The sequence below is a fragment of the Apteryx mantelli genome, chromosome 1 (genome assembly GCF_036417845.1).
Source record: "Apteryx mantelli isolate bAptMan1 chromosome 1, bAptMan1.hap1, whole genome shotgun sequence".
Taxonomy (NCBI): domain Eukaryota; kingdom Metazoa; phylum Chordata; class Aves; order Apterygiformes; family Apterygidae; genus Apteryx; species Apteryx mantelli.
In genome coordinates this window covers 167991415-168058425 of record NC_089978.1, presented here as the reverse complement: position 1 = coordinate 168058425, position 67011 = coordinate 167991415, and the positions used below count along the sequence as shown (strand labels likewise).

The 67011-nt window shown below is 46.1% G+C and overlaps 1 protein-coding gene across 1 annotated transcript; it reads left to right on the top strand.

Moving 5' to 3' along the window:
- The first annotated feature begins 22666 nt into the window (after positions 1–22666).
- EMP1 (epithelial membrane protein 1) lies at positions 22667–38586 on the top strand. Its single transcript, XM_013948004.2, has 5 exons — positions 22667–22834; positions 34388–34505; positions 35928–36030; positions 36138–36278; positions 36896–38586. The coding sequence occupies exons 2-5, from the start codon at positions 34428–34430 to the stop codon at positions 37054–37056; spliced, it is 483 nt and encodes a 160-aa protein (XP_013803458.1). The 5' UTR covers positions 22667–22834; positions 34388–34427; the 3' UTR covers positions 37057–38586.
- Positions 38587–67011: the final 28425 nt, after the last annotated feature.

The window sequence follows — 67011 nt, the reverse complement described above, 5'->3', positions numbered from 1 at the left end:
TGCCCCTCCACCGCCGCAAGCGCCCGAGCAGGAGAAGCCAGGATGAAGGCGGCCGCCCAGCTGCAACCTGGCCCGTTTTGTGCTAGCGCGTTATAGGCCGGTCCTGAATTATGAAAGCACAGGCTATTATTTCCATCGGGACCACAGTTAAAAAAATTAGCAGACGGCCTTCCTTCTCAGCCCCCGTATTTCTTCTGAACAGGCACAATTATGCAAAGGCTCATTATTTAGCCAAATTTTGGTCGGGGGGGGGGGAGATTTTGTCATAGATGGCAAAAGGCACCTTCCTCACACAAAAAAAATCCACCTTTCAGACAAAAATTTATGATTTATTTCAAAGCAAGACAGTGCTAAGAGGATTCTTTTTTTTTTTTTTGAGAAAAAGAGAATTCTTTTTTTAAGAAAAATGTCATCAAGTTTTTTTAATGTGGATGTAACAAAATATTCCCTTGTCAGCCTTGTTCTGAGAAACAGCTAAGTGGTTTGACTGAAATAAAAACAAAAACAAAAAAGAACCCATTAAAACAGCTGAAGCAGACATGAGCTAGAAGATGTTGGCTCTAAGTCTGGCAAAGTCAAAAGCAAGCAAAGCCAAATCTTATGATGTGATGTGTCAAGTGACTATAATAAAGAGGCAATGCTACTAGCAATGTCTTACATGTTCTGCACACCCATTAACATATTAATCTCAACATTAGTCTTTCCCAGGTAGCCAAGAACTATAATTGCCACAGTTTACAGCTAAGTATTAAAAAGCTTGGCTAAGCAGCTTGGCCAAGCAAGAATTATTTGCTGGCACCTGAACAGGGTAAGCATGAAAGAAGGAGAACATTTGACTAGTATGCTACCAAGGGCAGAGTTTAGAGAAATTAGGTCAGGCAGAATGGAGAGAAAACTTCAGGAACCTCTTCCAAACAGCGAAATGTAGTCGTCTGTGGAACAGTGTCTCATGGGAAGTAATGGATGTCCAATTGTTTAAACCATATAAAAACAGATTCTACAAGGCACTGGAAAATGTACTGTAGACAAGAATCTCGCAGGAGCTGGGCTGGGCTAGAATATGAGAAGATGGACTGGGATGAGCTAGCAAGATTTTCCCATCTCTAATTCCTATGATATTTATTTTTTAAGAATTGACTGTAGTTGGTATTGCTTGAAATTCCTTCATATGCATTACAGAACTTTTGAAAGAGGCAGAAAATGGGGCTCAAAAGAGAGAGGTGAGTATGTTTATTTGATGATACAAAAAACAGAAGCCTGAAGCCTTGCAAAGGCCATGGAACTAGAAAGACTGGCTGAAGAGAACAGGAGGGAAAACAGCTCGAAGGGGTTGCTCCCACTTGGCTGATGCCTGTGGAGGTGAGCGATGCTGAGGACAAAGTGGATGAGGATTAGGTGTTAGGGGAATGGTGAAGAGGGCAGTGTTGAGAGAGCTCTGACCCTTGTTAAGCATATTGAGGTCACTCATGATCAGTCTCCAGCACCGGGCAAGAAGTGGGAAAGCTCAGATCTGGCTCTCTGCATGACTCTCCCTTGCTATTTTTCACTAGAGGATTTTGAGTTAACATTTGATTATGGACTTCTCTCCTGCTCTCCTTCCTTTTAAAGCAATAAAGTTTTCTGTTTTGCTTTGTTTCCAAATCAGCTTTTGAAGGGTTGGATTAAAACAGATTTCAGAATTGGTCTTTCCCTCCTTCATTAATACAGTCCTGGATGCAACAAACATCCGCAATTACTCCCATCAGTCCAGAGGCCTCACACACAGCTCTGCCAATGCACCACAATCCTGGCTTTCAAAATCCCTAACATTTCAATCCATGGCTGGATGCAATCACAGCTCACTTGCTTCCCTTTTATGAGACTCCAAGCAGGTCATTGGTTCTGCTAAAGCCCCTTACCACTCCTGGTAACACTCTGTTTCAATCCTAATGATGGCTAAGGATGTTTCAATCCTAAGGATGGGCATCTGAAAACTAACCTGTCCTGAACAATCCTCAGTCAGCGCTAGGAAAGTGCCTCCATCCTACTGTACCACATTTTACCACTTTAGCCTTGGAATGCCTCCTGGTTTGGACTGATCCAGTACTCCAGGACAGCACCTCCCTCTACAATTGTCGTACTCTGGGTTTGGGGCAAATGTGATGTTTGAAGTGCAATATTTCTAACATTCTCAACAACACCATTCTGGAATTTACTGGAGTTTCTTTCCACCCCCAGTCTATTACGGACTTTAAATGTGTGCTTCACAGCTTTGCTGGAGCAGATCCTCTGTTCCCACCCTTCCATTCAGAGATTAAAATGCACTTAATAATTATTAAATGAGAATGAAACTCTGGAGTGATTGAAATTCCCTGAAATTCTTCACAGCTACTTTTACAGCTAGCTTAACCTTGGCACTGGAGAACTGGAGACCATTCTTTTAAAAGTTCAAATGGAGTCTTCAAGGGGCTTTGAGATCCTTTGGGACAGAAGAGCTACTGAAGTCTTTTTGCTGTTGCTAAAGAAAAAAGCATGGTTTGCAGATCAAACCTGTTAAGGCACAATGTGTCCCAGACAACACCAATTGCTGTTTGGGGGATTAATTTTGGTGAGCTGAGGCAGGGACATTAAAGGAGCCATACCTCCTATCTGGCCTTCTTTACTGTATTTCATAATGGAAAGACTCCTGCAGTATTGCTTATCCACCTCCTCACTCCGAGGCTTTCACTGGGGCCCTGACTCCGGCACTCAATCCACTAGCACACATCTGAGATGTACATCCAGGGAAAGTGATTTCACTCCAGGCTCTCAGCCAGCTGTTCAATCACTGCTTGGAAAATGACTGTGGCTTGCAATGCCTATTCTCCACCCCAAGAAAGTTTCTCTCTCTTTTTCTGAGCCCCCACAGCCCCTCTTTACTACTAGGTTATGTGTGGGTGCTGAAACTTCCCACAGAAGAGAGCAGCAGAGGAGTGCAGCTTCCATTTACCCTGGAGGTGGGGAGATTTAATCAAGTGCTTTCCAAAGAGTATAGAGCTCTTAGCAATGAAAATAGAGAGTAATGAGCCTCTTTCCCATCCTTAGAACTTCCTCACTGAGGCCTTCCCGGTAGTGATTACACCCTTCAGGAATACAGGTGCATCTGCTGGACACTGCAGAGTCTGGCCCTCTGCATAGCATCCACCTTCAGACTGGCTCTGGCTCTCATCAAGGCCATGGTTTCTGTTATATCTCTGTCTTTTTAGAATAACATCTAAACTGGACTGAAAAACTTCAAATGATGAGGAACTTATGTCCCTAAACTGTTCCACTGGCTAACAAGCCTCACATGTTCAAGTGCACACCTTATTTCTAGGCTGCTTTCAACTGCGAGCCACTGAGATGACATCTGTATTAGTAAGCGAGGCAGTTCAGCCCTGGACTTGAGCACTGGTATGCAATTTTCTGCATTGTTAAATTATTCGTGGACTTCCTGGCAAGTTTTGGCTTGTGCCAGCTAGCACTCTCCTAACAATAGTGGGGCAGAGTCTACCTGATACCACAGGTCAGGGCATGGTTCCCAGAGGTGGCTTGGACACGACTGCCTGCTTTGGGGGAGAATAAATTTTATTCAAAAGGATGCTGTGCCACTCGCCCTCAGGTTCAACCAACTGGACCGTTTTATTTACTAGTGTAGGTGTAACCTAGATTTCAGCAAGACCTTTTCTGCTAGGGTTGTTTACTATTAGAAATCTCTCTCCCAGCTAAAGGATTTGTAGATTGTGATTAAGTCAATTCTTAACTTGCTCTTGTATAAACTACATTTTGAGTCCTTTCCAGTTTTCAGCATCCTTTGATAAATACAAGCAGGAAAACAGAAGACAGTACTCCAGTATGATCTCACCAGTCACGTCTGTAATCTGTGTCCTTCCCAGTTTCTCCTTCCATATGACTATAGCATCAAGGCACAAAGTTCCCCTTCTTTCACCTGTGTACTTAATTTCTAAGGAATCCTAGGGGTGTGGGCCAACTGACCAACACACTAATCAGGTACCCGACCTGAGCGCTCAGGAGACCAAGACTTTAAGGGATGCCAAACTTAGATTTCTGCTGCTCAGGTTGGACACAGCCACTAGTCGGACTGAAAAAAAGGAAAATCTCCCATCTGCTATTCCCCTATACATTTAGGGGCAATGCCTTTCTTAGACCATTGGGGCTTTTAGCCTAAAGATTATCTTCCATGACCCCCATATCCTCTACAGTGGCAATGTGTTCCAGAGTATTGTCTCTCATCTCCTTGTCACATCCCCCATACACAGTTTTTTTCCAAGACAGCAGCTCTGGTATTTTGTTGCTGAAATGCACTCAAGTGATCCAGCTCCATCTCTTTAATTTGAGCTGACCCTGCTGTTGTTTCCCTCTTCCGTATTATCTGTGTGACATGCAAATCTTGTCAGCAATAACCTAAAATTTTATTGATAAATACATTCAGTAGCTAAATACATTCAGTAGCATCAGGCTAAGCATTTACCTCTGTAGGAACCCTCACTAGAAGCACTTGCTGATAAACATGACTCCCCAGCAGGTACTTTCTGAAGTCTAACCACTGATCAGCTTTCAAGCTGTATAATACAGGTGGTGTTGATTATCTTTGCTTCTAATCTTGTCCACAAGAAATTTTCTGTTTGATAACCTGTCACTGTCTTGATCATTATGTCATAAAGAAAAAATAATTATATTATAAGTGAATAGATGGTTTTGTATGTAAGGCATTGCTCTTGAACTCAGTTCCAAGTTCAGCTATACAGATCTAAAGAAATGTCACTCAAGCACTTTACCTCTGATCTTTATGAGTAAAGTAAGGCTAAGTCATTTCTGTTCAAGGGATGCTGAGAGAACAGAACTGGGGAATCACTGTAAGGAGGTTAGTGACGCAAGTTTATGTGAGCATGTAGACAGAATGTCACCATGTCATTACATCCACACTCATGACTTGAGGACATAGTGATGCAAGCACTGCAATGTTGTAAAGCAAATATTACAGAGTTTCAGCCTCACCAGTCCTCTGGTGTAACAGTTGTCACCAGGCCTTAATGTAATTGTCACTAGCTTGCTAGGCAACCATCACAAAGTGGTAATGCCCTGTCATTATACTTCAGGACAGTCACAAGGCTAAATTTTTCAGCAGCAATCTTCAGGTGTTCTTTTGTAGAGCTCCCCTTGGCTGGGTAGCAGAGGAAATGGAGACTTTCTCCCGCAAGCAGCACTTCCATGGATGATTAAAAATAAAAATAAAAGCCTCACTCTGCTTTGCAAGCACAAGTGCAGCTTGCAACTATGAAGCTGAACTTCCATGCCGTCAAAATCTTGAATGAATTTTCCTGCATGTCTGTTCCTTTTCTTTAAGTCACGAGAAAAGTTTTAGAGGTTAAATCTAACCACCTTGAAAACACCATATCTACCATCCTGGGAGCTTATTGTCAGCACAAGGACTTCCCCTCGAAAAATGACTGGTAAGCTTCACTGGGGCATTACTTCTGCTTAGAGGGACAACTCGTTCCCTTCAGCAAAGAGTTAAGTGGCATTAAGTGGTGTGCATTTGAAAAAGTTAAGAAAGCAAGAGATTTATTGTGCTAGCTCTTATCTCCAGAAACACCTTTGACATGCAGAATGTTTATTCACCGTGATTACCTGGGTGGAGAGGTTACTGTTGCTTAAATTATTTACTTTTAAAACCACAGCTATTTGCCCCCACCCTTCTCATGCTGCCCTATGCACTTAAGCACAAACACACCTTAACATAACTGGGAAACACCAGGAAGGGCTATAAAGAGCACTAGGAGGGTGGCTCTTCAGGGATACACCTGGCAAGAGACAGAGACTTCCACTGAGGCTAGTCATCAGAATTGGAGAGAAAAAAAGTGTCACTTGCCTTTTGCTGTATGGGATGCTGGACAGAGAAGTTTGAGGGGAGCAGAGGACATAAATGAAGTAAGAACAGGCCTGGGAGAAAAGAATCATTCCTTCCCCTTTCCCTGCATGCCTCCCTGCCAGATTAGAAGCAGGAATGAGTTTTTCAGTTAATTGAATAAATACAGCTGCAAAGGCCTCGCGTGTAGTCAACAGGATGGATAAGCTCTCTCCTGCCCCTGCTTGTAGCAGATAGATCGAGCTTCCACTTCCCACTTCTCTGTGCATCTCCAAGACTCTTGCACCTTTCCTTAACAACTGCCCAAAGGGAACAAGAAGCAGAATTGAATGGAAGAGCTGGGTTTCATTTGGCCTTATGACTGTGCCCCCATCAGTGCACTGAAACAAACCACATTCAAGTGTAGAAAAGAGATGGAAAATCAGCACTGGATTAGTGTTTGGAAGGAATCTGTGTTCCCTGAGGTCACTGGCAACACTCACATTGGTTTTTTATGGTGCAGGGTTACACCCATAGTCTTTGCCCCAGCCAAAGCAAGTTCATTTTTTGGCCTGCAGTATGTTCTCTTGTGTCCAGTCCAGTTTTGAAGACTAAAACCGATAGGCTGGGCTTCCACTGCTGGTCTTCCCTTGGGAAGCTACTCTGCACACTAACAGAAGTTAGCTGCTAGCAAAGACTTCCTGATATTCAACTGAAAATTTCCTTTCACTCAAACTCTTTCCATTACTCTAGCTATTTTCATTCAGTCTCTCCCTTAAGCAGCATATTCCACCCGCCTCCATCCTTCCAAGACTAAGTTTCTTTGGTGAATAAAAGCCCAGGTTTTCAGAAGAACTGTCTATCCCCACCCTGTCTTACCCTGGTTCACACTCCTGTCAAAAGGATGCATGCCACATGCCATTCTGAGAGAAGGAGCCTGATTTTAAGTGAAAAGAAAACACAGTTTCAGCTGCAGTCAGTGGGAGCAACAGGGGTGAAGAGCTTACAATCCCAGCGTGACAGGCCTGGTTACCTCCAGAGGCAGGTCCCATTGCTTGTGAAGAGAGCTACGCAGTCACAGCCAATCAAATAACCAAGGCGGGAAGGTCAACATCACATGCCTAGAAATATCCCTCAAAGTATCCAAACCAAAGAGTATATGAAAAGAAAATGACTTCCTGCCAGATAGACTCTTCTATTCTTGAATAGTGACCCAGATCTCTGTGGTGGCCACCTTAGTGATTACTATTGCATGTGAGCATCTACATCACATTTACCTCTAATTATAGGGGTGGCTCATTATATCTCTGACCAGCACCTAGCACCATGGGGCCCTGGCCTCTAGGCTTTGCCATACTGCAGATAACAACAATAATAATTAGATAATACTGGTTTGTTTCCTCAAATTGCTAGAATAGGATATCAGTAAGAGTAATAAGCATCGCATTTCTCCTTTCTACCAGTGTGAAGTTAATCCAACTGCTACAAAGATATCCCTTTGGGTATACGAAATCTTAGGGATACATTAACTTTAGGCACAAGGAGCCATATTCCCCAAAATACATGCCTATTCCAGATGTTCCAGTGACTCTATCACAAAATGAGCCATTCTGGCATGGTCAAAAAAAGGGTGCTTATTCCTCAGAGCTGTTAATCCCTAGTTCCCTCTGCAGTCTGCTCAGAGAAGTAGTCAACATGCAAGTCAAACTCAGGTTAAAGTAGATAGGCTGAATATGGCCAGATATGTGCAGACCACTACATGGGGCATCCTAGAAAGATAGAGTCAGACAAGTCCTTATGAAATGTGTCATGGTTTAAATAACTCTTGTTCAGCACTTTATTACTATCCTCTCAGCTAAGATGCACTAGCCAAACTGCCTGTGGTTACATGAAGTAAAACAGGACAGCATAAACCACATCCAGCAACAGCTAACTTTCAAAGAGTTAAATGCATGCATTTATTCTCTCAGGGGTTGAGAATCACAAAATGCATACTGCTCTTTTATAATACACTCCCTCACCTCTCAAGTGCACATGCATACACATACATATATTCTTCCCATAATAAAGCTCACTTACTTTAAGAGTAAAAATTCACCAACCAACAAAGAAGAGAATAGGTCCCAAATCATACTAATGTGGAAGAATATAGACTCTCTAATCTACTCAAACTTGCAGCATAAGCAGCAACATCCAAGGGGATGTTTCCAGGCAAGCAGCTATCCACTATGAGTGCAACCACTTCAGTGTGATGCTAGAAGATAAGGTAGTTGGGCTGATTCAGGTCCCAGAAACACCTGTGACTATTGCACAGTCAGAACAGTGAGTTCCCCCAGGAAAAGGCCCTGTTACCAGGGGCAGGAAGCAGCTGATGTTTATCAGAACATAAAAGCTGACAGGATCCCATTGGGAAACCAACAGGACACTCCCTCACTTTTTTTTTAGGGAAGACACACCTGCTTTCCTTATGACATGCCCTGAAGACCAGCAAGCCAATGATCTTTGTCCTATTAGTCATGACAGGGGCATTTAAAACAATGATGAGTGCCCTACTATGCATTTTAAAGCACTTAACAATGCAGTCATAGATGAGGGCACATACAGGCTAAGAAAATGAAGCGGTAACAAGCCAGTCTCTGTTCCAAAAACTTCAAAACATAATTCCAAATTGTCCGCCTTCCTGGCAATCAGATGTTAGATTATATTACAGCAGTTCACTCTGATGGGGGGGAGGGGGGATCAAACATCTTAAATGTCATTCTTCAGTGGCAGAAAAGTAACTTGGAGCCTGGGTGAGCTGTTCCACTGACAAAACGCAGCCCACAGGCCACATCAGTTGGACAGTTCTGACAAAATCAGTCGTGAATCTTGGAACCCACACAATACTCGAGATAGATTTATTTAACTGTTGCTGTGTATGTATAGCACCATGAAAGACTAAAGTCCCCCGAGTTTTATGTTACTTTTTAACAGCTTTCAATGTGGGAATTTGGAGACCTTAAGGCTAAGAAGTCCTAAACCCAAATAACAACTTTCTGTGGGAAAAAAGTCTGTAATCCTGACGTGTGGCACTTCCAAAAGGATGTAGGGGTCACAAGCTTCTTCACTGACTCTCTCCACAAAGCTCCTTTCTGCCATGTATGCACAGAGTATTTAGACAGAAGGTTACATGGGTTGGATTTCAAAGCAAGGAATGTCAAATGAGCTCTTCCAGCCCTGAATGGCCTCCAGATGTGGGCTTTTCTTCTCCAGCCATGGGGGATGGGATGCAAATGCCTTGTATTTGTCTCACAAAACTAAATGGAAAAACATTGTCTACGGAGAAGGGTGGGCAGGGAGAGAAGGTGGAGTCAGAAACTAGGCAGAAAGAAAAAGGAAAAAGAAAAGCAGAAGCGCAGCTTAAACGGTTCAGGACACATATCATCTTAAAAGCTATAGGTTCTGGGTAGAGGTTGGTCATTAAACTGCATGGCAAGCATCAGCAATCAAGACTTTTGAAATGGAAAGGGCCCAATAAAGCAAAAGGTAGTTTTGTTTGCAAAAAGCATATTCTCCCCCTCCCAGAGCTCTGACAGGATTTTATATTGTGAAACACCCCCGGAGAGGCTGCTCAGGAGACTGTGGCCAGGACCGCTTGATGGCTGAAACTGCACTAAGCCACAACTGACATGTTTCTGTTGCCAGGACCCACAATCCCAGACTTGTAGCTGGTTATCTTTTCCCCTACAAAGATTGTATGTGAACAGTTTAGACCTCCTTCCAGCTGATTCATGCAAAATTATTCTCCTCAATTGAAATTCGGCCCCAAGCAATGAATCTGTGCAAGCTGGAAAGACCAGAGTCCCTGGGGATAAATTTTACTCTCAGTTATTTCTGTAAATGTTCCACTCACTCTTGCAAACATGCAGAATCTAAACTTCATCGCTGATATGGAACTTGGCATTTCCTACTTGGGCAGGTGTAACTGCTTGGATCAGACAGCCAGAACATATTTACTGCTCCTTCAGCACAGTAAGACTATGTCCCTCTTCTATTTTCTAAATCTCTAAGGACAACTACTGCCCTGACAAAGGTAATAGGGAAAACAATGCTTCTCTCATTTTAAAAACCTGAGCACAATGTTTGCTCACTTTCATTCACATGTCCTCATTTCTGGATCATGACATGGCCAAGCATACCAATGCAAAGAACAGTAGGAATGTCCATAAGAGATGTCAGCTGTCTGTCTGGAAGTCTGCAGTCTTCTCCAAGCTCACTGGTTTACTTTCCACTTCTCTTGTAATATCTGATCAGGTGTCAGAGAATAATTTGAGGAATGACTGTAGCAAAAACAACAAAAAAAGGAGTTTTACTAAAAATGCAAGAAGATCTGTACTAGGCCAGACTGAAGATTTACTATCTTTTCTCTAGACCAGGTGACCAGGTATTAAGGGAAGTAAAAGAAATAGAGCAAGTGTAGAATATACCCCAGTATGCCTGGTCACCTTCCAGCAGCCACCTGTTTAGGACACTTCTGATGCAAAGATAGCATATGTGCCGTTGCATTCATCAGTCACCAATGGAAACATGCTCCATGGATGTGTGTAACCCATTCATGCATCTGGCATCTACAACAGAATCACAGAATCACAGAATCACTGAGGTTGGAAGGGACCTCTGGAGATCATCTAGTCCAACCCCCCTGCTCAAGCAGGGTCACCTAGAGCACATTGCACAGGATTGCATCCAGGCGGCTTTTGAATATCTCCAGAGAAGGAGACTCCACCACCTCTCGGGGCAACCTGTTCCAGTGCTCTGTCACCCTCACAGTGAAAAAGTTTTTCCTCACGTTCAGATGGAAGTGTCTGTGTTTCAGTTTGTGCCCATTGCCTCGCGTCCTGTCGCTCGGCACCACTGAAAAGAGTCTGGCCCCATCCTCTCGACACCCTCCCTTCAGATACTTGTACACATTGATAAGATCTCCTCTCAGCCTTCTCTTCTCCAAGCTAAACAGGCCAAGCTCTCTCAGCCTTTCCTCATAAGAGAGATGCTCCAGTCCCCTAATCATCTTTGTGGCCCTTCGCTGGACTTGCTCCAGTAGTGCCACATCCCTCTTGTACTGGGGAGCCCAGAACTGGACGCAGTACTCCAGATGGGGCCTCACCAGGGCTGAGTAGAGGGGGAGAATCACTTCCCTCGACCTGCTGGCCACACTCTTTCTGATGCAGCCCAGGATACCATTGGCCTTCTTGGCCACAAGGGCACATTGCTGCCTCATACTTAACTTGGTGTCCACCAGCACTCCCAGGTCCTTCTCAGCAGAGCTGCTTTCCAGCAGGTCAACCCCCAACCTGTACTGCTGCATGGGGTTATTCCTCCCCAGGTGCAGGACCCTGCACTTCCCTTTGTTGAATTTCATGAGGTTCCTCTCTGCCCACCTCTCCAGCCTGTCCAAGTCTCTTTGAATGGCAGCACAGCCCTCTGGCATATCGGCCACTCCTCCCAGTTTTGTATCATCAGCAAACTTGCTGAGGGTGCACTCTGTGCCTTCATCCAGGTCATTGATGAAGAAGTTGAACAAGACTGGACCCAGTACTGACCCCTGGGGGACACCGCTAGCTACAGGCCTCCAACTAGACTCTGTACCACTGATCACAACTCTCTGAGCTCTGCCATTCAGCCAGGTCTCAATCCACCTCACTGTCCACTCATCTAACCCACACTTCCTGAGCTTGTCTATGAGGATGCTATGGGAGACAGTGTCAAAAGCCTTGCTGAAGTCTAGGTAGACAACATCCACTGCTCTCCCCTCATCTACCCAGCCAGTCATTCCATCATAGAAGGCTATCAGATTGGTTAGGCATGATTTCCCCTTGGTGAAGCCATGCGGACTACTCCTGATCACCTTCTTTTCCTCCACATGCGTGGAGATGGCTTCCAGGATGAGCTGCTCCATCACCTTTCCAGGGATGGAGGTGAGGCTGACTGGCCTGTAGTTCCCTGGGTCCTCCTTCTTGCCCTTTTTGAAGACTGGGGTGACATTGGCTTTCTTCCAGTCCTCAGGCACCTCTCCTGTTCTCCATGACCTTTCAAAGATGATGGAGAGTGGCTTAGCAATAACATCCACCAGCTCCCTCAGCACTCGTGGGTGCATCCCATCAGGGCCCATGGATTTGTGGGTGTCAAGTTTGCTTAAATGATCTCTAACCCACTCCTCCTCCACCAAGGGAAAGTCTTCCTCTCTCCAGACTTTCTCTCTTGCCTCCAGGGTCTGGGGCTCCTGAGGGCTGGCCTGACCAGTAAAGACTGAAGCAAAGGCGGCATTCAGTAACTCTGCCTTCTCTGCATCCTTCGTCACCAGGGCACCCACTCCATTCAGCAAAGGGCCCACATTTTCCCTAGTCTTCCTCTTGCTGCTGATGTATTTGAAGAAGCCCTTCTTGTTGTCCTTGACATCTCTAGCCAGATTTAATTCCAAACGGGCCTTAGCCTTCCTCGTCGCATCCCTGCATGCTCTGACAACATTCCTATATTCCTCCCAACAACATTCTGTGGCAATGAGCTCCATTATTCCCTGATGCCTACGTGGAAAAGCACTTTCTTTGTTTGCTTTAAACCTGCTGCCTGATCAGTTTACCAGGTGCCATTGGCTTTTGTGATAGCAGACTGCGTGTTAGCTCTCTGTTGACGTTCTCCATACCTTTCATGTTTTGCTTTCAGCCATCTCTTTTCTAAAATAAGCAATCTGTGCTGGCCTAGAAACTATCTCCTACTTCTGACCCTTGTTGATGTTCTCTCTATTCTTGCTAGTGCTTCTCTATGTTTTTCAAAGGAGTGATCAGAACCCTCACAACATTCAAACTTTTAACAAACCATGCAGTACACAGAGGCATAATCATATTCTTTGTTTCTTCTGTACTCATTCTTAACATTTCTGTTTATCTTTTTGAACCTCCACAGATCCTTGAGAGAGTGTTTTCAGAGAACTGTCCACAATAATTCCAGGATCTCCTTTCCTGCTGGCAGTAGCTGACTTACAGCCTTTCAGTGTGTCTATACAGTCAGGTTGTTTTCTTCCTTGTGGAATTCCCTTGCATTTGCTGCCACTGAATTTCAGCTGTCATGGACTGCCCAGTCACTCAGTACCAGGAGACTTTCTGCAGCCCTTTGCAGTCAGCTTTATATTGCCTCTCTGGAATAATTCTGGACCACAAGCAAACTCTGTTAACTTGCTGTTCACTTTGCTCTCCATATCACTGCATGTTGAACAGCACAAGTATTAGCAAAGAGCCCTGTGAGGTCCTTCTGATGAGCTCCTGGTTGAGACTGACCACTTGAAGTGCTCCAGCTGAGGCTTGTTTTCTCACTCTGTTTTGGCAGAGCTTTTCACAGCTAAGGCTCACGTTTGAGAGTGATCCAGCACACATAACTGTCTGGCACCAGTCTTTGGCAGATGCAGGGTGTTCACATGGCAGGTATGCGAGGACACTCTCTGCGATATCTAGATCCTAATCCCTTTAATGTCCTGGTCCTTAAATCTAGCAAAGCTGGCATTGCAGAAACTGGACATAGGCACTTGCTTGCTGCTGTGTTACTGAGTTCTAGGGTGCATGAATGCTACACAGGAAGAACTGAGTTGCTGCATAGGAAAAGTTGTGACTTTTCACATCACTGGAGGATAGGGTGTAGATCTGCTCCATTCCTCCAAATCTCCTCCCCTCCTTCAACCTGCATCATTCCTGATGTGCCCCTTCCCTTTCTCTAAGGCTGGTGGTGGCAAACAAGGAAGCCTTGGGCAGGTTTCCACCAGCTGTGAACAAGCCTGCACACAGAAAAGTCCTCCTGGAGCCATCCATCAAGAGTGGGATGGATCAGAAATCAGATTAGTGGGTCAAGTGCAGGCACAGCACACACTCCAACCTCCTGTGCCAAACCACAGGCTTTGTGTCTGAGCCAGACTCACCCAGAGGTTTGTCACCATGATGTTCCCTTTTGAAACACCCCAGTTCCTCCACATACAGCCCCTCAAACTCTCCCAGCTGTAATTCTGACCAGCAAAATGTGTTTTCTCCCCCTGATTTTGCAGTTGTAAATAACCTCCTGGTCACGTGGCCTGTGGTTTCAGGTGAAATACTGTCTCCAAGGTGAGAGGGGCTACCTTGGGAAAAAGCAAATACAAAAGTATCCCAGGCATGAAAATACTTCTGTGGTTCTTGAGATAGGAATTTCTCTCACACCCATCCCCTCCCCTCCATTCCTTCCCACTGTTCAGTACAGCTGAAACACAATAGCAACATCAGCAGACAAGTTTAGTCACTCTACCAGCTGGGTATCGATTACACCTGCAGATGGAAAGCAAGTGATCAAAACCAAGATGTCAGCTTTACCAGGGGATTCTCCCTGACTCCCAGTTTGGCCCTGGTGCCAGTCCCCACCCTGCTGCATTTCAGCATCCCAGCTCTTCCCATGACAGGCTGGCAGGTGTTTATTCACGCAGAGGCATTTCACTCCACATGTCTTTTGCTTTCATGGAAGGGAGAGAAATTCCAGGGCTGATTTCCTCAGCCACTGACATTATGCAACCCAACACCACTGACAGCCGGGACAGGCAGAAAACAATAGCTTCTTTGTGTCTGGGTCAGACCCTTCAGTTACTTGTTACTGGCTGTTGACATTTCCCTACATGGCAAAAGGAATTTTAAATTACAATGGCAAACCCCTTTTTTTGTATTAAAGGCTCAGTTCTGCAAATAACACATGGTGTCCAGCAAAGCTGCTGATCAGCAGCCTGCCTTCAGAAATTGCTCTTCTGAGAGAAGAATCCCCCACAGATCTCCTGCTCAATTCAATGACTCTCTCCAGGCATTTTGGGAGGAACACAGTGTATACTCAGTGACCCACTCTGGTGAGCAACATCAGCTACTGCTGGGACAGAATCGGTCCCTGGCCAACGCTGGGAGTGGGACAACCAGCAGCTGCCACTTGTGCCAGCTCTTCCCAGATGGCTGAGGGTGAGATTGGTTTCCAGGAAATGAGAAGGTTGGGAATTCATATCTCCAATGCACCCACACAACCTGCTCCCCGAAAAGGAGACAGCAGAGACAGCAGTAAAACCCTTAGGAGACACTGAACCACAGGTCAGCTAGCAAAGATCTTTCAGTTTTCTTTCTCATTGCTGCCTCTGCCCTGCTTTCACTCTGTTATCACTTATTTTGGTCGCCATAGCATGCAGAGGCCTCTGTTAACTTTCAGAGCTCCATCATGCCCAGTGCTTTGTCCATGGCACAGGGATTATCAATATTTTGAGCAATGAAGGTGACAACATGGGACTGGAATGAGCAGATGGGAGGCAGCACAGAGAACCTGCATAAGCACCAGTGCAACACATGAGCATTCATTGCCTGATCAGAGCTGGTCTGCCCAGAGGCACTGCTCCTGAGTCACACAGAGCCCATTCTTGCTGTGAAATCTGGCAGGCTCAAAGGAGATCACAACCTCTCTCCCCCTCTGCCCTGACCACTTTTCTTGCCACAAAAAGGACTCCACAGACAGACAGACAGCTGTTAACAGTGTCTGCTGGGAATAGTTGCTCTGCAGGTGGTTCAGGAGGCAGAAGGGCTTCCTTCCCCCACCACCTGTGGCAAACGTCACTGGCTATAAGAACTCTATCAAGCTGTGCTCTCTCTTTGGTCCTTGATAGATTACATCTACAGTACTTCACAGGGGTTCCTAACACATGGCTTATTGCCTTTTTAAGCCACAATGATAGAAATGGGATGTTGAAGTGACCTCTGTCTACTCATTGCTCACTCCAGCACACACACAGCAGCATTGTGAAAAGGATCAGACCCCACCTTCGGAAGACTTTTGCCCTATTCTTTTGAAAGTGATGAAGATGATGGGGCCCCTCACCCCTCTGTGTTTCACCCTGCCTCAGTACACTCATCATTCATACCCAACCTGGCCACAGCAAAACCGTTGTTGCAGGTTATTCAGTCTGTGCCTTATGTTGCTCAGTTTCAGCCGCTAGTCCAGTTTGGACCAGTGTTACAAAGTAGACTCACCCTCTTGCATATCAGAGAAGATGTAACATTTGTTCTCAGCATTTGTTCTCTGTTGGCTATCCCTATTAAGTTGCTTCCAGTTCACTTCTTTTGCAAGTTCCAAAGGCTCCCGCCCTTTGAACAGCTAAGCTTGGGTTTATTTTTCCCCAGATAATAGGTTTGAATTTTTACAGTTTGCATCTTGTGTTATTATTTCCTGCCCATACCCTGCGTTCAACACAAGGGAGCCACAAATGTGGTGACTGTATATTATAAAAGGAATGGAGTCATGAAAATCTGTGTGTTTGTGAGTGTATAAGGCACAGAATGGGAACATGTATGTATGAGGGGAAGCAAAGCATAATTTATGTTTCCTTTCAAAAGACCAATGGATAGTTGGCAAGAAGCAGAGAAGCAGCCAGCATGGAAGGGAAGAGGGTTTAGTTCAATGCTCACTCTCTCTACTGAGGTGAGGGGTTTTCCCCCTCCCAAATTCTTTCTTTACCACCAGTTTCTTGATATAATGGCACTGATTCAATCCCTGATTCAAAACCAGAAAGACTGCCATTAAGTCGACGCAAGTCATTCCAGTGCTGCACTGCTGTGAATGAACTCAGAAGTTGGCCCATAGCGTGATACATGTGGATGTTTCCTCTTTCAGAAGAGAATCATGCCCCTGCAGTCACAGGAATCATTTCCCTCTTTGTCAAGGAATGTAAAAGCAACCCTAGGGAAACAGAGATCCTCCCCTCCCTTCTGCCATGCAACAGCAGCAGAAGGGAGAGGCCTTCCCAGCTCCTGCCAGCCCTGTTCATTCTGCTCCGGCACTTGGAGCTTGGAGGCATTTTTCTTATTGGTTGCACCACCCATGGTGTTCAGTCTGCTCTGTCTTGCCCTGGCCCTGTCAATGCTCAGCCTCTCTTTTCTTCTCAGCTACGCTTCTCTGATTTCCTTCTCCTCCCACCTCACCATGCATGGAGCTTCTTGCTTTCCCTTCCCACCATTCCTTCCCCTCACTGGGAGACCAGTAGGGATACCACAGTCCTCCCTAGAAAGCCTTCCCTGGGCGTTTCATTCAGCTTATTTGAGTAGGCAATCTGCCTGCTTGCTTTGCTCATATGCCAGGTCCCTTGTAGCCTGTGCCTTTCTTACCTTTCTAGGCTAGCACAGTCCCTTCCAGTATACATGCAGAGCCCCGAGCCCCCGATACTTTGATGTTACTTAAATAGATGTATCCTGAGATTGAATATATATATATATATTGCAGAAATTGAGAGGCAAGTACAGTTAGTCTTGATGCACCCACCAAGATCTTACCTCCTGCTGCAGAGGAAGACTTACAATCTTCCCAGGACACCAACGTCTATTCTGAGAAGAAAGCCCACTAAAACCTTAAGTAGAGCTGACACTTGCCAACAGCCCATGTGAGCAGCAGGTGAGAAGAAAAATGTCCCATTCTCAAACCTCAACCATAACACAAATGGCATTTGTTCTTGTCTTAGCCTCTTAGCCAAGGTCTGTTTCTGCAGCTGATGACACAGTCACAGTCCAAGCTGGTCATGCAGCTAATTCCCTTTGTCAGCACCGAATGAAAGGAGAACAAAAAGGCATTCTCAACTCATGCCATTTCTTGGTGCTCGCAGGATTTTTTTTTATTTCACTAACATGGTAAAATCCGTTGATGTAGCAATCGGTAGTGTGTACTGCGCAATATAGACGCCACAGAGGGCAGAAGTAGAAATGAGCTAGGAGCAAAAGAAACCAATAAAGAAAACCTCCTTGTCTGCCAGAATGGATGAGAGTGAGACCTTCATGAGCAGGTAGAAAATACCACCAGCCACCACCTGTTTGATGTGGAATGGGAGAGATTCTTGGGGAAAGTGACAGCTCTGATGAAGCAGCCAGGTCAGAAGTACCATTTGCACATTAGAAGCATATGTCTTCAGACAGGGTGTTTCCAATGTAAAAAGGAAGAGATTGAGGCAAAGATTAAAGTAAGGGAAAATGAGATGCGAGTGCAGTTCCCCAATTCAAAAGCAGGGGAAGAGCTCCTCATTTGAGAGAGCTCTTCCGTCTCATCACACCCTCTGCTTTTGCTCCAGAGCATGGAAGAAAGTCAAATTTTCCCTGGTTCAGGTCTATATTCCCGGCACCAGCCAATTTGCACCGCCTCTTGCAGGGGTTAAAAATCTCAGCCTGAGAATCACATTTAGTTCATCTAACAGTCCTTGAGAAGGCAAACACTTCTGGTCTAACTAACTGACCTGTTGAGAACTAGTTCACACTTCTCATCCAGCTATGAATGAGTTACCACTTACCCAGACTGGAAAAATCTCCTAATTTGCTGCAGAGACCACAATGGGCTTTGACCAGAATCAACAACCTAAGCAAGGCAATCAAATACATTTCAATACTCCAAGACAGTATGAGACGCCATTCCACCCACTGCACAGAGGAATCACAGTCCATCCTCATCTCCCTCTCCAACATAAGGAAAGTATGCAGTCCTTTTCACTCACTGGGACAAAACTGAATTCTAATGACTACAAAAATTATGGAGGGAATGATCTCCTTATCTCACTCCCATATTCATTTTTTGTTCCTATTAAGAAACAAAGAAAGCTTTGGGGCTTCCCAGATGTGGCAGGCGGGATGTGGGGATGGGATGTGGGGAATGCTTTCTGGCATAGACCTCACTCGTAATGCTGAAGTCCTGGAGGGGAGCTATTGCAAGTCCTGCCTGCTAAAGCTTTATGCCACACTGCTCCTACACAAACACTATAAATCGGGGGCATTTTTGAACTCTGCACCCATCAACCAGTTTCAAAAGGTCAGTCAGACTGACTGTGCTAAGTGATTTTGGAAAAATCAGATGTAGATGCTTCTATGGGTTTTGTTCTTCATGCAGTTTACCAAAGCACTTTAGCATCTCAGGCTAGAGGTCATCCCTGCCACCAAAAAAAAATAAAATAGGATGTGCACAGGGAGAGTTACATCTTGAAGTGTTGGCTGTGATCCATTTTTTCATACCACAGAGCTTGTAAAGTCATCTTCCCTAAGTACCAGAAATCTAGCAGTCCTTGGGGGGATAGGAACATGAAAACACAGATTAGAGAAATGACCAAAACCATAAGGTGTGACTTCCAATATCTGCTTCCTCAGAACAGAAGTTCTGCTATAAATAAGGGAACCACTGGCCTATTCTCTCCAGTGGATAAATGCTCCCATTTAAAGCTCTACAGGTTCATGCGTGACAAATGCACTTTATCATATGGCTCTGAGATGTATCATATGTCTCTGCAAATTACTGTATCACATGGACAACCCCAGGATACACACACAAACACATCAGTTAGACCACTACAAAACAGTATGAATCTTGTTGGTTTCTGCTTTTTAAACCCACACATTAGCTTAGGCTCAACTCCACCTCCTCCATGTCATGACTAGCGGAGTAGTTAGTGAACAGCACGAGGCATATCACCTCTGTTGTGCCCTGCAACAAACAAGCACGATGTGGCACACAGTAAACACATTTGGGAGAGAGGGAAAGGGTCAAGTATCTTTAGGTGGAATGACATGATGTTTAGACTGGGGGGACTTAATATACAGTGTGTGTTTGCAGCTAGTTATCCAAAAAAGCTCACTTGAATACCACATGTATGTCCTGTTGAATTTATACTTGAAGGCATCCCATGAGAACTCAGATACAAACCTCTCCCAGGCACAGATTCTGAAATCAAAGAAAGAAAGGGGTGAAAACAGCCTATTTCTTCTGGTATTCCCTTTCTAGAAACGATTTATTCTGGATGCTTCCAGCTGAGTCTGACCACGTCTCCTCCTCTCCTAATGTCACACTTCATCTCCCTTCCTTATAGTCCATTACTTCTTTGAACAGGGCTTGTCAAAGCTTAATGTTTGTCTGTCTTATCTAATGTCACTGCTGATGCTCTTGTTACACCAAGAACTACTGTTCATACATAGTAGTGATGTCTGCGAATGTATACTGCATGGTAAAACAAGCAGACATTAAGCAGCTGCAAGCAGCTTGTTTGGGAAGAACTTCAGCAAAGGCATGGCACGCGTGGGAAAGTTTCACCCTCTCATTGCCCGCAGAAATGCCAATCCAGGTTCCCACAGCTTAAATTCTCCTCACAGCTTCAACCTGACTGCCTCCTATTAGTTGGCTGTAGGCATTCAGAAAAGCCTGTGAAATGGGTGATAATTAGACCAAGGAACAAGATGAATTTTTGTGTGAGGATCTTAGGCAATTCAACTTAGCATGTCAAACCGGCAAATGTGCTTTAGACTTTTGATCCCATGATGAGACTTTTCACGTCATGGGTTTTCCATTGCAACCTGCATTGTAAACACCACACACCCTAAAGGGAGAAGTTGCCAGAGGCACATAGAAAAACTAGCCTCTTCTCTAGATGGGTGGATATGGCTGGTTCTCCCTCATGCACACATAAAGGCCTTTTAACATTTCATCCACAGATGAACAGCTATGAAAAACACAGCAGGTCTCATCAACTTAAAATGCTCTCCTATCTTTTCCTATAGGTAGGAGGAAGCCGTGTATTCTCTCATTTCTACCCTGTCTCCCTGCTCAGAAGGACAGATGGATGCAAGGACAGAAATATTCCAAAAAAAGCTACCAATTTTCCCAGTGGAACTTGAGCTCTCCCTTGACCTCATAGTACCCTGACGTTAGGGGAACTCCCTCACTTCCTTAACCACCATTTTGACTACATGGAGCATTGCTCCCAAACAAGAGCAGCTCTCTGCACTAGTGTTCACTTGGCACTCGCTGTTACCCACTCTGACATCCAGCTTGACAGGTGTAACAACAGGGATGAAGCCAATTGCTGGCAGGATACCAGTGCTCCTCCAGTGCCACAGTCACAGCTTTTGTGGTCTGTCCAGTGACTTTTGTTTACTCTGCTGACTGGGCATCAACATTTCCAGATGAAGAGCTAGGAAGAAACATCTCTGTGGGCAAGTTGTTGCTGACACTGCAGAAGCCTGGTACTTTCCTATGAAGCGTCTGATGCTGGCCATTGCTTGACACGGCCTCCCAGGCCAGGGAGCAATTTGTACAAAATGAATTTGCTTTCTCCTGACAAACAATGCTTCGCTGGTCACAGGTCACTTCATATTCAACTTCTTAGCAGACTCCACTATAGTTGTCCCATGTGAGTGTGCTTTGGACCCAGCTGTTAGTGTTGGTTGGTCCTAGACCAGAAATTCTGCATGCGAGTGTGCAGGTAGTGCCCTGTGGCAGGTGGCTGGTCACCTGTGAACAGATCTGGAGCAAAGAGGATGCACCACCACAGCTGAACTCTGTTTCACAGAGCCCTTCTTTACAACTTTGCACTCCAGTATTTCACTGCTGAGCCAAGCATCCCTCACTCCAATAAACTGTGCTGGGGGAACAGGGAAGGGCAGATGGGCTGTGCAGCACAATGCAAATGCCAGCTCCTTCTGCAGGTTAAGCAAATATGTTTTCCTTTCCCTGGACATCTTATTGATGAATATCACCCAAAAAAGCACATTCTAACCTGCATTATACTCTACCCTTGGGGAACAAAATCCTGTCTTTATTTGCCATCAGTGGCAAAATTCCCATGGGATTACCCAGGCATGGTGTCTTGGCCCACCATATGTATGTCATCTTTTCTGCTGTTTCATCCACAGCTCCATTTTCAGCCTGGTTGCAATACTCTAAAATCAGCCTGGGACCAGACCTGTATCAATAAAACCAGAGAGAGGGAATAATATGAAAAACAGCAAGGTCTTCTAATCTGTGCAGACTTCAAAGAGCAGCAGCTTTCTCTTTTGAATAAAAGCAATCCAATGTCCTCCTCATTAAAGAAGAAAAGGCCTTAGACAGGTATTTTATTAGTATCTGCTCATCTCTTCCTGGGCCTCTGCAAAGGCAGGCTTGATTCCTTACAGCAGCAGATCACCAACTCTATCACAACATGGATTTCATTTTAACCCAGATGCTCTCTCATGAACTTTTTCCCCCCACACCCACATCTCAGGCACATCCCTGCTCAATCTTGCCTGTAACATCCACGAGAGCTACACCAGTCACTTCTCTGCAAACGTAAAGTATCTATTTTTAGAGGGCTTTAAATTGACAAGAAGCGCTGACCTCAGAAAACTGTGAATCACAGTCTCCCTATTTCATCTTCACTGCCTGCACTCTCTCTGTGGAAGCAAACCACCACCATCTGGCCAACAAGTTGCTCCAGTTACCACCAGGCCAGAGTGCTGCATTTTGAGCACCTCTGTTCTTTGGTATATTCCCAAAAGTCTTGTCCATCCCCATCCCACAGGTCAGATTTGCATTCCCTCGCACTGCCAACCTCAGCAATTTCTCCTCCAATACAGCAGAGGGGTGGGAGATGCGGTGACTCACCCAGCGTTCCTATGCCCCTTACCAACCATTTGTTTGTTTGTTTGAGTGAATTGTATTGTTGGAGTCTCATTGCCACATGTGTAACTATACATTTTTTTTATGGCAACCAGAAGTTCAGTTTTATAAACAGATGCTGTTGTGGGCCTCTATTACTCAGCTGGATCAGCGTCAGTCTTTTTTCCAGACTGCGGTCTCTGTACGGCACACTGAGTCAGACGCAACCCTACACAGATTTCTTTGAATCGCTGGTTTCCTCCCAGCGACTCTTGACTCCCTGCCAACAAAGCAGGGCGTAGCTTATTAATTTTTTTTTCTTCTCCCTCTCTTTAAAGGCAGACTGATTCATAGTAACTCCTTTAAAACAGAGAGGAAAGACACCACCCTTGCACACCACCAGAGGAAACTTAAACCACCACCAGGTAACTCCCCTTCACTACAGCTCTGTACTGCAGGACAACAGCACTGCAGCCCAGCACGCTCCTGCTTCCACAGGTGCCAGGACCGGCCCCAGCCCACACGGTAAGAATTTCTCCTGAAAATTCTTAGCAACTTTACTCACTTACTGGTGGTTGATCCCCTAAACCAGCGGCTCCAGCCTGCTTTTCTCCCTTGCTCCACCGGCTCTCTACAACTCAGCATTTGCGCTTGCTAAGGGACGCACCTTATCCTTTCAGTTTTTACTTTGAAATCCAGCTGCATCACCGGGCAGAGTAATACTGCAAGGCGCTATGGTTGCAATCACAGAGCACAGGCTACTGCAATGTTATTCTTGCCTCCAGGGCATGTGCAGCTGGGACAAAGGCACCAAAAGCCCAACCTGAGCCCGCTGTGGTGTAGGAGTTACCACATTCTCTTTGAATGGCATTGTTTAGAAACGTGGAAAAACGTCTCATTGAAATTAGGGCTGCAGGTTCAGCACTTCTGGCTTTTGCCTCATATTTTTCTGCACATCTGTGTTTTTTCTCCCCCTCCATCAGCCGTTTGCCAAGCTCTAATTTCAAATAACAGTGATTGTTCCAAGAGAAGTCTGAACAGCCCTAAAGGTGCAGGCATTGGGGTACAACAGAGAGGACCTCTCTTTCTCTTTGTATTGGGGTTCCAACTCCCGAGCCTGAAGCCAAGCCCCAGTTCTTACTTAACCAATGACATGCAATCAGTAGAAATGCATGCAATGCTTTCCTTGGCAGCACAGACCCCGGAGTGGGGAGCACTGAGAGATGAAGTGAGGGAGAGGGTGGAATTGCTAAGAGCACAATGGGCTGCATGATTGGGTGTGGGAGGAGGCTCTGATGATGGAAAGTGTAGGATTGCACAGACTGGTAATTTTCTCTATTCACCTGCCTTTTCCATGCACTCTTCCCCTTCCTCCCTCCCCTTTTTCACCAATTCTCTAACTTCATCTCTCTGCTATAGTTTTTATCCTGCAGTCAAATCCCTGAACTATTTCTGAGGTGTGAGAAAGGGAGTGGAGCAAAGCCACTTTATTGGCACTAGGCTTTGGTTCCTGTTGCAGAAACCCAGCCCTCCCCTGCACAGTTTCATGCTTCCAAAAGAGACTGAAGAAGTATTGAGATCAGTCCAGCTGGGAATCACTGGGGCTGGGGTTGATGCTGTGGACAGTTCTATACAAATGGCTGAGAAGCTGAACTGATCTTACCTTGTGGCAGTAGGATGCACTTAGTCACTTCTTGAGGTCCCTTCTGGCCCTATTGCTTGTGGTTCGGTCATGCAGAGGTGCCTCCTGCCTGAGAAACAGATGTGTTTCAGTGGTAAGAAAGCTGGCTGAGGCAGTGAGTATTTCCAGGCTAGTTAGCAATAGTGCTGGGTGGAACACATTTTGGGAAGCTGTCTTCTACCATGATCAATAATGAAATCAGTTTCTAAAAAAATATCTGTGGCCAGGAGCAACTTTCACTCAAAAGCTTTGAATTCCTCAAGGCACCTCTGAGAGCAATTTTGCCCAGGGACTGCCCACTTGACATTTCAGGATGGAGTGTGATTCTTTTCTGAGCAAACATAGAAGAGGGACCTGGGCATGAAAAATGCAAAAACATGGAGCCCATCAGCTATTGTTCCTATGATAACAGGATTTTAAGTCAGCTGAATGCCTCCACTACTTCCCCCACCCAGCTCACCTCACACAACCGTCAAATCTAGGGACAGTGTGTGCACTGAGAGAGGGTGGGCTTAAAGAAAGTTTATTTCCAGTCACTCCACTGGGGATCAGCATACAAAAAGCATCAAAACTGCAGTGCCTAGAAGCATACCCTGAAACACAGCTCCTTTATGCTAGGCATGGCATGTGCACATACAGCAGGCTCCCGGGGAAGGCTCCTCCCACAGCTATGACTAATCACTTAAACATTCAGCTAGGCTACCCTCGTGTGAGAGCTGGGCATCTTCACAGGGCATGTGCCATCCTGAGGCAGACATCTGAAAGAGATGGAGTTGAGCCACACCCAAGGGAACACTAAGGGACAAGGGATATGGGGCCCCAAGGAGAAAAACCCAGTTCTAGGGTGGGTGTCTCAAGAGCTGCAGGGTTGCTAGTGCTCCCCACTACCCTGCTGAGGACAGAGAGTGCTGGGCTTGGAAAACCAGTCCTGCTGGCCCAGCTGGTGGTCTTTCAATTTTGCAGTGTGTAAGCAATGCAAGTGCATGCAAGAATTACTGTTTGCAAGCCTGGGGTGGAGCAGAGGTTGTTTTGAAAGAGTTCTGGGAGATTTGCTGATAATAACCAGCATTGTTTGGCAAAAGACCCACCTTGGGGCCTAGCTTATAATGAGGCGGGGGGGGGGGGATTTGCTACAAGCATGAATCTTTTTCTCTATTCACAACCCCCTCTGCTGCAAGGCTGGCCCATGGCACTCAGCCTGTACTTGCTTGAGTTTCCTCAGAAAAGAAGTGGCAGGAGTGTGTGGGGGGGTACAGCCTGCTTCTTTAGCTCTGCCTTCTCCCACCGGGCTTCATAAGCCCCATCAGTCACAGATCACAGACCCAAGACCCCATTCCACAGCACATTTTCCCTCTTGCCCTAGTCTCTTTGGCTGTGGATGGGTGCTCTCTTCACTGAGTGCTACACCTGATGGCAAACAGGGACGGACCTGACTAATGCTAGACCGGTATTTGCCCTCAGACCCTCAAATGCCCTACTAGGCAAAAAGTATCCCTGTTAGACCCCTTAGATTTCAAAGGGCTCCTATGCCTTTACCCTTCAATAGGGAGGTAAGAGGACTGCAACCCAATACAGTACAGGGCAGGCTGCAGGGTGTGGCACTCAATTTTTTTCCTTCTTCCTGTTCTCATGCAAAAGACTAATGAAAACTGGCTAAAAGATGAGATTTCTTTACCCTTCCTTCAAGACAGGGAGAACTACGAGCCCAGAGGTGCTCTTTTGCACCTCCAAAGGGAGGATGAGGAAGTGGGTTTCCTATCTCCACATAGAGAAATGGATTCCTTGTACTTCACTAGTGTTTTCTGCAGGTGTAAACTCTTGCTGAGACAAAGCAGCATGCACAGAAAAGGAAGCTATTCTCCACGGCCCTGCTCATTTGACAACTCCTGCTATGACTGTTAAGTAGCTGATAGCTAACCGATAGTCACAGTGCTGCAATACTGGCCCTCAATAAATGCGCCTAACCACCTCAGCTCAGCACAAATGTGACTACACAGATCCTTTGTCAGAGCCAGTTCACACCCAGACATCCCACAGCATGGCAAAGGCTCCAGCTGCAATTCACCATATAAACTTTCCAGAGGGAAACCTAGAGTGCTTTTTTTCTTATACTGCTTTCTGCTGGTACACTCCCAGAGAGGGCAGCAAAGAAGCACATCTGGGGGCTGCTATCTGGAGCACAATTTTGGTAAACCCTGCCAGGAGCGTTTTGGAAAGTATCTCCTGAGTTTGAACAGCTGGATAATGCACAAACCAAATTCTGGCCAAATCTGCAGCCCCATGTACTCTCTTCCTCCTCCTGAACTGTTTGCAGCAGGGCAGAGAGTACATGGAAGCTGCTCTCTCAGTAAGACCAAATGTGACCCATGCCTTGTCATGGTAGAGAGGAACAGGCTAGGACAGCTCAGCTCCAAAACCCACCTTCCCCAAGGGAGTGACCAGCTTGCCGAGCTCATGGTTAAGATTTATCCCCTTTCCTCCATATGAAAACCAGTCTGTTTGGCAGGCATGGGGAGACGCCCATGGTGAGAGCCCAATGATCCTAGGCTAGCTCATCCCCAGCCATGCAGAGAAACGCAGTGAGTTGTGAGTATTGGAGTGGCTGAAGGCAGGTGAGCAATGACTCATACCCAGGGCTTAGCTATCACTATGTGAGGCCACCTGGCAATACCTTCAGATTAGAGGAAATCTGGGGCGAGGGCCTTTGCTGCCCCTTTGCTCTTGCAGGGCAGAGTCTGCTCAAGTAGGGGAGTTGTAAAAGCAGCTGCCACAATCCGGTCCAGAGTCCACATTCCTCTCGTTCCTGAGCGACACCTCCCCTAAGGGCCTGAACAAGCCCCTCGAAAAGGCAGGGAGAGCAATGGGAGCAAGAGAAGAGAGCAGCAAAACCCTCAGAGCAGGGTGCAGACGGGTCAGGGCACTGGTGAAGGCCAGCTGAAGGAACTGGGCCCATTACTGAAGAGAAGCTGGGTTGTGCAGCTGGCGCAGCCACTGGCCATGCCTGCTTAGAGGGCTGAGGCAGCCCGCCTGCTAGCTGGCCTCCACAAACTGCAGACAGCACAGTCTGCCCCGCGAGGGGGGAATTCTCTCCTGACATCTTGTGGAAGCCATTTCTGCATATAACGTGAGCTGGAATAACCCTTGTTTTACATGGTTCTGCTAGCCCATACTAATCACAGATGTAAGCAGCCCTTTCAAAGTCAGACAGGGCACTATACTACATGACTGCCTGTACACTGCCCTACAAAGAGCACAGACTTACTCCAGGCTGCACAACATCCTTTTGTTTTGCTTTATGCATAGGAATTAATCTTTTACTCACGCCACCCACCCATCACTCCTGTACTGTGGGTTGAAAGAAGGAACTATCAAACAATTTTGCAATTCAATCCTGCACAGTCTTTCCCAAGCTGGTTTGCAGGAATGGGACACCCTGGAGGCACAGTGACCCAAAACATCAGACTCTTCATATGCCTAAGTCATGCTGATCTCAGCGCAGCTTGGCATACATGATACTGGCAGGTTGGCAAGTTTTCCAGTCTCTGGGGAAAGGGAGGCTATCTGATGAGGAGTCATTTCTTTTTCAGAATCATCCTCCATTGAAAAAAAAGGAAGATCTTTAGGAAATTGTCTATGCAAATCAGAGATTTGCAGTTTTAATTCACAAATGCAGCTAAAAGTACAGCAAATGGGGGCTCCACAGACCTTCCACTTCTGTCTAAAGGCTAGTGAAAGGGAAAAAAAAGTCCCAGCAGAAATCACAGAATCACACAGAATGGCTGAGGTTGGAAGGGACCTCTGGAGATCATCTAGTCCAACCCCCCTGCTCAAGCAGGGTCACCTAGCGTGAATAATACATGAATTTTTGCTGACACCATACTGTAATCTCAACTTTCCTGTCAGAGATGTCAGATAGTTTCTCCCACGTGGGCACTGACAGTGTCAAACTCACACAGGTAAATATGTGCACCCAGAAGGAAATCATAAGCAAGGAAACACACTCACACAGGGTTCAGTTCTGCTCACAGAGAAACCACAAACATACTCCCATTCATAGAGGGAGCCATACCGAGCTGCAGATACACACCCCTACACACTCTACCTCATCCCAGCATCTTTTCAGAACCACTACAAGTCCCAGTAGCTCCCAGCCTTTCTCTATGTCTAAGTAACTCATCCAGGGAGCTAAAATCCAATGCTTAAGGGGGTGAGGATGCTCCCCAACGTACCTCAATAGGTGCAGAGGGACACTTCTGTGCTTCCTGTTAGCTTTGAATTCTCATTCCCCACCCTCTCTCTTACTCTCCATTCATCACTCCCAGTCCCTCTTTGGCGTACCAAAGTGTAAGGAGTGACAGCGTGACAGCGTTACAGCGTTTTCCTCCAGCAGTGGCTGTTGGCTGCCTGCCAGACCCCAGGCAGCTGTCTCTTCCCCTTCCTACAACCAAGCGAGCTCTGGAGTTTCTGTTGATCTTGTCACATGGCTGAGTGCTCCAGGGTGGTTTCTTCCTGAGAAAATGCCAATTTCTCAGTGTTTGCCCTAGGACCTGTGACATTTCCCCACTCTCAGATGAATCATGAGCCTAAAAGCTGGAAAACCCTTGTGTGTCATCTTTTCTGACTCCCTCTTGCATCTTGCAGCAAGAGGAGGTACATTCCTAAGGGTGCATTCTTGGGGTCTTTGTCTGGTCCCATAAGAAATGATTCACATGCTGAGCTTCACCACTGTCTTGGGAAGACAATTCCCCCGATCCCTTGGAGAACACATCACCAGGAAATGCTTCCAAAGAACCAGACAAAACCTTCCATTTGCGTAGGCCTATTTTCTTATTTTCAGTTGTAACCCCTTGGGCTACTCTACACTTTCCTTCATGTTCACATTCATCTGCTACTTCTACAGCTTTGCTGTACCCTATCTGGTCAGCACAGGTAGCACCCATGCATGTGCAAAATCTTCTTAACTCATTGCCATAAAACAGAGGCTCCAAAGGTCACTGTGTGCTCACATACACCTCCTGCCCAACCCTTTTCACAGACATGTGAAATCTCTTGCCAGAGGTACCTGCCTACTCATCTACATCTCTATTAAAAGTATCTGACTTGTAAACTGAGTCAGGCCTGTGTGTCAAACCAAGTTCTCAACAGTAGGGTTGGCATAGAGTGGTCTATAAAAGTCCAGAGTCAGCGAGGACTCTCGTTTCAGCTGGATGTGAAGTAAGAAGCAGAGAAAAGGGCAAAAACAAAAAGACCATTTCCTGTGGTTGTTTAAAGTTGTCATGAGCTTTTTGATACCAATGTGATGGGTCTAAAATCACCACCCCACCAGAATGTCACAGAGACCTTACCATCCATGCAGCCTGCCAAATGAGCCTGGGCATGATGAGAACTCGCACTCACTTCACACAGCAAGGCATGTAATTGTAGCGGGACTAAGATGCAGTCAAGGCTTCAGCTCACTCAAAGGCAGATCTACAAACTCTGCAGAAGTTTTTACCCTATTCTGAGATTTCCCATACTGATCACAGCAGCATTCCTATTTGTAGGTTGGCTTTGCACTGAGGAATGCACCAGTGATACAGCCGGTAGTTTGTGTTGTCTCAAATAGCATCAAATAATTTTTCTTTTCTGTCCCTTCCTCACTAACTTTCCCCTTCCTTTCCAAATGGCCTTGGCCCTGATTTGAACCATCAGCATTCCTGTACCTATGCAGTGTGACTCTTTGCCACCATGCTCTCCCTAAATATTGGACTTCCTAGTGCCACCATCAGAGACAATGTACTGGATGAAATGGACCACTGATCTGACATAGTCAGCTATGCAGTAACTGCATTACTTATATTCGATGGCGGCAGCTGGGAGTGGCAGAATTTCTTTCATTACAACTGCTCTCAATCTGTTACCAAAGGCCTGGTGACAAATCTACAATGATTTTTAATGATGTTCTTGCCAAAAGTGTATGTCCTTTCACCAAAATTGCCATCTTTCCTTTGTTGAAAAATCGAATGTCTCAAACTCAAAGGACTTCAGCTGAAAACCTGATTTTTAGGGAAGTCAAAGGTCACCACAGTGCACACAGGAGGTGCATTTAGATGTCCTATCCTCCTAGCCTCTATAGGCTGAGCCCTCCCCTCAGACAGCATCTCCCACAGTACACCTCTCCAAGTCACCCTGGGAGAGGTAGTCCCAAGCAGGAACTTCAGTTCAGAGAGAACTGGAATAGAAGTCAGATGAGCTACATCCCTTAGGGAATTTCAAATCTAAAATACTTCAGATTTAGTTGAAAGTGCTCAGATTTTTCACCCCAAACAACCCGATCTTTCCTGGGAAAGGAGGCAGGGAAGATAGAGAAGAAGAGGGAAGGAAACCTCCAAACAGGGAAACATCCTGTATACTTCCCCTCTACTCCTTTCACTGCAATGCACCTTCTGTCATAAGCAAAGACCACTGCCTAATCTGGCTTGTCCTCTTGAGTAACCCATTCCCTGTTTTTGAGGAACCATATCACAGGCCCCTGTTATATCTCCAAGTGGCACTTTGCATTCCACCCTGATGCTATGCTAAGCAGTAAACCAACGGCAAGGACTCACTTCTCCAGACTGCTCTCCAGATACAAGGATCCAAAACACTTAACTAGACAGAGAGCATATACAGAGGACTGTATTTTGCCTGCATGAGAAAATTTATTTTAATGGACAATGCTTGCCTGCTTGAACTTGAACTGGGGTGCAGCAGAGCTGTGTGTTGTTTCCCAGCATGTGCATTCCTCCATGGATAGAGAAATAGTCCCTACATAGACAGAGTCTGAGTCTGTGTTGAAGACTGCTACAGCAATTGTAATTCATGAGTACTGCTGGTGGAGCTTGTCATTTCTCCTCAATATTCAGCCCAGGAAAGGAAACTCAGTCCATTGTCATCAGTGCACAGATCTTCTCTCCTGACTCGCCCAGGCTGGTCAACAGGTGCATGACCTTGGCCCTTTCCTCCCCACCAGCCTGTCCTACCTCAGTAGTCATTCTACTCTTATGTCTCAGTCCTGTTTTTTCTTTGCATAGCCTGGGTCTCTCCTCAGGAAGATGTATCAGGAGGCTCACTGCAGAATTCACTGCCTGGTTGCTTGACTGGTTCTTGAGAAGCAGCCCTAGAAAGGACAGATTGTCCTGAATGCTTGCAGGGTTAAATAATTGTAGTTTTGAGAGCTTTAGGGTGAGTCAGTGGAAAAAAATGGCAGCTCCAGGAAGGCTAAGACTGACTCATAGTCCAAGAAGAGCCTGAGGATCTCCAAATCCAGCTGCAGTTTAGGTAGGGGAATGGAAGAAAAGGTATTTGCATGCAATTGTGTCCTGTTGCTTCAGCAATGTGACCCCACCCTGTAGCGGAGAAAGATGTCTCACAATTAACAAATGGAAAGAATACCCTGTCAGTCACCACAGCTCTGCCAGCTTCTGTTTAACAGGAGGAAAAGTTCATGTCGTACAGTCAGAGATAGCAATGACTCTATTTCAATGCCTTTCTTTCACCCACTGCTTCTTCGGGATTGTTCTCTAGTGTTTTATTTAAAAGGCAGGGAGAGATGAAGGAAGAGGAAAGTGAATGAATAGACAGGGAGGCTTGTGTTTTAACTCACAAAGAACCAAAACTAAGCTGTGAACATATATTCCCTGGGGAGTTTGCATTTGATATAGCATGTGTATTCAGGGAGAGGTGCTGACGTTCACAGGAAGTGGGTACACTGAAAGCACCTGAACTAACAGTGCTCTCAAGCAGTGCAAGAACTGGGCAGAAAAAGCAAAGGAAAAAAAGGTTCTTTTTTAAAAAAAAAAACGTGCTGGTCAAAGTTCTTTTTTTCTTCACATTGAAAGGTAACATTTTCCCTCATTTTCCTTTCTGAAAGCAAACAGAAGATGCATTTAAAAATGACTGTTCTAGTCCTTTAGGGTGTCAGGAAAGTAGGCTTTTAGTCTTTCAAGTGCAGGGCTTTTTTGAAGGTCAAAAATAATAGGCAAAAAAACTGCTAAATTCTTTTTTAAAGAGACCTGGAAAAATATGTCCATCCAGGAAAGGAAGAAAGTTCAGCCACTGTTTGCAAAGGCACAAGCAGGCAAATCTGCCACAATTTGGTGTATACCTACCAATATACCACACCAGCAATAACACTGCTTACAACTTGCGTAAGAACCAAGGTAATCAGAAACATGGATGATTGGTAGTTAAAGGGATGGGAGGATTTGACTCAGAGGCTCTGTTCAAGGTACCTGCTACAGATACATAATTTAATCATGGTAACAGCAATAGCTTCTCAGCTTAAGGTAGAGTGGCACAGTGAAGTTATCCAGATCAGATGCCACTCAGCATTTTGAAACCCTGGTTCCTTTTGCAATCAGTGGAGAGAAGGGGGTTGATACTTCTGTCAGATGTGTTTATGAGGCAGCCTCTGCATAGTCCTGAGAGCCTGTTTTTTAGCATTGATGAACACCCAAATGACTCTCACTACAGTCAGAGAGGATCTTCTAAGAAGGCTGTACTTCCTTCAAGATCATCACTAAGGGAGGCACGTGCTCCAGTGCCTGTGACAAGAGAAGCTGCCATCAGTGCCCAGCCAGCTAGGAAAATCAAGCCCTAGAGTATGAGGAGTTTGCTAGGACATCCCAAAGCAGACAAGCAAGCCAGGCACATGTTCAGCAAGCCAGGGCTACCCAGCTCTAGAGAGATCTTCCAAGTGAAGGAAACCTTATGGTTGCCAAGTTCTTGCTGAAGAGATGGGACCAAGCACCAGCCCTAATCTGTGCTTTAAAGAATAATCTTGCCGGGGGGGGGGGGGGGGGAGGAAGTGACCTAACAGAGCTGTTTCCCTGGGCTCCTGAACTCTAGGAATTTCACTTGCTTATTACCTAATGGATTAGTTCAGACAAAGAACCACTGCTGGAGAAGCCTGCCCACCCGCTGAGGTAGGCATATTTCCCCCCTGGGAAATATGTATCCAGAGCAGGGAAAGGAAGAGCTGCAGCACTTTACAGGAATATACCCCCATACATGGCCACAATGAGAGGAAAGAAAGGGAGTGGAGAAGGTGGAGTCAGTGAGTAAGAGAAAAAAATATTTATGGGACTTTACAAAGCTTTTTGTCACAGGTTGCATGAAAGACATCATAAAATGTAATTGTGCTGTTCCATGACAATGTCACCACACCCTATACAAAAGGTGACAGCATCAAACTTCATCTGAGTCACCTAGACCAAAATAACTTGACAGCCAACATTAATCAAACATTTGATACTGCTCTTCAGTTCTACCAAGAGATAGGGCAAAGCAGCGTTGTGAACTTTCTAGGAAGCAGTCTTTCACTGGCCGCAGAGCGGACTTAGAAATCTTTTCTGCCTTATTTCTGTGGTTCTATTGCCCAGATACTAGTAAATGCTTGGAAGAAGGGGAAACATGTTCTCTCACTTTGAGTGAAGTGCCTGCACTCTCACAGCTGAAACTTTGTTCCTTGTAGTTCATAGTCTCACAGAAGAGCTCAACAGCCTTGATGAACAGTGTCATAAGAGCTATGCAAAATACATTCCCTTCCCCCCATATGCCTTGTCTTTCCAATCACATGCTCATCAATGACAGGGAATCTTAAAAAAAGTAAAAGCTTGCAGGGTACAGAGGCAAAAAAGAAAAAAAAAGAATTTGCATTACAAGAGAATCTTATTGCAGTAATAAAGTGATCTGAATGCCTCGAGTTTTAAAAGGGAAGCAGAGGCAGTTTCTATTACAAACCTTAGCAATCAGTCATCTTCCTCTACCCTAGAACACCTCAGTGGCTTTTCTGTTCTCGTTATTCTCCTTGTCATGTAATGGAGCAGGCCATTGTGTATGGCTAGTCCCCTAATCCATTCTCCATCACTACTCAGCACCTGATGTACCCAAGAAATAAGCATTCCTCCACTCCACAACCCCATCAATGTCCCAGACCAGCTGGAGGAAGGAAAGGGAGATCAGTAAGGGAAAATCTTGCCTGACCTCTGTGAATCCTGTGGGCAAACAACTCAGTTTCCTGGAGTGTAGGCCTGGAGTATGTCATTTTTACTTTACATAACCACACACCAATTTAAGCAACCTATGTATATACTCAGGCTATTTTTAAAATGTCCCCAAGCTAACTACCCCTGTTCTACATCTCCTCCCAGACTGGTTCCTTTACCTCCAAGCTTTCTTTAACCATTTGAGCAATTCCCCTGCAGATTTTGACAAAGGTTTTTCCTATGGTTTCTTTTTTTTTTTTCGTGACTGCATGCTTCCAAAATGGATTTAAGACCAACTTGTTTTCTCACATGTAAATAAAGCTTACAGTAATGCTATTCTTCAGTCCAGCCCTTCCCTTATCTTCTCCCTCTGTTCTTGTTCTCCTCCAGAACTCCCTGCCTCTGTGACACCACCTAGGAAGGACCCAAGATGTTGGTGCTACTGGCTGGTATCTTTGTGGTCCACATTGCCACTGTCATCATGCTCTTCGTCTCCACCATTGCCAATGTAAGTAGCAACTACCTTGAATGAGACACCGGGAGCCACTGTAGCCTCCTGTAGCAATAGCTCTTCATACCACAGGCAGATAGACCAACTGTTAGATGCTCCTAACTACAGACTAGGAACATCCACTTAAAACAAAGAATAAATAAAAAGTGGTGAGTCAAGGGCATGCTCAGAGAGCAGAAAGGAGTAGAATTCACCAGGACTTTGCACCAACCTGATCCAGGCTGCCTCCCTGCCAGCACAGGAGCCTCTGATCAGATGACCTGGTTTAGGGCTTCAGCTTCAGGAGTCCGCATGTGGACCCCATGGTGGGGAAGGTCGAGCATGAGCACATGCAGCCTGGCCACAGCGCCTCGTCGGAAAGGCAGCCCCTGCTTGCCATTCCTACTCCCCTATCCCAGAAACGGCAGCACCTGAGTGCTCCTTGCACAAGAGAGAGATGAGCACAGAAGATTAGCAGATGATAGTTTTGAACTGATATTTATCACTCCATCTGGCAGTCAGTCTGTTACATAATTATACAGTCTCCCATGCCTGTCTGTTTTTGTGATAATAGTTTGCTCGCAGGAGCTGTTCAGGCAGCCATAAACACACCTCTTAATATTACACCTTCCCATTACATACAAAACCCCTGCAGCCAAAACAGAGAGGGACGGCTGAGCAATCACTGCTACCAGAGCAGCGCAACCGGCGGCCGGGGGCACCCAGCGCCCTCCTCCCTCCGGCGCGCCACCAGCAGCCCCTCGCCACCCCGGCCTCCGCCCGAGCCCTAGGGGCGGGGACCGCGGCGAGCCCGGCGTGTCACCCCGGCGCGGCCCCTTCAGCCGGGCGGGCAATCCGCCGGGGGCCGGGGCCGGGCGAGGCCCCGCGGGCAAGAGGAGGCGGGCGCGGGCGCCATTTCCCGCCGCGCCGCCGTGCCCGGGGCGAGGGGGACCCCTGGCGGCGGCGAGGGCCGTGCCAGACTTGAGGAAAGGCGGCCGGGGTCCGGCTTCCTGCCCCTCGGTGCCGGGAGCGGGCAGGCTCGCCGGGGCTCTCGGAGCTGGCCGGGCCCGGTGTCCTTGGCGGGCGGCTCTGGAGGCTCCCCCTCCTCGCCACGGAGGACGGCGGCAGGGGCGCTGGGGTGCCCGCCTGCTCTGTGTTTATCGCTTTCCCCTTCCCCTGCGATCTGCTGGAAGAGGAGCGGATAATCTGAGCAATTTTCACTGTATTATGGGAACAGATTTCCCCTGTATTTTGGCTGGACGAAATGCCCTCTTGGCTTTCCAAGCCTTCCGTCATCTCCCACCCACTTTGGATGTTCATCTGTTGCTGACACATCCCGACTTTTGTTCCCCTCGTGGTTTAATCTGACAAGAGGCCAGGATGATTCTGGTCAGCAGACCAAGGAAGCCTCCCCATGACATAAGTTTTATCTGCTTTCAGGTCTGGATGGTGGGTTATTATAACGCAGAAAAAGCCTCTTCAGGACTCTGGCTACTGTGTAACAGGAGCTGCGGGCACCTGCCAGTGGCCACCAGTGATGACGGTAAGTTACATTTTCATTTTCCCAATGATGATGATTTGCAGGACATGGGTATGCAATGCCAAGGCTGAGTCCTGACCCTCTCAACTCTGCTCCCTCTATGTTCATAGCTTCCCTCAAAGCAGTACAAGCTTTTATGATCCTCTCAATCATCTTCTCCGTCATCGCGCTTGTCATGTTCATCGTCCAGCTGTTCACCCTGGAGAAAGGCAAACGTTTCTACATCACTGGAGCCATCATGCTGGTTTGCTGTAAGTATGGACCCTTTGTGATGGCTCTGCATGCTTCCCAATGTCTCTGTGAGCACAAGTAGCAGCACGTGTCAGCTACACGTGGCCATAAGGAGGAGGCTGTCAGCCAGCTGAAAGTTTCCAGTGGCTCAATTTTTTGATAGAGCATTGAGGAACTGGAAAGTGATTTTTCTTATTTAATTTGAATAATGAAAATATTTCTGGATTTTCATTAGAAAACCTCAATGGGTTTTGCAAAATACCTTTGAAGGACAACAAAAAAGAAACATACAAGTATTTCTTGGGAGGAGGGGGCAGGGAGAATAAGTAGTTACATAGCTACTGCTCATGGGATTCAACATGTAGCATCAAAATGTCTGCAGACAGTACTACTGACTCGCTCCTAACAAAGGTTTATTCCCCATGGCACCCACAAAACAAGTCCCAAGTGTCTTATGTCATCATGTCTCCAAGAAAAATCCTCCAAAAACAAACCTAATGGGCAGTGGCCCATCTCTCAGATGGCACAATATATGCATTATGATCTCGAGGGGCACCAGTATTTCAGATGTCCTGCAGCAGTGCTGGTTTCTGTGTGTTTTCCAACTCTTTTTCTTTCCCTGCCTTCTTTCCTACAGGGTTGTGCATTCTGATTGGAGCCTCCATTTACACAGCTCGGTTCACAAAGATGGCTGGGTTCAGAGAAGTTCACCACGGCTACTGCTTCATATTGGCCTGGATCTGCTTTTGCTTCAGTTTCATCATTAGCATACTCTACCTTGTTCTTAGGAAAAAATAAGGCTGATGGGAGTGCAGGGGAGAGGGTTGGCTACTGGGGATGGGGAATAAGAATTGCTCTGCTGAGAGAATTGTTGGGCCTATTGAAAAACCGGAAACAGCCACCATCACAACCACTGCCACCACCACAGAAAAATAACTAACAAAACTAAATCCTCTCAGAAGCACATTCACCGACATGAGGGAGAAGCAGCTGCAATTGATCAGTTACTCCTGGGGCTGTTGGGCCAGAAATCTGCAAGTGACCCAGACAGCTGTTCCGCTTTTCTGCACAGTTACATCGTACCTTTACAAACTGTCAAGCTCAGCAGTGATGACTGAAGGGCACCACGAAAATGAGGGCTACATTTTTTTCCCTTCCTAGCACCCTTCCCACTTATCTCTCAGTGTGCCTTGTGGGTTGGGCAGCAAGGCTTATGACTCTTTTTTTGTCCATTGAAACAAATGGGATGGGCCTTTTGTTACATTTTTTTTTATATATATATATATATATGCATATATATGAAAGGTTAAAGGCATTAAATTGAGAAACAGCCCAATAGAAACCAGGTGAAATTGGTGTTAAAAATATCTACAGAACTGAGGCAGAAATTTTTTGCTGTTCTGTTTCCTATTTGACATTCCCATGGTTGAATCAGGTATAGGTAGGATGGACAAACATACAGGCATGAGAGAGAGAGAGAAAGAGAGGGAAAGTGCACAAGGGTTCCTGATTACAGAGGATGTAGTTGCTCAGTGATGCACATGAAGGGAGTCATTTGGGTGTATGTCTGCACTAAAACCTCCTGATTGGCTCTATAACATGACAACAGCACTGCTACATCGCACATCTTTTGTAGGCAGTCTTTTTTTCACACTATCACCCAGGACATGGCATTAATTGATAGTCCCACCTTGTGACACAGCTCATCTCAAAGGCAGATGCTACTGGTTAAGAAAAAACGTATTCCCTAATGAGACACTTGGAGAGATGAGACAGAACCTGAGTTCTGTTCCTTGGTGCACGACCTTAGGCCAGTCACTTAACCTGGTGCTTTTCCATCTGCCAAATTCTTCCATAAAGCTCTACCTACCTCCCAGGGTTGCTGAGAGAACTTTATGTCCACTCTGTAAGACAAGGTCCGGTCCCCCTGTGAAACGCTGCATGGAAAGTCAGGCCCTGCTACTGCTGCAACCCACACATTCCTGCCACTTTGAAGAATCTCAGTTGCAAATGGAATTTATAAGGGACAAGAGGTCAAAACTTCCTGTAACTCCATCCATAACTAAAAGGCAGAGAACATCAAAAAACATATGGGTGCAGATTGTGCATGAATGCTATTTACTTCTCTCTCCCTTTCTCTCCCTCTCTCTTTCTCTCTGTTACATTCTCTTCCTATGTAGACTGTCAATTTGGTGGGTATATTCTAGTACTGTACGTTGCTGTTTCATTAACAAAGGTTATTTCATATACAGTCATTGTAAATATTTTGAAATGCATATTTTTAACTTTGAGGGTATAAAAATACAATCTGATTCCCTTTATTATAAAGGTTTTTCTTTGGTGTTTTTTTCATTAGTGTTTCAGATATTTGTTAACAGAAACATCTGCAGTTCCCACCGATCAAAGCTCACTCCCTTAGGATGATACAGAACTATTATGTTCTCCTGGCTTGTCAGCACATGAGATTTCCCATTTTGGAGGGGAGGAGGAAGCAGAACAACTCTCTGAGCCCTTGTTTCAGGCTCTCTGCAAGCTCAGGCAAATACTGTGGCCTTGGTAACAGTCAGTCCCGGAGCCAAGCTTTGCTTCACATCCAGGAGACCTGGAAATGTACTTTTTTGTTCACACTGACACTCTGGCAGAATCTCCTGTCTGTGGAAGCTGGCATGTAAGAACCCACAGTATTTATGTCCTAGGTCAACCCTGAGCACAATAAGTCCTAAAATGAAATCGCCAAGGTGTTTGTCTCGGCCACTCGACTTGGTAGAGCTCCTTCCTCCTTAGATTTGTCTTACCAAGCACATCAGCAGACCTGGAGCTTGAGCAAAGAGCCCAAAAGCCCAGGACACATGCAGATCTCAGCAAACTTGGGATGCCTTCCTGTAAGCTGTGATACACCCTTTAGATGAGGTCTGTGGGGAATCAGCTTGGTAGGAAACTTTTCCTTATCAACTAGGCCACTTTAGGGAAAGCTAAGAGACATGCTAATCATGGGCAGAACTGTGACATGAATCTTTAGTAGCTGACATTTTACCAAAGAAGCACCTCACGCACTGCAGCAGGGTGTGGGAAGGCTCATGGTGTGCAATGGGTGGGCACTTGTCTTGGTGTTAGGAGGTCCCAGGAGCCATGCTGTGCCTCATCCTCTTTGACACTTCCAGAAGTGCAGCCTAATCAAAAATCATTCAAGCACCTTGCAGCTAGGCTCCTCTAGCTACAAGCTAACACTGGCAGCTGAGATGTAAGCTAGGAGCTGAGATGGGGAATACTGGGAGATGCTAGCCAGGGAGCTCTGGGGGAACACTCCCACTGCTTGGCTGGTATCCATTGCCTGTTTCTAGCATGGTATGGATTGCATGGGACAATATGACACCTTACAGTCGGACAAGACAATCCCAGCTTTGCTGAGATGCCCAGGACAGGTCACAGACAATGGTCTCAATTTTTGAACAATGTTCTCCAACAACCCTTGCATCACTACATACTGTTGTCACTGGCTGCTGAGCAAGGATATGAAAGCTACTTGACACTCCAGGCATCTTTGTTTGTTTGCCTGAATAACTACTGGAGCTTTTTAAAGAGCTGGTGCTCTAATATACAGTCTGGAAAAATCACTGGGTCCTCTGGCATCTGGCAACCACAGTCAATCCAGTCTCTGAAGTATAACCAGCCCAAATGGGACAGCCTTTGCTCAACACTTGGTAGCTCTCACCACAAGCTTCTGGTCCTGTTACATTAGGGAATGGCAGCTGGGGAATTACACCAGGCACTGGCAGGACAAAACATACCAAACAGAAAAGCAGTGGTCCACAAAGATCAATCAGTTACATACAACAAAAGGAAATGGAAAAGGATAGGAGCAAACAATGCTATCGATTGTGTCATATAACTGGTGTTTGCTTGAAAAGCATCTTCAACATAACCTGAAAGGACACTTACCCACTGCCCCACAGACTGTATCTGGAGATGCACACAGTCTGGACACTCAAGCAGAGCCATTCCAGAGATTTCAGGGACCAGGCCTCACAAGGGCCAGGAACAAAACTGACTCCAATACTTCAGGAACAAATCACAGAAGAGCTCTTACACTAGGAAGAGGAGCCTATGGAAGAGGAGAAGCAGATAAAATGATTTCCATGCCTGAGTTTCTACTGCAGAGCAAAGGAGGAATCCCCACTCCTTGGTCCTTTTCTGCAGGTCACAGAGCTGACACAGTGCAAGGAGGCAGGGATTTTCCACAAACAACTGACTAATTCAGGGCATTTAACTGCCATAAATCAGCCAGACCAAATAAATGGTCCACATGCTAGTGCTGAGTACCATCACACCAGGAGCTAGCAAAAGCCATACTGAGAGGAAACCCTGCCTGACTCCACTTTTCTAAGAGTTTCTAAGGAATGAGGCTAAATAAAAATTCTCCAGACAGAAGGTGCTTGGTATGACAAGGCATTTCAGCACAGACCATTAGGTTTTGTTAGCAATACCCAGAAGCAATGGGTAAAGGATATTTCCTTACTCACCACAAAGTAAGTAGAGCAGGGAGCTGCTGGAAGATCTAAATGAGGGATCTAAAAATGAGGGACAGCCAAGGGGGCAAGAGCAAAACACAGTCTTGCTCTGACAGAAGTGTCAGGCCATGCAGGCTGGGAATAAGCAGTCCAATAATTGCTCACATTAACGGGTTGGAAATGATTTGATAATGTTCACAGGAGTGTTGCAAAAGCTGCTACAGAGCTCAGGGGAGACTTCTGCTTTGTGAATGGCAGAAGCCAAAATTGGCCAAGCAAAGCAACTGACTCCTGGGCTGATCACGGAGTGATGACAGCCCTGAAAACACAAACGCAACAGCACCATTACAAAATGCAGCTGCCTGCCAGCACATCCAGAATGGGAGAAAGGCTCAACTCCCTTGCTGCAAAGACAACAGATTAAAAAACACACACACACACACACACACACACACACACACAATAAGCATGCAACAAATGGGGAAATGATGGGAGGCATAAAAGGTTGTGCTAGGAGATTATGGGTAAAAGACTATAGGTCACTTCCACCACTGGGGTAACTCTCTATTGCTGACATCCAGGATGCAGTTAGCCCAAGAATCATTTAACAGAGGAAAGTAAAAAGAGATCAGCATGAAATATAACCCCCCACAAAACATATCCAGCCCAGGGGGCAGCCGAGAAATGTATGCTGCAATTGTACTAGTTCTCTTTAGAAGGCTGCTTAATCTTGGGATCATTTACATTTGCAGCTCTGCCGGCTCAGATAATAAGAGCAGTCAGGGTACCAGTCAATTGCCAGAGGAATTGGGAAGGAATTTTAATCCCAGGCCCTCTGTTCCCACATTGCACAGTTGGTGAGGTGTATCATTGCGGGTGGCTCAGCTCTCCCAATATTGTCAGAGCCATGGTATTGGATTCCATACACCAGTGATCTGATGCATGATGACAAATCTCTTGTTGCACAATTCACCCAAAATATGTGGGTATCTGGTATAAATATACACCTTGTCATCTGTTACACTGCCTAGGAAATTTGATTGCCTTTCTGCTGAACCTAGTGTGGAAGGCTGTAGCTGGCAGCCTTCCTTCTTTCCACCCCCTCTTCTCATGTGGATCAGGCTAGCCAGGAAGCACAAGAGCCAATACACAAGGTCAGGGGTCTCCAGCCAACATTTTCCTAGGGGTAAGAACAGGAGGCATGCTCTTCAGAGGAGATATCTAATCCCAGGGTCAGTATTGGGGCAACAGAGCCTGACCTATCTGCAGTAGGGCTAGGGAAAGAGGCAACGCTGTGGAGCTCTGCCCTGTGCATACTCATACACTCATACAGATGGCCTGGAGAGCACACACAGTCAGAGGTGCTGAAGAGAGAGGTGCTGGGGGTGCTTTTGCCATTCTCTACCTTCCAGATAAAACTGCAGGAGGACAGAAACCTGACTTTCAGGGTTCACAGATGTATTTGACGTTTCTCCTGAGTTTTGTGGGACATCATAGATAATTTCTTCCTCTGGAAGCAACTCCCAAAATGAAAAGTTCATTTCATTCACATGCTCAGTGAGGTGCTTTGGGGGCCTTGCTCTGATGTTAAGCCAGAGCTGAGGGGGCTGAGCTATAATTCAGTGAATAAAAAGCACTTACTAGGGCTTTGAGGGGATGTGTGGCTCTGAGAGACAGGGGAATATCAACTGAATCAGGCAGTATCTTGTTAACAGTTCCCAGAAGGCATACACTCATAAACACACCAGGGCAGTTTGGCTTGCAAGGAAAAGGTGGTGCTGAAGGCACAGCCTGTGAGAGCTCGCAGACTGGAGGCCAGCACACACAGACAAGGGAGTCTGGGAAAGAGGCCTCCATTGCATTCCTCACACTGCAGCTGATGGCAGGTCCCCTCACCCCTAGGCAGTGCAGGGCTCCCTGAGAGTCCTCTAGTCCTACTGATGTCCCTAAAAGCTAAGGCTGTTCAGCATTTTGGGAGGGATGGTTAGCAGCTCCCAGGATTGGGCCAAAAGGTCACACTAATTTTGGTTTGCAGACTCAGGGAGGTAAAAGATGGCTTCTGCACAGCTTGAACATATTTTTTTAAAGGGCTTTCTGTTTTTAAATGGCTTTCTGAAAGAGGAGAGGCTTCTTGTGCATTACATAGAGGAGGTTTGTCCAACTGTGCAGCACAGCAAGCTACTTTGTGGTAAAGAAAGCAGAAACCCCAGGGCTCAGCTTCCCAGCTCTGGAAAGGGCTTGCAGGGCCTGCAAGAGAGCCAGGGTGTGGGGAGAAGGAGGCAGAAGTGAGTGGCAAGAATCAAGTACTCAGGACCATCCCGGAAACAAGGAGCATGTGCCGCCAAACACTCAGCCCAGCACAGATCTCAATCTCAAGTTACTACCTAGACAAGAGTGTGGACTGGCAGTCAGTCATCAGGTGCTATACAGGAATGGGACAGCACAAAGAAATGGGGGATTAGATGTATAGGTAGGAGAGAAAAAGAGATGGGCAGGAAGAACAAACACCGTGGAAGACCTGAAGGCCATAACAGTCCTGATAGCTTGTGGAAAGACAAGTGGGTCAGCGGGGAAGTGTATGGAGAAAGGAGTTTGATAACCTGGCACCAGTTGCGATTGTCCACCAAGCAGATGGGGCAGCTAAAACAGATAGACCCTGATCAGGCAGTAGGATTGCTCCTCCAAGGCAGTACCAGAGGTTCATGTGCACAACCTCACCAAAAGCTGGATCAAGCAAAGGAAAACCATTGTAACCAGTCCAGTGTGGAGGGCCTGCATATGCCCTCTCAGTTCCTGGATGGCCAACCTCCCCCCCCCACCACCACCACCGCCACCCCAGTCCCCAGGCTGGCTGGGGCAGCTGTCCCTGCACTGTCACTAGAGGTCAGTGCAAGCCCAGCAATGCCTCTCCTGAATTATCTTATGATCCTAAGATTTGAGGCATGGGCATTCCCAGTGAAGGCCAGTGCCGCTTTATCACAGAATAATTCAGAAATGGGAGCACGGCCCAGCCTTGCTTGGCAGCCCTGAGCCAGACTCCCTGCTGGCCTGCAGCATGCCACGTAGAAGAAGGAGGGGGCACATCAGGGCCCTCACCTCCTTCCAACACCTGCAGCTGCCCCACATCAGAGGTAACATGATGGGAGTGCTTATCACCAATGAGAAACCTACAGGTGGAATGAAGATGGAAGAAGAAGCTCTGCTTGATGGCTACGGGGGACTGAGTGTACCTTTTCTAGCTGTCAGGCCTCAACAGATGATCACGGTTCAATTTCCTTAGGCCGCCAAGAGCTGTTTTGGGCTCAAGGAGATATATGGGGATGTCCTTCACTCCTGCAGTTCATGCCACTCCTTCCTTCTGCTCTGTACTGTCAGAAAAAACTGAGGCACAGAAATTGCATCAACTTGAGGCAAGCAGGCTGAAAGGAGAGAATGGAGGGGGCATTGGGGAGACCTGAAAAGGGAGAGACTGCAATCATTTAGGATTTTCACAGTTCGTAGTTTAGGGGGACTCTTTCCAGCTAACTCACCTCTACTCCCAGTGGATCTTAACAAAACAGAGTCTTTTCTCAGTTTCTCAGAAAGCAAGCCCCATTTCTCAAAAACTGATTGCAACAGGCCAATACTTAAATCTGTACTAAGGTAACCTGCTTTCAGGGATGTTTTTTTAATACTGATGAACTGCTACCGAAATCCATGAGAGCTATAGAGGCTCATAAAAGTCCATCAATTTAAGTATCTCACTTCAAACACCCAAGCCAGAAAAAGTAAGCCCAAACACCCAGTAGAGATCCTGAAACTCCACAGCAGGGAGACAAAGAAATCAGAGCAGTCAGTGCTTTTTTGCCACATGCCCACCAGAAGATTTGCAATGACCTTGCTGCAGTAAAGGCAAAGTTTGTATCTGCAGTGCAGTAAATCTAGTAGCCTCTGATGTATAATTGCATGCCAACAGAGAGGGATGACTGCTCTCTTGCTGGGGAAAAGGGAATCATGGGGTGGAAGCATGTTAGAGCCAAGCAACAGGAGACAGATGAAGCTGAGAATGAGAAAAGGTGAGTAGAAAAGAAAAGTCTGTTTTTCCACTCAAATTCTGAAGATTTTGCAAAATGTAAAGCACTTCTTAGTTCCAGTCACTGAAGCTCTGGCAGAGGTGAGAGGGTTCCAGGAAAGGGCAATGGCTTTGGGGAGTTCCAAGAGCTTTTGTGGGGCTTTGGACAAGTGTCTCCTTCTGCCCCCTCAACCTAACTCCTCAGCTGGACCTAGAGGCCTCCCTTTCCCTCCAGCTACTTGCACTCTCTGCACAAAGCTCTTCTGTAGGAGTGGGGAATCGGAGGGCACCCACCAAGCTATTTCTGCCATGAAGAGGGGTTGGGACAAGAAGGGGAAAGGTTGTGGGCACAGTAGGCAGTTCAGAGATCGGGGCAGGACTGCAGGGCCTGGTTCCGCTGCCCCATAGCCTTCCCCAGGCTCCATTGGCAGCAGAGGGCTCTGAGGGCAAGAAGGGGATAGGCAAGAAGGCAGGAGGGAGGATAAGCTCTTTAGAGCATGTTTGCTGCATGCCAGCACAGGTAAACTGAGCAGTGTGCTTACCTCTAGCTGCTGTCCTAGGCAGCTGCCTACTTCACCTGTGCCTGAAGCTAGCCAGCAGCAATGAGTGGTGAAAGGAGACAGACCTCCAAGGAGAACCTTTCCATACTATTTTCACAATGTGACTAGCAAACAAGGGCATTTGGGTTGGGATTCATAAACCCTCAAGCATATATTGATCATTAAAAATCAAGCACAGTCACATTCAGGTCCAGTGTCCTTTGGAGCAGAACCAGTGAAGCACTGGGAATGGCACTGGACTGATCTGTAGTGCCACAGGAGCAGTTATTGCATAGTGGCCATTATGAACATTCATATTAGGATGACTCTGGCTTTGACACACACTAAGCACCTAAGATGAACTTCTCCCATGCTGGCTCTCTCTGTCCCATATTTTTTTCCTGCTTACAGGGAAAAACAGATTTTTGCAATATCTGCTTCTAAGGAAAAGCTTAATGAAAAACAGATGCTTTTTATCGTGACTCTTTCCTTTCATCCTTCCCTACAATGACTTCTACCCTCTCCCTGCTGTGGAGCAGGAAGCGAAACTTGGCAGAACAGCAAGCTGCAAGTCATGCAAGAGCCCTTTATTGCCCATGGGAAAATCAATGCCACTTAGGCCAAGACGCATGCTATAGATAAAAGCACTACTTGCTCAGAGAAGATATGATAGGAAAGTTAGCCCATTCCTAACTTTCTGACCATTCTAGCTGTGTTGTATAGGCCTCCAAATGTCAGCAAAGCTTTTGTGCCATAGCAGAGTCAGATGCAGATGTAACTCAGATGGAAGAGATTGTGCAGCCATGCATGCGCCCCCCCAGCTAGTGCTAACAGAACAAATCTATGTGCCTGCATTGTTACCCCTATCCTCAGGATCACTGTGTTGAATGGGATCCAAGCACGACAAAGCTCTTCCTTCATCAAAGTACTCTCTCTCTCTCTGAGAAGGTGCAATGGATGGGAAAACACAGATCCTGAGCTCTTGCTCCTCATCTTTTTCACCATCTGGAATTGCTCTGTTTATAACACCACCCTTCATATGCATTGCTTCATCTCAACTTTCATAGTTTCACATACCCTATTTTACCGATGTTGAGAGCACGGCTACAAAGGCACCTTCAGCAGGTCTGTGAAGACAAATTTCTAATATAAGAGAGCTAAGTTATACTACCTCTGCCTTCTGGGTCTACTAAAACCTTATGCCTGGTTGTTTCCAATATGCAAAACAGGGCTACTATCTGCCTTCCCACCTTCAAGACCCTCAGATGAACAATGACAGTGTAAGTGCCCCTTGTCATTAACTAACTGAGAGCACCCTTCTCCCAGTCTGATCCCTGACCCATGCCTTCTAGGGCTGAGCTGGGTGACACATGCCATGTCACCCTTCCAGGAGGGAGAGCACCACACCACTTCCTTGGGGACTGCCTTCCTTCTTGTTTACCGCTGCTACAGATGCTCAAAGCACAAAGGTCTCCACTTTAATCCTCAAAGCCATCAGCAATTATACTGCATCACATTTGCCACTCTATCACATATGCAGTCTTCATTCCCACCAGTGTCGAAAGCTTCCAACAGCCCTTACCTTTTCAAAGGGCACTGCAGACAGTCATTTGCACTTTAAATAGATATTAAAATGAAGCCACCTGCACGCCTTCCAGTTCCTGAACTGCAGAACAGAGTGATGGATAATGGAAGTGTACCACCACATCAACAGTTTCCAGTAGCAACTGCAGCAGAATAGCATGATACCAACTTCAAACATGGACAGGAAATGCCTTTTGATATCTAATGTAAGTTTAAACTCCACAAAAGGCTCTAAAGTTAAGGGGTTTATTTCCCTCACACCTTCATTTGATCAAATGGATTGTGGAGAAAGACCAAAGCCTAGAAATGGACCTCATAATAGAGGTACAGTTTTAATTGCCTGATCTCATATTGTTCCCTTTTCCACCAGACCTGCTGCCTCATTCAGCACAAACAAGTGCTTCAGGGATGAGGCTGTCTTCCTTGTTCACTCTGTGGCTGTATTTATCTGCATGCCAGCAGTGCGCTGCACAGGATACAGAATTCTGCTTCCCTCCTGGGTTTTTCTTTCTGGCTCATTATTACTGCCTCTGAGCAGTTCCCAAACACAAAAGGACTTTTGTCTTCCTGTCACCCCTACAAAACCAAACCATTATCACAACCATTTTAGAGACAGAGACATTGAGGCAGATTATAGCCAAAAACCTGCAATGCTGACCATTAATTTTGGGCACCACAGTGGCTGGCTGCCCCAACACACAGAAGGAAACAGGTCAAGAGCATTACTGAAAAGTTGGGTCTGTGTGATTTGCTCAGCATCACATACAGAATCCATGGTAAAGGCAGAGAGAGAAGCCAGAGTTTCTACAACCCACTGTAAAGTTCTCAACGTGACTGACTTTATTCCTCTTGTTGCCTGAGCACAGAGGTAGAAAGAAAGTTGCACACATCTCCTTAAGCCAACAGTCACCTCAGACCAGGACACTTGACTTGGGAAACACCAGGGAGCTTCCCACCAATGTGAACTTACAGGTGGGAAATGCAAACACAGAAATCAACATCAAAAGGATCAACTAATACTAGGTGCCAGTATCAAGACACCAATGACCCCTGTGTAGAAATCTCCATGCATTCAAAGTACAACACCCATGCATTTCAGCTGTAGTGGTGATTCTGCAAAGCAGACCCCAAGGCCTCCCATCAGCCCTTTCCTCCCCTGCAATAAGTGGTATCTGCATAGATCTGCTTTTAAACAATTGAGCACAAACTCTGTCTTGGCTGAGAACCAAGTGCTGCACATTTGCATCCCAACTTTACGCCTTCTTGCGCATTGAGCCCATCCAGATGGCAGGCTGTATTTGAGCCTTAATGATCTGCTTCCCCTCCCCCCAGTATCGGCACAGTAAATCACTGGCAAATCTTCCCGATGGTCTTTTAGAGGGAAGAGGGATCAAATACATACAGTGTGCTTTAAAATATCAAGTCCTTACGAAAATTATGGTCTGCAACATTGGTGCAGAACCTGGATTCAACTGGATGTCTTAAAATGCTTGCAAGTAACCTTTCCCTGCCACCCCACCCTCACCCAAGTCCTCAGGCTTGGGACTGTCTCCTTCTCCGGGCAAAGACTTTGCCAGAGGTGGCTTGCTCACTCTGGTATTGGTCACTATAGTCCCCTGCCTCCTCCAAAGAATGACCTTTAAGCAGAGACAGACAGACCAAAAATTTCTGGAAAATCTCTGGAAGACAAGCTAGAGTTTGGGCTTGGTTGGGCACAGCTAACAGATGTTGTTGGAGTCTGGCTTCCAGGGCAGAATTTTACATGTCCCAGTCATGATCATGAGAGGTACATGTCCAAGACACAGGTCCTCGCTGCAATTTCTGTCCACAAAGCATTATGTGGAATATAAGAATCTGATCACAAGACCAGACCTCAAACACTGGAGAGAAGTTTTAAGATACTTTTATGTATGGGCACATGAGATACTTTTTTCATTTGAGGGGAAGGTAAAGTGGCATATACAAACATAGCCTCAGTTAATGGCCACAGCAGCCTGAACTCTGACTGCTTTAACTGACTCCCCACAACATGACACAGAAATCTGTGGCAGAGGTAGGCACTGACTCCAAGTTGCTTTGGCTGCAATTAGCAGCCTTAGCCTGGAGATCCCTCTGTGTCTAGCCTGGGGACCTCCATCTCATTCTCTTCAGACCTTCTGACATCTGTAGTGAATATGGCAAAGGCTTTGTGCTCTACAGTCCTTATTGCTACAGAGATCCGACCTGTCCCAAAAGCTGTTCCTGCTGTGCCCGCTTAGTGAGGCATGGTCCTATGAAGAAACACCGTGTGCTCATGTATTTAAAGACTGGTGAGTGGTTTGGGATGACAAAGTGATGAATTCAGGTTCACACCAAACTTAATTGTGATATTTCCTGGGTACTTGATTTTGTTCTTCAAATTAAGTCTTCTTATCATCACAGGACTTTTCCAGTGCATGTAGTATTCTTATAAGGAAAAATTCCCTCCTGTGGAGTTCAATGCATTTCTATCCACTTAAGCTATATCTGACAATAAACTTAAGTGATTTGTATGCCTTGAGCTAACCATCTGCACAGGAGTAAGCATCAGCTATAGCTTACATGTAATATACTGCACAAAATGGAAATATACTCACATGTGCATTCAAATAAAACGTCAGTGCATTTCACAAAGAATATGGGAGCAAGGGCCAGGGGCCAGTGAAATATTTTTCAGCTTTTAAGTGACAGACAATGAAAGCGATCCAGTCTTGCATCTCATAAGTATTGGCAGATTGGCCAGGATTTGGAAGCTAACAAAGAGATTCTGTACATGGGCCTGGTTTCAATTAATGAGCATGTGTCCATATGGCTGTGTGTGTACATGTGTTTATACTGAGTGTTCTTTCCTGTTAGTGGATGTTGCATAAGTATAAGTGTGTGTGTGTGTGTGTGTGTGTGTGTGCACGCGCGTGCGTCCATGAAGGCAGGTTCAGAGCCACCTCAAAGATTTTCTCAGCAGCATAGGAGAAATTTAGTGCTGATACCCCAAAGATGAGGACAAAAGGTCTTGCACATTAGCCATGACAAGACCCTGCAAATATCATATTTTAAACAGAACATCTCTCCTCCCTGACAGAAAATCAAATCCAAATTACAGCAGTGAAAGCACTGAATCCTAGCCACTAAGACCATGACAGATCTGCCACCACTTTAACATAGGGTAGCAACAATTAGTCCTAAGACAAATCCCACCCAGGGAGAAGGACAAACTATTGCCCCACACTATCAAACCTTTTCCTGACAGACAGCACCAGCCAGGCTGTCTGAGCCTGCTGGTAGGGCCAGAAGGCAGAGACTGGCAGTATTCACTGTTCAAGCAGCTGGTAGCAGTCTCCTCTTGCATGGACAGAGCCACAGGCACCCCTCAGCAGGGCCATTCTCCTGCTCTAGGGAGCCTGCTACCCTATAAAACTTCCCACTTTGCCCGTGGCTGCAGCTGACTCACATGTGTGCATGTCAGACCACATGCATGCCTGAGATTTGGCAGTGAACTGTGCGGCTTTGTGTCTTGTCTGAAGCACTTGTTTCCCCTCCAGCTTCTTCTTTAAAACAATGCAGTTGTCAGCTCAGACCAATAGAAGGAGGAACTGACAAATGAGACAAACCACTTCATACACAATATAAAATACAGACACAGCAATTTTTAGACACGTTTTGCATTCTTAAGCTTAATTTAATTACTAATAACTCCCCCAATTTCTTAAATTATAATTGGTTCTGCAAATGATAGGCTAATTCATAATTAAGATGTGCTAATGAGGTTGACCATGGACCATACAGGATCACAGAGTCTGATAAGGCTCTTACCTCTATTTTCAGGTTATCTTGTGTTTCCAGCCCTAAGTTTCTTTCCCCAGAGATGCACTAACGTTGCATAGTTCTAACTAATATTTAATTTAGGCTGATGCTCTTCCATCTCTGTCAATATCAGTGCCTAACTTTTCGCTTTAAGAATCCTTTAAGTTCTTCTCTTGTTTTGTTCCCACCAGCCATACACACAGTGCCCAGGGGCAGATAACCCTGACTGATATATTTGTAGATGCTAAAGATTGAGATGGAGGCCTGACAGCACCAGCACAAGACTGATGGCTATTTGGGAAGGACGGAGTTAGGACAGGATATGCATTGGTATCAGGCTGAGGTTATGGCTCAGTTTAGGGACAGCTCAACTGCTTGGAAAGAAGTCTGGGCCCAGAGACCTGAACAGCTTTGGGACTATGTGTAAGACATTCACCCTTGCCATGCAAGATCCCTGCTAGCAGTACAGGTATTGCCTAGCCCAATTTTAATCCTGGCTGCCTTAGCACTATGCAAAAGCCATTCCATCCTGCCAGCACTGTCCCTTCTCTAACCTGGGGAGTGTGCTAGAAACAACAACAATATGAATGCTTCAGCATGTACTGCTTTGAACCGTAGCCTTAATCCACACCTGTCCTTCACCTGCTGTGCACACTGTACCTATGCGGACCTTTTACAAGGGGAGAGATTCTCCATCTTCTAAACTAAACAGTTATTTTGATGCATTCTTTCAATGCAGAGATAGAATTAACAATGGAGGCCACAAAGTCATCCACAAACTAAACCATTACTCCAGATTTTCCTTAGAGAAGCACTTACAGTATGTAAGCACTTCAGAAAATCTCTGCAATTTGAGTGAATTTTCCTGTCCAACTCCATTCCCACTCCACTTTCCCACAGGATCAACTATAATCTGAATGATTCTTTTCCCCTCACAGTAATTCCATGAGGTAGGGAAGTCTACTTCAGAGCACTCAAACACAGCTTTAAGGGCTTTCATAAATCAGGATCCCTGTAGGTCAACACTAGAGCTAAGTATGAACTTCAGTGAACTGGTACCTGAGAAAACATCTACACAGTCCCCAGCAGTGCTTCTAAGGCCAAACCCTCAGGCCACCACACTGACTAGACCTAGGAGCCCACTCTGAGGACTCCCACCTTTACTCCAGCTGGCACTGGTGAGACGCAAGGGAGATCTCCAGACTGCCTGGTCCTTCCAGGACCCTGGGGCTTTCCATACCTGCAGTCCAAATGACTCAAGCTTCAGGGCACTCCCTGGAGCACCCTCAATCCACCAATCTGCCTCCCTGAGCCAACATCCCCAGCCCCTGCTGCCTCCACGCAATGCCTGAGAGCCTCTGAGGATAACATAACTCTTCAAGCCCTCACTGTAAAAGCAAGTCATGCAGTCCTCTTCTCAATGACAGCACGGTGCCTCAAGGTAAAGCAATCTCCATAATCCTCTGGACAGCTTGGAGTTGGGGGAATTACCCACTCCTCCTGTATACTCTTCTTCTTCAGCACTGTTAAAGCCATCCCCAAGAATCACACTGGCAAACAAGTCACTGACAGGATGGTTAACTGCACTACAGCTAGATGGATAAAGGTGACCATCTCCTCACCCCCCCAAAAAACCCAGAGACCTGCAAGTGTTCAAGGACAGTATCTTCATGAGGAGCACTTGTTTCAGAAGCAAGGCAATATAAGAGGCTCTCAGGAGGGAGGCCATTGTATGGGTTGTGAGAGATCATGAGGGTGAAGGAGGGAAGCCCACTGAAAGACGAAAGAGCAACAAAACAACAGACATCCAGCCACTGACTGAAAAAAAAAAAAAAAAGCCCACAAAAACTCTTGCCTGCTTGCTTCCCTTCAATAGGAGCATGTCAACAGTCCAAGAAAACCTTCGTGAACAAAAGCCACATCACAGGCCCCGTTAGGGTACTCTCAAGGGACCCTGAGATTCTGGCTCTGCTCAGGAGTTCTCCAGGCAGTGAATAACTGGTGAGATGAGATACGTGGGCAGGGGGAACAGAAGCAGAGACATGGTAGTGTGGACTACTGAAGTGTGAAATGCAGGGAGGCATATCTGCCTGGCAGGCAAGGCCAGGAATGGGATTAGGGGCCAGAGCTGAGGGAGGGCACAAGGACTGGAGTGTTTATGGATGGGGAGGGGTTAAATTCCAAAGTTCATTTATTTTAAAAGGCTTTTTTTTTTCCTCCTCCTTTGATGATAGGATGCAATAACAAGCTTAAATTAATATGCTAAGACAAGAAACGGCAGATGGATACCAACCAGGAGGGGAATAAGAAGAGACAGCGAAGCAATTCTGGTCAGTCTGACAGACCTGTGAGCTCAGCAGCCTCCTACCAAACCATATCCATTAATAGGCATATCAATTTTTGTCCTTCGGACTCCAGCTCCAGTATTTTCAGAAGAATTTTATTACTGTCTTTGTCCTCAACAGCATTTCTACTATTTATTTACTCCAAATCTGTTAGACACTAAATATCTGAGGTCTCACAGTAACGGAATTTCTGCCCAGGAAAGAGGCCTGAAGTCTTGTAGACAAAGCAAAGGAGAGGGCAGAAAACATGCTCAGAATTCATGAATAGCTGCATCTTTGTATCTACAGCAGCCCACACAAGGCACTCCAGGCCCAGGGTCTAATCTGCAAAGGGACAGGGAATTGATGTGGCAGCTACATATCCAGAGCTGGTTCGAAGCCATAAATTTACAGGTTCCTGCCAGACACCATGTTGCTGCTGCAGAGGGAAAAAAAAGCAAGCAATTCCTCCACCCTGGTGATTCATTCTTCAATGGTTCAGACATTACAGAGCTGAAGCCAACCTTACCTTTTCAAGAATTTGCTCCTTCAATTAAATACAGACCTAGGTACCTATAGCAAAGGCTACCATCCTGTAAGAAACAGCTAACAATGCTAACTACCAGACTGCATGCTTGTAAAATCTCTGACGCCAACACCAAGCTTGTGATAGGTTTAACTCTTTGGAGAGCACAAAGGACTTCAGGGCTAATACACAGAAATTACTTAGCTGATTTGAAATCATTATCTGTATGAAAAGTGATGCAAGCTGATAATTTTGATATGGATGACGAATTCATTTCTTTCAGCATAATTCATCCTAGAAAACCGGAGTGCACTTTCTGGATGGCAAACGGCAGACACTATTAAATCTTTACAAATGGCTTGACAAGCAATTAAAGTTATCACAGCACTTAGGTATTTCTTCCTCTAAGAGTATGGAATAACCTGAATACATGGTAGCATCAGTAACTTGCAAAGGTGGGTGTACCAGTTTCAGGTGCACATAAGAATAGGATGGAAAATAAAGAAGATAAAACTGTGATGCACCTTCACTTGAAATCACACATTCCCTCCAAGTTTTTCAAATGAAATCCTGGCAGTAACAAGGTCATCCACTTATTTTGCCTCTGACTTCACTGGGACCAGGATCTCAAGAATGATGTCACATAAAGAAAACTGATAGAGAGACAGACAGGCAAAAAAAACAGAGGAATAGAAAGACTACAGCACGAAAAGAAATGAGAAAGATTGGGTTTACTTGTTTTCAAGAGGCAATAAATAAGTGAGGGCTGCAATAGATAAAAATATCAAAGGATGGAGAAAGCAAAATTACTGCCTTGTGCAGGGCATTCAATTACAATAAAAGGTAGGTACAGTGAAATGTATTCCATACAGCACCTAAACAACCTGTGGAACTTATTGCTGGAAGATATCATCCAGGCTAAGAATTTAGCAAAATGTAGAGCAGGATTTATACATCTTACAAAGTATGGGATTTTTTTCAGGGACTTTTCTATACCACAGAACATAAAAAATAGCTTCTAAGTGGCAGGGATTAAGCAGAAAGTATCCCTCTGGGAAGGTTATCCCAAAACAATGTCCTTTGGGATGTACCCATTTCTTTTGAAACGCTACAGACAAGCCAGAGGTAGACTGTTTCATCCTGATCTTATCTACAAGATAATTCAAGGGAGGTGTTTTCACAGCTGAACGGAGAAATTGTATGCTGTTCAATTTGAGCCCACTGGAAATGCTTAGTAGCATCTCTGGCTGCAGTCAGGAGATCAATTATTACATCAATAAAAGGAATTAAGAGCATTGTCAGAAAAACATTAGGAAAGCAACAGCCCTAAAAGATACAGAGACCAAATTCTCATCCTTTCATGGCTGAGAAGGAAGAGAGCCCTCCCTCCTGTTCCTGCCCCAATCCATGTTGCAGCAGGGGGAAACAGTCTGCAAAGGGCAATTTCTCCCAGTTCCCCAGATGAAAGTACCACTTTCTCCCAGTTCACAGTATTAGTGGAGAAATTCCTCCCAAAATGAAGTGCATTGACCTACAGTGTCACAGATGTGAATACAGCAAGTGTTGTCCTCACATACCTCAATGCCACAAAATAAGAGTAGCAGCCACAGCTTTACGGCTTAAAGCTATTGCATAGTTTTTTGAACACAGAGAGACTCTGCTTGTCTTGTGAGAGCTAAGCTAATGGGCTGACAGTGGTTCAAGCAGCCCTCAGCCACACAACAGCTGGAAGAAGAGAGCAGAGCTAAGCAAGACAGACACCACTTTGCAGGTAGGTACCCCTGCTCTTTTTATCAGCAGGTGTGTGAAAAAAAAAGCCTTCATACCTATCTGTGAGGGAAGAGAGGGAGGGAATGGAGCTTTTGTGTTGAGTTTGACACTGTTACCAAAAGGCCCCAGACAAGAAAGAGTCTCGGGGGGGGGGGGGGAGAGAATGGGGGAACTGTTACCACCTTGGACAACTGCCATTCTAATTCACGGAAAAGTAATAGACACTCTGGGGATGAGGCTACAACCTCCAAATATAAGGCCTTTGGCAGCAGCATGTAAATCACTATACTTCTATAGACTCCAGGCAAAAAACTCTGTTGCATATCAGCCCCTAATTCCAGACAACAGTGGAGCAGAAAATTGTTTCTGTATTAGGAGGAGTTCAGAACTGACCTTTTTTACAATGTTCAAAAGCAACAATAAAATCATACTATTTCTCTGGAGCAAAATAACTTCTCTTTCCTCCCATGTTCCTTCCTACACCAAAAAGCTAAAAGATGATCAGGAGGGGGAAGAATAGCAAACTGCCAGAGACTATAACAGAGTACGGACAGTCGGGCATACTAATTACCTACTAGAGGACTTGGGCAGGCCTGCTCTGCACCTCATAAACCAGCAAACACCAGCTCAGCTGCTGCAATCTGCTTAACTTATTGCATTCTGCTTCTGAGAGGAGCCTGCAGTGCTGGACCAGCCTCGTTTCTCCCCTTCCTTGCCTGCCTCTTTCACACGTGCATCCATGCACTTAGGAGGACAAGTTTCTACCTCCAAGTGAAAGGTGACATCTCTTCTCTTCAGGAGGGTCGTTCAGCCCATTTGCAATTTAATCCAGGCTTTCAAAGCTCTCATGCTGTCCGATGGCTTGATTTGGCTTCCTACTGCTCTGTAGTGCTTTGAGGATCTTTGTTCTGTAGGGATTTGATTTTTATTCTCTCTGAGAAAGGAAAAAAAGAATCTTATTTTAGCATGCAACAGCAGCTGGCTTAGGAGACTAAAGAAAGGCAAGGTCATTGGTTCAAACCAAGCCATATCACTGTGAAAATGCTAATGAGTCCATGATAAGAAGAGAACTGGCTCTCTTTCCTGATATAAGTTATTGGACCAGAGAAGGGCCATCAAGCCCATCACCTCTGTGCTATGTCACAGCCAGTATCCTAACATCATCTACTGTATCACCAGATCTCCCCGCCAAGGGCAGATAAGGCCCAGACCTGCTTGGCTTGAAGTATCATAATATCTTCAGATTGATTACCTGTTCCATTTTCTCAGCAGCCTGGAAGGGCAGGTAATGACTATTATTACTATTCAATGTAAGAGGGAATTGTGGCTGAGAGATTACATATTCTACAACTAGGACAGTGATCTGAGAACAACCTAGCTCCCACTCAGCTCAGCAACAAGATGAAGACTCAACTCATGTCATGAGGAAATTTATGCAAACTGCCTGGTCCCCCTGGTTTATTTTGCAGACACATTGTGCTGACAGAACGATGTTTCACTAGTGACTGCAATCATTCTTTTACCCACTAAGTGCAAATAGGCAGCGTTTTAGTAATCAGCCTGGGGTGAAGCCTACCCAGAAAGCTAGCACCCTCAAAACTATGACAGCTTTCAATATGATGGCAGGAGCAGCAACATCAGGTAGGCCACCAGCTCTGCACCAGAGCTCCCCTCCAGCTGCTCCTGGGCTGGTCTCTGCACACATCACAGCATTCATAACTCTGTCCCACAGCCACTGAGCAATGAGCTCAGTAGGGAGGGCCTTTGCAACACATTGGTACCAGGACATTGTACAGTTACTGCTTCTCCTTGCACAGCCATTGTGTATAGCCTCCACAGCATCTGCTCACTGCCAGCATCCCCAAAACAGCTGCCTTGCCCCCAAAAGTAAGAGGCATAGGTTTATTTGAGCCTTCTGGGAATAGGATTTTAAGTTCCCCAGGTGTGCATGCACAAACACACACACACACACACACACACACACAAGCTTTCTGCACGTTGAACACCAGAGAGGTCAGATGTGCCCTCTCAAGGAATATTTACTCTTCTGCTGCTACCAGTCCAGCTCCCTCCTTACAAACCCACCCTGCCTCTTCCTCTCAAGGGGCAGCTGCCTCCTCCTCTGCTGTTGAACTACAGGGATTGGTATAAAAGGAAATACCTCATTGTTCCCTGCTAGATTTCCACTGCAATGTCCTTTCACTGGGCAGCCCAGCACACAGATCACAGCCCCACTCATTCAGAACAAGGCAGATTGCTCCAGAAGTCTTGTACTGGTCTGTGCTGGGATGAACCAGGAGCACAAGGGCGAGGGACCTTGCATGACAGACACTGCGGGGGGAGGAATCACAAGGCAGTTGAGTCTTTACTGTGATTTCTTGAAGAAGAGCAGCTCCTGTTCTCTAGATCTGCAAAGATGACCCCATCCTATCCTGTAGACCCTGGGAGGGTCAAAGTCTGGCAATAGCACAAACAGAATGGTATGGTTTTCAGAGCCAGAGAGGGGCCGCCTAAGCTAATAACATCCCCTGCCACAGTGTGCTACTGGCTATAATGGGGGCAGGAAAAGAAACCCAGTTTGGGACACCCAGGACCATATCCAGCTTAGGAAGTAGCTGAACTTGGGCGAGCATTAGGAAGGAACAGATCTTGCCCTGTTGTACTCTTCCCTAGGCATCTGCTTATGGCTACTGATGGCTTTGTTTTTCCTCTGCTATGAGGAACTACACAGTCAGGCTACCCACACTGAGGGTGATATTACAGGAACCAGCACACGTGTAGTGCAAGATGTGAGTCTACCCTGAGAAAATCACTTTCTGACTATGATGTCTCTTGGAAGCAGGACACCAGCAGAGATGGCTCTCTGGTCTAACTGAGCATGGCCAATTTTATGTTTTTATGAGGCTGGAGTAACCACACAGCCAGTGATGCTGCTTCAGTTGAATTGTTTAAGAATAGAAGGCTGAAGGAAGGGTAACACCTAGCAAACTCATCTTCACATGCCCTTCTGCTCCTCTTCTTTCACCATTCTCCCTCTTCTCCACAGAGTCAGCCACCCTCAGAGAGTAGTTAACAATCTGCTTCTGAGCTGGAGGGTTAGAAGGAAATGTTATGGCAAAGTCAGAGTTTCAGTACACGCTAATTTGAAATGACTTCCAACTCTAGAACACTCCCTGAATTTTCTTTAACTGCACAGCTACAGCTTCCATTGCCTGCAGAGTAAATATGGCGCTTTTCAGGCCAAGCCAATTTTTTGAGTCAACATTACTGGGCAACAGAACAATACCATTTTTAGTAGACAGAGCTGGTGAAACCATACGGGAAAATAATGAAAAAAAAAAGATTATACTAATGTTTGCAAACTTCCCCCTTAAAACACACAGACACACAAAATAAGTCTTACAAAAGGCCATAAACGTTTGGATAAAATTCAAAAATGGGAATTTAAAATCCTCAGTCACCACCAGAGGGCTCCGGGTACATGTGAGAAATGATCAGCCGAAGTTGACTCCTTAATTCATATCAAAACGTCCGAGTATGCAAAATGCCAGGCAAGTCTCCCCATTCATTGCATTTCCTCCTATGCAATAAAGAACAAGAGGAAGAATTTCTCCCCAGGTTCTCCAGAGAAACTGCCCATGAACATGCTGTATACATGTCTTTGCATGCAGGACTACAAGCCACCCTGCATCTTCACAAACAGAGTAACAGAAAACAAAAGGAGGCTTCAGAAAATGTGAAGAGAGGGAGGAAGCAAAGAAAAGAAAGGAAAAAGAGAATGTTTGCTTGGGAGAGCATCATTCACAAAGTACTCAGGGCATCTGTCTTACAGTTCTCAAGGGTGCTGCATATAGACCCAACCATTTACCAGCCATCTAGGGGGAGAATGTGATCCTAGACCCTTTAAACCTGGGTGAAGACATAAAGAAAGATATTTTTCCAGCACAGCAGCTTTCAGACCCCACCCTGGATGTCAGCAGCAATAACTAAGCTGCATGGCACGCACAGTTCCATTATAGACAGTGGAATTGGGCTGATTTCAGCAGGACCAACAGAAACAGCTGCTCTCCAGTCCCAGGAGATACCTGCACTTCTCTGGAGCAAGTAATGCTGCTTGGTATGATTTAGAGTAGCTCTTATTTGACTTATACTTCCTTCCAAGGATACGAGTTTCCCCCCTCGCAAGTCCAAGGAACGTGTAATTAAATCAACAAATCATGAGTAATGGATAGTCATGCATTCAGGACTACACACTGCTTGGTAACCATGGGGGGATCAATGGAGATGTTCCTAAGGGATTACATCTCTTACCTCTCAGTGATTTTTGTGGCGATTCTAACACTCACTTAAAGAAAGGAGGTATTTAATCTTTAAACTGCTGACAGATCTGAGGTCTCAAGGTGAAACTCAGCCATATGCTGAGCAGCAAATATCCTTACTGGTGCACATCCTACCAGCTGCTACCACTGAGGATGATGAAGGCAGAACAAAAGCACTGTGGGAATGTTCTGTACCCAGGAGTCTCCACTATATCCAATTCATAAATGGTTAATACTGGACTTCTTCCAAGCTTTCCCAGGCAGAGCTGTATCCTTGTATCAGCTGATTAGGGCCAAAAATGTAGAGAAGACACAGGGAAAGTGGAGGTAGTTTGCATTACCTATTGTTCATCTGAGTCAGCCTGCAGTGCATAAACTGAGACAACAATGAAGACAATAATTGTTATCTAGATTGAACTGCTCCATCATTTCTCCATATTAGAAGCAAACCTCAGCCAGAATCACAAGAAAATAGAATGGATACTTGCTTATACCAAGAAGGTTTTTTCAAACTGAGCTGGAATGACAGAAATGAAAGCAGGTCAAAAGTACAGAAGTGTTTTTCAGAAACCTTAGAACACATATAAAGGCATTTACAAAAAAAAAAAAAAAAAAGTCCAAGAAAGCTAGGCATCTCCTCATCTGCCTTCATTAACTAACTTACTTGAGGGCTTCTGTAGATCTCATGAGAAGTCAATCTTAGGCACACATATCTTTTCTAAACTTGACCTTGTATCTAAAGTACAGATGCTGACCCTTAAGCACCCAGCAATCTGGGGTAGGCAAGAATACTTTCATTCCATAACCACCACTCACACGGATTGTCACCAGTCTGTCGGAGACACAAACTGTACTAACCTTGGCTGGAAAGCCTGCCAGAAGCCAGCAATGGGGAATTTCAAGGTGCATATCCTGCTACAAGTCTAAAGCAGCAGTCTCAAGGTACATATCCTGCTACAAGTCTAAAACTCACAGGGCTACATGAAACAGCCAGCGCAGAGGAGTCTTCCAGTTTGATCTATCTCAAAGAGAGTGTCTACCTATACATCCAAGAAGGGATCCAAGAGGCCACAAGGCAATAAGCTCAGGAGGCTTCTTGCATAGATATCCAGCGGATTTCTATTCTTAGAACGATTCTAGCATAAAATCTTCCCCAGTTTGTCTTGCTGATGAAGAGAGTTCTTAAAACTGAACATGATGAAAGAAGCCATCATAGAGAAAGTGCTATCTAGGATGCCCAAGGGGGGCACAATCAGTGTGTATGAACACAGCATGTGTCACAGTTTATAAGCAAACAACAGCATTATGCTCATGAGCAATATCCCTCTGAGAAGCTAAGCAATATCTCTTGAAGAAGCCAGGCTTGAGTTATGCATACATAGAGGGTACTGATGATTTCATTTACCAGTGGGGACATTTTCCAAAATGTCCAAATGACATAAGGATCTAAATCCCATTGAATCCCATTGAAACTTGAATTAGGCCTGGGGGATAGGATTTATCATGCTAATTTTAGCCATCTAAGAATTAGGCATCTGGGAAAAACTAATCATTTGGGTTCCCTCTATAGTCAAAGGGGAGAAACAGCAACATCCAGAAGGCAATTGAGTTGATCTAAACACAAGACAGACATTAAGTGGGCAGCACTACCCGCTCAGTGTACTGTGAGATGAAGGTATATTCTCTCTTGCTCAAATTAGAGCATGTATCTCCCTGGGGCATGTTACTAGTTCATGTTTCTCTCTCAGAATATGAAAGGACAGACAACAAACTGTGCTTAAATGCTTAACTTTTATATGAGTAAAGTTGGATGAGATGAATCCAGCCTCCCTTTTTGTCAGTGTGTTAAAATATTTCACTATAAAACAAACAGAAGCCGCTGTCCTAGAAAAGGAGTTTTAGGAGATACTAAGAAGAATCTTCCCTTTAATGGTTTTGAAAATGAAATAAGAATAATAGATATTTCAATTATACTGTCATGAAAAGATGTTAACTATGGAAAACTGTATGGCACTTTTAAAGAACTCTGAAATGGCAAAACTGACTTTCAGGTTTCATTTTGAAAATTCCCCATAGCAGAAGCACCAGAAATACTTCTTTTCATTCCCACTCACCAGGAAAAATGCCAAGCTGCCACTGTCTTTGGCAAAAGCAGAGGTTCCAAGCCCCAGCAAACTCAAAACCTCACACCTACAGCCAACACTGTGGCAACTCAGAGGCAACTGTTTACAGCATCCGTAGGAGGAATTATTCTGCAAATCCACTGTGGACTGGGTTCATTTACCTTTGGGTCATGGCAGAAATCTTGCAACAAGCAAAAAAAAATCTAATGCTAGCCATCCACCCCCAGATGATGAGAGCAGTGGTCAGCAGGCTGAGTTCAGCCATGCGGTACTGGAGATGTCACAAGCCACACTAGCAGAAGCAGATATTGGATGACTATATGTCCAAGCACAACTAAGTCCTCCAGAGTGTACCCATCCATCTCCCATAACACTCTGAAGAAAGTCCTACTTTGCCTTTGTTTTGTAGGAAAAGGGCTATTTGCTGGGAACACCAAGTCTATAATCTTGGTGACTAAAGGCAGGACCAGTTTGAAGAATGGCTGTTTGAAAATCTAAGTGCAAAATGCCTCTCCACAAGAAGCAAGATTTATCCCAGTGTGGAGGAAGGGGAAGCAACTATTTCCTCTGGATGCTCCATTTGCCACCACAGCTGTATAGCAGCTGTTGAAAGAAAACCAATTGCTTTGGATGTTAGATAATGCCCCACGAGGGATAGCTGCGGAGTCGGAAGGCAGAGAGCAGGTGAGGGGAGCACCTGTATTGCCACCTATCTCGACTCTCAGACAATCTGATCTGAGAACTGGGCTATACTGGCCTCTTGCTTCCTGCCTGTGCTAGCAAGGCAGCTAAGGAACACGATAAATGAAGTGCTTTAGTTGGCATTGAAGTCTATCCCACGCTATCACCACTTCTTGTGTGGTAAGGTTTGGCTGTCTCTCCAAAGGCTTGTACCCAGGTATCTTCTGTTTCCTTCTTAATGAAAAGCCCCATACATTCCTATAAAATTAAGGCTAATTTTGCACAGAAGGAAGAGAGACTGGTAACACACATGGTCAAACACAAGTACTGGTACACTGCTCTAACACAAAATGAGTGCCACATCAAACCGCTAGAAAACAGCCACAGTGACCAAGAGCCAGCATCTCACAGCACAGACTTCCTGCTCTGCTCTCACTGCAGTGTCATGCTGACCACGACACTATCTCCAGTCCCTGCCAATGGAGGCAATGAAAGGCAGGAAATATTATAGGTTGCCATGTCTCCCTTCTGTCCCTGTCCCCTCCTGCCTGAAATCAAACCTGGAGCATCCTGGGGGAAGCCCCATCTGCTTCTCTTTCCAGACCATGTCATGTTGTAATTATTCCTAATTATGCCTCATTTAACTTGATATGTACCAGATTGGGAAAGATGCCCTAGTGACAATGAACATCTTGGACGACTGTAACAGAGAGGCACGGTGAGAGGAAGTGTGAAGCAGAAATTAATAAGGGACATGAGCTGTGTTGCCAGGCAAGGGGTGCCTGAGGAAGAAGCGTGAGGAAGGCCCTGATGCACAGCGAGCTGGAAAAAGGCTGTTCAAGGGCGATGTTCTCCCCAGCTGCAAGGTCTCCACAGACACGGTAGGCGCACATCCATGCCACACAACAAAGTGGGATGCAGAGGCCTTCCAACTCAACACCACTGCAGCTAGCTCCACAGCCCAAAGAAAAACGGGTTCGGTTATGTTAGCTTTCAGGGTGGGAAGCAGATCTCCCTGCCCTGCGTGCATGGAGACCCCAGGGACCTGCCCTCCACCGAAGAGGGATCGCACAAAACTGGCAGGAACGAAAGCCGGCGGCCAGACCCAGCTGAGCCAGGCCACAGGTGGTGGAGGAGGGTGGCAAAAGAGCAGGGTTGTTGCATGGGAAGGTGCTGGGCCGTGCCTCAGTGAGGTTATGAAGAGAAAGCCCCAAAGGTGTACAGGAGGAGGAAAGAGGCGCAGCAGGGTGCGCAGCCCAGATGCCACAGGCCAACCACACGGTTTTGGCCGCTCACACCCGCAGTGGGGCTAAGCGACACCGCTCCCGGAGGGGCTCAGCCGGGGACGGGCACCGAGCCTCCGCGGCCACCCCCGTGGGGTGCGCAGCAGGCAGCGAGGTGGCGGCGGCTGCCGAGCGAGCCGAGGAGCCGCGGCGGGCAGCACGGCGGAGGGGGCCGCGCCGGGCGAGGGGGCCCGCCGACCGCCGAGGCCGCCACCGCCGGCCACAAGATGGCGCCCGCCGCCCCCCCCCCCCACGGCCTCCGCGTCCCTCGGCTGCGGCCGCCGCGGGGCCTCGCCGCGGGGCAGCGTGTGAGGGACGCCCCAGCTCGCCCGGCTCTGCCTCCGGGCCGCATACCCCCCTCGCCCTGCTTCTCGTTTCCCCAGCTTTTCTCTACCTAATGCTGGCTTTGTCCTGCTAAAAGAGAGGGCTCCCCCCCCAAACTGCCTGGGCCTCAGGAAGCTGGCTCAATGCAGTCCATCGAGGAGCCTGCCCAGGTCTTCCTCCCCACTGCACCCCGCATCGACAAAATCGGCAGCTTGGGAAATGGTTGCAGGCTCACACCTGCCCCTTGTCCCAGGACCCAGCCCTGCCGTGCTGTGGCTCGGGGTCAGGATGCTCCCCGGGACGAGGGGCCTTGGGTGATGCCACAGCTGACATGAGCTGTGCTGAAGGCACGTGTCCTCCTGCCAGCCTGGGCCACCATGACTGCAGAGATGCTCTCCTGACCTGCACAGACAGCAGCTCACTCCAAGGATCTCAAGCAAGAATAACACTGCCTAGAAACAGGTTAAGAGCATGACACTTTCCTCTTTTTTGATTAAAGACCCACATAACTGCTTTCATACATAAAGGGTGTGCTCGTACGTGATATATATGCTCTACTGTAGGAAAGCTCCAGTCCACACTGACACACTCCCCGTTCTTCCAAAAAATGATGTTGCCTGGGGAGGTCTGGGTCTGTGCAGTGCCTGGAGCAGATAAACCAGAGCACACCCTAAACATGAGGCAGCTGGTGCTCTGTGGTTGGGGCTGGGACCTGAATGGCTCTACCTCTTACCCTGGCCACTGCATCTCTTCCCCTTGCTCATTTGCCATAGGTTGAAGCTGAAATGCCACATGCTGACATGCAGGGGCCAGCAAAACGCAAACCCCGTGATGGTGCAAAACTGTCAGGGATGTCATCAGCAGAGCTGGGTTTGAAAGGACCACTCAACGTGCTGCTCATGCATCCAGGACCCACACTGCAAAACCCACCTAAGAGTCCGTCTTTAGTGAGAGTTAAAGGCAGCCATGTAACAACAGTATCACCACAGCTGGGGCAAAGAGACATTTTACAAATGGAGCAGGGAAAAATAGCAGGGATACAAAACATAAAGAATTGGTGTCTTCAAGCACACTGCTCCCTTTCTGAAAAAAAAAAAATCCATGATTTTCTTTGAGCCTCAGCTCCTGCAACTAAATGGCTGTTGAGAGAGCCAGCGCTCCACTGTTGTCGGCTGCAAGCTGCATATCTGAGCGGATGTAGGCATTGCATCTGCAGAGCCACTAATCCTCCCCTCTGCCTCCTCTTCCTCCTCAGGACCCAGTTTCTAAAAAGCCCACCCAGGGGACAAGACTGCTCTTCCCAGGGTCACTCGACCTGTCCCTTTCTGAACTAACTGCTCCTTTGTTGTAGAGGGATGGGTCAAATTCCAGGGGCAGAGAGGGAGGCAAAGCCACTGCAATACAATCAGAGTTGCAGTGTGAAGAAGCTGTAATGACTGGGCAGCCAAGGAAGGATGATTTACTGGCACAAGCTAAGCCAATATAAACACTTAAACTAATAGAGGTGCCTGTGCTATAGGAGATTGCACTAACTTAATTCAATTGTTTTGTAAACTGATTTTGTTAAATCAGTATAAAATTTGTGTTTAAACAAGCCCAAACAGTGTTTAAAAAGTCATTAATAAAATATATGATCATAAAACAAATACCTATTATCAAGGTATCCTTTTTGCTGACAAAGTATATCTTTTTTCCCTGTATTTCTTCTTCCCTCTATTCTTTTCTTTTGAGGTTGTACATTCTGCTAAGTGGTGACTATCTTTTTCTTTCTGTATTGCATAAAAAGAGGGTTGTCTCCATCTAAAAGTGTGTAAGTCCACCTCTAGTGTTTCTCGGTGTTGTGTAGCTAGAGCTGGAGCAAAGCTATTTGTTTATTTTTATATGACCAAAAACCCCCAATAAAATTCAACCCAAACCCATATTTTAAAGTAGATTTTAAACAAAGTAATTTATGCTGGATCCAGTCTGACTCCTTCTTTCATTCCTTCCAAAGTGACTGTTATAGTTTGGAGTTATTTAACCATTCTGAAAAGATGTTTCTGTTTTTCTTATTTTCAGTGAGGTCACTTTTTTAAAACAAAAATTGTCCAGTATTTTTAAATCCTATTTCAAAACCACCCAAATTAAATCTTTAGTTGTGTCCAAAATGAACTGTTTCAAAATTCCAAGACATTTTCACAAATTTGGCCCAAATTCTCAAGTAATTTGTTTGCCCTCCATCCAACCCCCACGCCCCCTTTTCTAAACAAATACATAATGTAGTTGACCAAAAAAAAAAAAAAAAGGAGCTCCTATCAGAAGTCAACCAGAACAGGACTAACACTGGTCCAGTCTTTCAGAGACATGTTCTTTTGTGACCTTTGATTCATCAAAGGAGGAATTTTGACAATGCTTCCTGTGTGCAGCTGCTTGTATGCTTGCAGGAGGAGCTGGGGTTGTCATTCCCTGGGGGAGGCAGGCAAGATGATGGCTGGGCCAGCCACACTAACCAAGCAGAAATTGCAGCTGACAAGAATGAAGATGAGGGACACATTTGTAAAAGGTATTGAGGGAGTCATGGCAGACTTAACTGCCATGAACACTGACAGCTCTGGATGAGAGACTTGAGACAGGAGGAGCCTGGGAGGGGAAGGGCTTGGGGGCAGAGAAGCAAGGTGGCCTGGGGCTGGTTTGCAGGGAAGGGATAGGTAGCAGCCTGAGGACTGGTAGGGAAGCTGGAAGCATTTGAGCTCTGAGACAGCAGCACGACAACTGTAGGTTCTGCGGTGCAAGGGTTCAGTAGTGCAGAGATGGTGGGGGGCAGCTGGGGGATGCCCCCAAGCACCTCTAACTAGGACCCCTGTTTGGTGGGCAGAGGCTCATCCATAGTCTGCTCCTACATCAGTCACACTGCCCTCACAGC

Bases quoted from the DNA above. Each gene is read 5' to 3' on its own strand.
- EMP1 (XM_013948004.2), top strand. From the start codon at position 34,428: ATGTTGGTGCTACTGGCTGGTATCTTTGTGGTCCACATTGCCACTGTC. The intron at 34,506-35,927 runs GTAAGTAGCAAC...ATCTGCTTTCAG, and splicing joins TCGTCTCCACCATTGCCAAT to GTCTGGATGGTGGGTTATTA. The intron at 36,279-36,895 runs GTAAGTATGGAC...TCTTTCCTACAG, and splicing joins AGCCATCATGCTGGTTTGCT to GGTTGTGCATTCTGATTGGA.